A 60948-nucleotide genomic window follows, 5' to 3' on the forward strand; every position below is an offset into this window, starting at 1 on the left:
TTCGTCCTCTTACTCCTTCTCCTCCCTCCTCCTACTCTTCCTCCTCCTTTTCACCCTTGTCCTCTTTCTTGTCCTTCTCGTCCTCCTCCTGTTCTTCCTCCTCACAAAATAAGAGAATCACAGAATGGTAGGTGTTGGAAGGGACCTTCAGAGATCATCTAGTCCAATACCCCTGACAAAGCAGGTTCACCTAGAGGAGGTTGGACAAGAACACATCCAGGTGGGTTTTGAATATCTCCAGTGAAGATATCCCTTCCTCCTGTTCATCCTCTGCCTCCTCCTGCTCTCATTTCTCCTCCTCCTCCTTTCCTTTCTCCTTTTTTTTCTTCCTCCTCATCCTTTATTCCCCTCCTCCTTATCCCATTCTTTCTCCTTCCTCTTCCTGTTCTTTCCTCTTCCTCATGTTCTTCTTCCTATTCTTGTTATTCCTCCTTCTCCCCCCCTTCTTCTCCTCTTCCTCTTAACTCTCTTCTGTTCTTCTTCCCTTTGTTCCTCCTCCTGCTGTTCTTCCTCCTCCTGTTTTTCCTGCTCTGATCCATTCTCTTCCTCCATTTCTTCCTCCTCTACCTCCTGTCCTTCCTTCTTTTCCTTTTCATGTTCTTCCTTGTACTCCTCCTCCTCCTGCTCTAGTTCTTCTGATTCTTCTTTTTCTTTCTCATGTTCTTCATCCTGTTCTTCCTCAGTTCTTCCTCCTCCTCCCCTTCTTTTAATTTCTCCTCCTTTTTGTCTTCATCCAGTTATTCCTTCAACTCTTCTTCCTCTTGCTCATTCTCCTTCTCTTTCTCTTTCTCCTCCTCCTACACCTCTGCATGTTCATCCTCCTCCTGTTGTTCTTGTTCTTCATAGTCCTTCTCCTTATACCCTTCCTTCTCTTCCACCTCCTCCAACTCATCCTCCTCCTATTTCCTTCTGGTTTTCTTCCTCCTCTTCCTGTCATTCTGCTATTCTTTTTACCCTCCTTTATCCTCCTCCTCCTCTTCCTTCTGTTCTTCTTCCATCTTCTCTTCTTCTTCCTTCTCCTTTCTTCTCCACACCTTTGTTCTTCACCTTCTTCCTCCTCCTCCACTTCCTCCTGTTCCACCTCCACCTCTTCAACCTTCGTCTTCTCATGCTTTTTGTTCTCCTGTTCCTCATCCTATTTCTTCTCTTCCTGTTATTCCTTCTCTTTTTCTTCTCCTTTTTCTTTTCCACTTCCTTTTCCTCTTCCTTCTCCTCCTTTTCCTACTGTTTTTACTGTTCTCTTCCTGTTATTTCTGGTCTTCATCCCCCTTATCTTTCTCCTCCACATTCTCCTTCTGCTCCTGTTTCTATTCTATTCCTCTGTCCTTTCCTCATCCTATTTGTGTTCTTCCTTCCACCGTTCCTTTACCTTATACTTACTCTGTCCCTCTTGTTCCTCTTTGACTTAGTCATCCTTCTACTCCTCCTCCTCCCCTTTCTCCTATTGTTTCTTCCTATTCTATGTTTTCCTCCTGTTCCCCTCTTACTTGTCCTCCTCTTTCTCGTCCTCCTCCTCTTTCTTTCCTGTTCTTCCTGTTTGGCATCTTCATCCTCTTTTTCTTCCTGTCCTTACTCTCTATGTTTTTCCTCCTCCTTCTTTACTTTCTTTATTCTCATCCTCCTTCTCCTCCTGTTAACCTTGCTTCCTCCTCCTCCTTCTCTTCCTCTGCCTTTTCCTCCTGTTTGTCCTACTATTCTTTTTCCTCTTCCTCTTTTGCCACGTCCTCATCCTAGGAACTATTTTTCTGAAGCATCAGCTGTGAGCCAGCATCCTTGCACAGCTGGGAAGTCCCTGCCTTTCCCCTCCTGAGGCTACAGCTCCAGGCTCATTCTAGGCTTTTTCCTAATTCTCCAAGTACTTGTCCTGAATCTCAAACCCCTTTTTTCTGCTCTTGGCAAATTGCTGAGCAGGTGCATGTGTTGAAGCCTTGGAGCTGTGCAAGTTATCACGAGCAGGACTAAAGCACACCACTTTACACCAGTCTAGGCATTGATATTCTACATTCAGAGGAAAGAAAACTACTGCTACTTCTTTCACCAAGTAATAGAAATTTGCATATAACATTTTCCAAAAGCATAGTCCTGTAAAATTAAGGTGACACTTCATGTGTGTGAGCATTATTTGTATGGGTAAAAGTCTGCTGCCTTGCACCTTTGCTTCCTAACCCCATTTCAGGTGCCTCAGGGTTCCCGTTTGCCCTCATGTCCCCTCAGGGACCCTCTGTTGCCCTCCGGTGTGTCCCAGAGCCCCATGTTTAGACACCCTGGCGTGTCCCCAGGATGTCCCTTTCCTTTTGGTGCACTCCAGAGCTCTGCCTCTCCCCCTCGGCAATGTTAAATGTGTAAGATTTACTCAAGCTTAACACAAATCATATCTTTTGTCACTTCAACATTTCTCTGGGGGAAACCTCGGCTGGTCCGAGGGATCAGAATGTGAGTTTAACATTGACCTTGAGCAGATATCCATGTACCCTTGAAGAGACTGGGGAGTCCTGAGAAGAGCTGAGTAAAAAGATAAGGGCTGGAAAACATCCTGGCTTTGACCAGAGCATGAACAGCGTGTGATCAACAATTGTATTGGCTAGCTGGCGTGTGATGTGAGAGCGTATTGGGCAAAAGTAGAATGGTAGAATATATGCATAGATAAGCACCTGGGTAAAAGGATATAAAAAAAGCACTGCTTGTTAAATAAAAAAATTGGATTGCTGCAACTTGATGTTCAGTGTCGTGTCTGTCCCAACAACGACATTTCTCCTCATCATTTCTGCTCATGCAGAAAGGAAGAAAGAGAAAATGAAACTTCTTCCAGAGAGTTTACCCTTCTAGGATTTGGAAACTCCCAGAAATGGAGAGTCCCATCTTACAAGTTTTCTTCTTGGTACAGTTTGTGACCATGATCGAGAACCCCCTCAGCCAGCTGGTGCTGGCTGACTACCAATCTCCAGTCCTCCACGGACATCTTCTGTGCCACCCCTCCCACCTGACAGTTTGTTCTCCCTCCCAACTTTCAGAATGGGCAGAAGCCTATTTCTTCAGGGACTGCACAGAAGAGTTTTATAACTGCAGTTTTCTGGCCTGTGGGGAATGTTGTCTCCAGCCAGGGGTTGTAGATATGGTTGGTATTTAGCAATATTGAAAATTCTCCACTTGCAGCATGTGGAGGAATTCCTGAGGGAGAGAGGCCATGATCTGATTCCTATGAGCAACCCAGGATTTTAGCCAGGCGGAGAGGCCTACGCGTGCTGTCCTTGAAGTCTATTCTGAACAACGTGGGAACAAACTTGGCCTGGGAGCAAAACTGCAGAAGGGAAAACAATCAGCGTGTGCTATGTCCACGGGCATAGCACATCGCTGATCAGGTTGGGGGGCGTTACGTGTAAGCAAGAGGGTTAAACCAATCACCATGTTGTTTATGTGTGCTATTTCTGGAATCACATATATATTCACCATATTGTTTGTGTGTGCTATTTTTGTAAGCCTTTATATACTCTGCTACTAGCAAGCTTATATATACTCTGCTAAAACACCTAATAAACGAGAACGACCATACTCACATTGAGGCTACGTCGTTACTCCGGGACACAATCCCACTCTGACATCTGGTAGCAGAGGATGCACCTTCAGCGTGACTGAGTTCTCTGAGACTGCGGTAAGCAGCAAGAGGAGGGGAGTGGGAAACGTGCTGGAAGAGCGTGCTGCCTGGCGCCATTAACTAGGGCAGACACCGGTCAAGGTCGCTCCTTGCCTTCCAGAGAAAGACCACAGTGGCGGCTCTGCTGACGAATATACTCTCTAAGAGAGGGATAGAAGGGCAGCAGAAGCGGACTGGAAGAGCGTGCTGCCTGGTAGCATAGTCTAGGGCAGACACCGGTCAAGGTCGCTCCTTGCCTTCCAGACAAAGGGAAGACCGCGCCTGCTATCATGGAGCTTGAAGCAGCGGCGGCACTGCTGACGAGTATACTCTCTAAGAGAGGTGTGGAAGCATCACAGGAACAGTTAATCAAATTGATTAAACTAGCCCAAAGATGGGGACACTTTAAGGATATGGCTTTGCTGTTTTCCCCCTCGGACTGGCGATCCCTGGGTGATACAATGTGGGAAAAGACAATAAACGGGGAGGAAGAGAAAGAGATAAAAGCTGTCCGAGAATTGTGGCGCACGGTTTTAGAAACTTTGAACGTTGTGAAAGCAGAGAGAGAAGTTGCTTGTGCCGCAGCACAGATGCTAGCCCCAGAGCAGTCCAAAATCGGGGAAAAGAGCGCCGAAATAAGACTCGGCGCATGGGCATGTTTTTGGGGACTGCCAGCCGTGAGAGGGGTCTCGGGAACACCATTTAGAACCATTGCCGAAGTTCGGGAACTTGCAGACCTGTTCCCCCCCCCCCCCAAAAAAGCAGAAGCCCAGTTGAACCTGCCGCGGAGTACGCAAAAAGCAGTTGTCACACCCGAGCTGAGACCAGCGACTGAGCAAAATGCAGAAGGAGTTCCTCAGGAGATCCCAGAGGAGTGGCCTCCGCCATCGCCACAGCAGGGAGGGGAAGAATGCCGACCTGTGCCTTCGGCTCCTCCTTTGTGCCCTCCCTCCCCTACCGCCATCCACGGACTCATCTGCGCGGGGGGTGCAGGCAGTGTCCGGCGAGCACCTGCAGTACCACCAGCCTGACCGGCAAGCACCCGCAGCGCCACCAGCCTGACCAGCCACCAGCAGCAGGCACAAGACTGTCCACAGAAAGGCATGCATTAAGAAGATGGAACTAAATGAAACAAAATAAAATAATAACTTATACATAAGAATGTTATAGACATTATGTGTCTAGTGTTTTGTATTATGTGTAACAGATATAGTGTATATTATGGGTATTAAACATACATGGATATAGAATCATAGAATCATAGAATTGTCTAGGTTGGAAGAGACCCTTGGGATCATATGGTCTATAATCTATGTATGATATTATGTATATAATGTGATGCACATTATATAATGTGAAGTTTATTATACATACATGCACTGGATGGTGTAGTGTATGTTGTTCATGGATCGGTATGTGTTTAACAGTAATATTCATTGTGTATTAATTTTATCAGGATGTGGATTGTGGGTTACATGTGTACTACATCTCGCTATTAATTTGTAATACTGCTGTGTCTCCATATGCAGTGATTTGTCAGTGGCAAAAAGAGAAGGGAGAAGGTATCTCTCCCTCTGCCGTGGGAGTTAGTAGCATTCAAGCCTGTGCCGCTGCCAAAACACCAGCTTCAGGAGACATGTTTAAAATCCTAGAATGGGTGTTCTTAAGAGTGCAACCCAGATATAGCATTCAAACAAGACCAGAGGCAGTAGGAGAATTGATCAGGAAAGGAAGAACAAGAATAGTAGAGATTAGTGGACAGGAACCCGACGATATCAGTATACTGGTAAACGATACAGACCTAGAATGGTGGTTGCAGAATTCAACCCCCATTCAAGAAGCGTTATTAGGTTATGCAGGACGTATGCACTCACAGAAACCAAAAGGGAAAATGTGGCAAATGATACAATCAGGCAGGGGCTGGGAGCCCTCGGTGCCGAGACACCTCGTCCTATACCAATTTGGAATAGCGGCACTGCCAAGGCGCTGCCACCAAATGTGTTTCTGATATGTGGCGATCGGGCATGGCAGGGAATCCCGAAGAATGTATTTGGTGGTCCATGTTACCTTGGAAAATTGACACTATTGGCCCCAGGTCAAAATTGGTGGAAAAATGTTACTAAGCAGCAGAGCAGGAATAAACGGGCCGTGGGGGGCCTCACCCCTGATTGTGACGCCAAAGTTACATTGTTAAGTGGCACTGAGAGAGTGTTTTTGTCATTTTTTGTACCAGGTGCAGCAGCAGCCAATGCATTCAATCAGCTAGGGAAATTAGCTTGTTGGGCAGAAAAGTAAGCTGGTATCACGACAAAAATCTTAGAAAGCTTATTAGAGGACCAAAATGGCTTGCAACACGCGATTTTGCAAAATAGAGCAGCTGTTGATTTTTTGCTATTATCACAGGGACATGGATGTGAAGATTTTGAAGGGATGTGTTGCATGAATCTGTCTGACCACAGTGAATCAACTCACAAGCAGTTAGCATGGCTAAAAGATCACGCAAATAAGATTCAGCAATCGCATGGCTGGTTAGATGGGTGGTTGGCAAGTATTTTTGGGTCCCTTCCACAATGGTTGTTAGGATTATTAACTGAAGGTTTGCGCAATCTAATTGTTATTATGATAATAGGTATCTGTCTTTGTTTAGCATTAAATTGTATTAAACGAGGATTAGAAAAGGTAGTAAATCAAGCCTGGGTTGCTCAAAAGGAAGAAGGGGGAATTGTGGAGGAATTCCTGAGGGAGAGGGGTCATGATCTGATTCCTATGAGCAACCCAGGATTTTAGCCAGGCAGAGAGGCCTACGCGTGCTGTCCTTGAAGTCTATTCTGAACAATGTGGGAACAAACTTGGCCTGGGAGCGAAACTGCAGAAGGGAAAACAATCAGCGTGTGCTATGTCCACAGGCATAGCACATCGCTGATCAGGTTGGGGGGCGTTATGTGTAAGCAAGAGGGTTAAACCAATCACCATGTTGTTTATGTGTGCTATTTCTGGAATCACATATATATTCACCATATTGTTTGTGTGTGCTATTTTTGTAAGCCTTTATATACTCTGCTACTAGCAAGCTTATATATACTCTGCTAAAACACCTAATAAACGAGAACAACCATACATTGAGGCTACGTGGTTACTCTGGGACACAATCCCACTCCGACAGCAGCACAGCTGGAAATATCTCTACTGGCTTTAAGCCAAGAGCTAGATATGATAAAAATGTGAAGCCATGTCCAATCCTGTCCAGTGAGGGGAGAGGTCTGATGAGTGAGAAGTGCCAGGAAACTGAGTTGTCAACACTGGGCTCTGTTCAAAGAGACTGTCCCAATGCTGCTCTGAGGGGAGGGCAAACAAGCCCTATGCATGAGTGTTTGGGGTTTTCCCTGTGAGCTGGTGTTAGGGACTCTCTTTATCCCAGGTGTGCTGGGTTTCTCCTTTCCCAACTGCCCTTAGGTAGCTTTAGCCTCCTCTTGCTCCCCCATTCTCTTGTAGAGCCTCAGCTATGCCCTGGCAGTGCTGCAAGGAGTTAAGACTCTAATCCCACAGGGCACAGCTCTTGCCATCAGCTCTGCTGTGAACTGCCAGGTAAAGGGAGCCTATGCCCTGCTGCCACCAGGCCCGCAAACATGATTGCCATGGAGGGGAAAGACCTGCCAGCTGGCAGGGAAGGGCAGGGTGTCCCTCCACCGGGACCTTCCTGCAGGCCAGGAGCATGACAGGATTTGTGATCCAGGTGCTACCTTAAGGCTGCAGGAGGCCTGACCCTGGCTGTTTGGAATGGGCCTGAGGGGCAGCCCAGTTCCCACAGTAGTTTCCACTCTCCGTAAAAGTCAAAGGAGGACTCCGGAGCACTTAAGGGCAGGCTGGGCTGCTGCAAATCTCTGTGTGTGCCTGGGGCTACTGTGGGGTGGGCTGGGTTTTGGCTGTGTCCTGTGCCCACACCGCCCAGGGTGAGGAGAGCGGAGAGCACTATTTCTTTTCAGTCCCTCTTAACACTGATGTGACTTTGTCTAAAATGGACCTTGTTCCCACAGCTCTGATGTGACCAAGGAGCCTGGCCCAGCCCATAAGGCAGTGCTGTCTCGCTGCAACATACTGCAGGGTAGGGAGAGGAGGCTGGGCAATGCCCTGACGAACTGTTGCAGCTCTCTCCCTGTCCTTGGTGGTCGGCGGCCGCTGCCTGCTAATGCAGAATGTGATTTTTTTCCCGCAGAATGAATCAACCCCGAGGAGACAGTTGTGTTTCTGCACTCCCAGCTGAGCAGTGGGAGCAAAGCTGGTCACGTGGCAGCCCTGGGCCTGCTGGGAGTGCTGGCCCACTCTGACGGTCAGTGCCACAGACCAGGGACACAAGGCAGGGGCTGGGGGTGCTGGGCTGAGAGCAGGATTGGGCAAAAAGTGGTGCACCTGCACCCAAAAGGAGCTGCAAAGAGCAGGTCCTCCAGCTGAGCTGATGCCCCGCAACAGGGATCGAGCTCTCCCCTGGCATTTAGAAATGGCGGCACACCAGGGATGATGCTCCAAGCTCAGTAACATGGGCAGGCTGGTGGGTGGGTGGATGGGCTGGTGTGCACAGGACCTGCTTGTACCCATGGTGTTTCTCTCATTCTCTGTGTTACCATAGCTTTCAGTCCCTATAAAATAGCTGTGCCTCTAGAAACGGAGTTGCTCTGGCTACACCGCTGCCTCCTGTGAAGTCAGAGTTAGGCCCCGCTTTTCTGTCCCTCTTGTATGCAAAAAACTTGGAAGCTTCAAGGGATCTCTTCTGCCATTGGGGCTCTGCCTCAACACACACCTCTCCCTATCTCTTCCAGCACCTGCGATGAGAGAGAAGCTGCCCCAGGTGGTGGAGGCGGCGCGGTCAGTGTGCAACAACACTCTGCTGGCAGGTGTGGAGGGCAGTTCTGGAGTTCATCAGGGAGCTGCTCAGCTCCAGCTCCCAGAGCTGCTGGGCATGAGATGTGGTGGGGCACATCTTCATCAAGTTCAGCTGGACCTCAGGCAGACTGGTAAGGGAGAGCAGGAAAGCTGGGGTTTTGACTGATGCCTGGACTGTGCTGAGAGATCCTGCAGGTGTCCTTGGCCAATGAGAGCTCCACACTGCAAGGCCATCAGCACTGGCACTGCCATTGGAGCAGCGTCCAAGTGGCCATTCCTTGTAGGTGTCTGTGCTGATGTGGGTTTGCATCTGGGCATGCCACCCGGGACTGCAGGGCTGTGTGTGCCCCCCACAGGCTGAGCTGTGCCCACAGGCGCCTTCCACAAAACTGCCTTACACAGGGAGGGGCTTGCAGGGACAGGATATTCTCCATTCTTAAATGCTGATGCATGATCAGCAAGACACAGCCAGTGCAGACAGCTGGGCCTGGCTAGAGAAGTTTTCTGTGGTGTTCTTGTGCTCTGGCCCTCCAAAGCACACCCTGCCCATCAGATAGCAGTCTAGGGGCCTGCATCCCTTCTGGCAAGAGAACAGGCCATTTGGCATTCCCTTCAGTGAGAATTTCCAGCTGGGCACCCAGGAGATGAAAGCTGGGGATGGCTGAGCCTCCTGCTGACTTGCCAAGGATCCTCCCTCTGGCTGGAGGTTCCCTCTAGCTGGGAGATCTGTGTGTGTCACTTTGCTTTGAGGCTCAGGGAAGCTCTGCTTTGGGAACAGGGCAAAGGAAAGGGCTTCTGGGTGCTCCTTGACATCCATCCGGCTGGGAGTGCTGCCGCCATGGCTGGCACCAAGCACAGCCCTGCTCACCAAGCACATTCCTCACCTCTGCTTTTGTGGCACAACAGCAGCATTTGGGGCCCAGGAGACAATACAGACAAGCAGTGGCGCTCTCTGCTCCCAGGCTTCCCAGTCCTTCCCAGGGCCCAGGACCTGGTCCTCAAGCTGGGTCTGGCTGTCCTTGTCCTTCTTCAGGTCAGGGCTCCCAGGAGGCAGACACAAGAACACTGGTAGGTTGTGCCTGAGGCTCATCAGTCAGGAGCTGACAGTAACGGGGGGGTTGCCAACTCTGTCTTACAGAGGCCCATTTGCCTGGGAAACACAGAAGGATGGAGTTCTTCGAGCCCTGTGCATGGACATCCTGGGCTTGCTGGATGTCTCTCTCAGAGGGATGACGAAAGTTGCCCTCTGGCCTGTTGTTGTGGCCACTTCTTGCCTTCAGTACATTTTTCACAGAATCACAGAATCACAGAATCACAGAATCATCAGAGTTGGAAGGGACCTCTAGAGATCATCTAGTCCAACTCTCCTGCTAAAGCAGGATTGCCTAGAGCACATTACTCAGGACTGCATCCAGGCGGGTCTTGAAAATCTCCAGGGAAGGGGACTCCACAACCTCCCTGGGCAGCCTGTTCCAGTGCTCTGTCACCCTCACCGTAAAGAACTGTTTCCGTGTATTTGAACGGAACTTCCTGTGTTCTAACTTGTGCCCATTGCCCCTCGTCCTGTCACTTGGAACCAATGAAAAGAGCCTGGCTCCATCCTTCTTCAACCCACCCTTTAGATACTTGTACGCCATAATAAGGTCTCCCCTCAGCCTTCTCTTCTCCAGGCTAAAGAGTCCCAGCTCTCTCAGCCTTTCCTCATAAGGGAGGTGCTCCAAGCCCTTAATCATCTTAGTTGCCCTTCGCTGGACTCGCTCCAGCAGTTCCCTGTCCCTCTTGAACTGGGGAGCCCAAAACTGGACACAGTATTCCAGTTGTGGCCTCACCAGTGCCGAGTAGAGGGGGAGAATGACCTCCCTCGACCTACTGGCCACACTCTTCCCTATGCAGCCCAGGATTCCATTGGCCTTTTTGGCGACAAGGGCACATTGCTGGGCCATGGATAATTTACTGTCTACCACAACCCCCAGATCCTTCTCCTCCAAGCTATCTCCCAGCAGGTCGGCCCCTAACCTGTACTGGTGCCTAGCATTCTTCCTCCCCAGGTGCAGGACCTTGCACTTGGTTTTGTTGAACCTCATTAGGTTCTTCTCTGCCCAGCTCTCCAGCCTGTCCAGGTCACGCTGGATGGCAGCACGGCCCTCTGGGGTGTCAGCCACCCCACCCAGTTTGGTATCATCAGCAAACTTGCTGAGGATACACTCTGTCCCCTCATCCAGGTCATTAATGAATATATTAAACAAAATAGGACCAAGTATTGACCCCTGGGGGACACCACTGGTTACAGGCCTCCAACTAGACTCTGTGCCGCTGATCACAACCCTCTGAGTCCTGTCCCGCAGCCAACTCTCAATCCACCTCACTGTCACCTCATCTAGCCCATAGCGTTTTCCAAACGCTCTCCCATGCCCTGAAGCGCACAAGGCTCAGGGAAGCACACACCATCCTTGTCATCTTCAAGCTGAGTGGAAATGCCAATGTGGCAAATTGCCCATTTTTTCTCTGCAGCTCTTGTGGCTGAGGCTGCTGCAGTATGTGGTGCCAGCCCAGTACAGCAGCATGCTTATCCCCCTCTCCCGCTGTCTCCAAGCCCTAGTTGGGAGATGGGAGATAGCAGGGTGCAAGGAATAAAAGGAGGAGCTTGATAGAGTCTGTAGACTCTCAGAAGCAAGGTAGGAGCCCCAGTGAATGCTGCTGGGTTTGGCTGTGGGTTGGGCCAGTCTGTGTCTCCCTGCACCCCACCAGCCCTCAGCAGGAGCCCAGGAAAAGCAAAGGGCAGAGCCAGGCTCTGCTGCTGGGCATGAGGTGCTCTGCCCTGCATTGTACCTTCCCCAGTGCAGAGGCCTGGCTCTCCTGCTTGCAGTGCTCTCCTGGTAAGCCAGGGCTCATTCCTGGAAATGCTGGAGCTGCCTTCATCTCATGCCAGGCAGCCCCCCAAGGCCAGCACTGTGGCACCACAGCTGCTCTCAACCCTTAGCTCTGTGCAGGGCATTGGAGCTGGGGTCAACATACATACGTATTTGTGTATATCACAGAATAGTTCAGGTTAGAAGGGACATTAAAGACCATATAGTTCCACCCTCCCTGCCATGGGCAGGGACACCTCCCACTAGACCAGGTTGCTCAAAGCCCCATCCAGCCTGGCCTTGAACACTTCCAGGGATGGGGCCTCCACAAGTCCTCTGGGCAATTTGTTCCAGTGTCTCACTACCCTCATAATGAAAAATTTCCTCCTGATAGCCAATCTAAATCTCCCCTCTTCCAGTTTGAAACTGTTACCCCTCATCCTACCACTACACTAAAAAGTCCCTCTCCAGCTTTCTTGTCGCTCTCGTGAGACCCCACCTGGAGTACTGCAACCAGCTCTGTAGCTCCCAACATAAGGACATGGACCTGTTGGAGCAGGTCCACAGGAAAGCCACAAAGATGATGAGAGGACTGCAGCACCTGTGCAGATAGGCTGAGAGAGCTGGGATTGTTCAGCCTGGAGAAGGCTCTGGCTCCCTTTCTCATTAGCCTTGCAGAGACTGACGCAGAAAAAAGCAGGTCATTCTTACCAGGTGGACAGAGATGTGTTTCCCTCCCACTGTTTATACCCAATTAGGCCCAGTACCAAAAGTGAAAAGACAGATTCCTGTCTTACTGGAGGGTAGAAACCCCAACCATATGCTCATAAACAAGCCAGGAACCTCCCTGTCCTAAATTCTCAAATCAAACCAGGAAATAGCACACCTTTGAGCTACCCAGACTAAAACCAAAGGAAAATGGTTTTGTTTGTTGGTTTGTTGCTGGGGGGGGGGGGGGGGGAGTTTCTGCAAAAAGAGCTAGAACTTCATTTCCCCTCCTTCCCAAGCAAGACAAATGCAGGACACCAAAATGCCTGTCGGCAGATTTCTGGCCTGGGAGCTCCAGGGAACTGCGTACCATTTCAGCCTCTACTTCTGAGTGGACTTCAGGGATCTCCTTTGCAGTCAGATGTGGTAAAAGCAAGCCTTACTGGCACCTGATCGCTCCCTGTGAGGTTTCACAGTCTCTACTGCTGGGCTTGCCTTCCTGTTTTTTTATGCTGGCAGGTCAACTTGTCAACCAGAGAGCTCCATGGCAACACGCTGCAGAGCTTCCTGACCCAGGGGCCTCCCATCTTCTTTCACAGTGCTTGCTGCAAGTTGCAAGTTCTTGGTAAAAGCTTTTTACTAGTCTCCCAGTTCCTCTGTTTGGCTGGGGATTGGACCCTCCAGGGCTTTCCTCAATTCATGAATGTTCTGCTTTCAACAATGTGCTTTTAAAGAAGAGATTAAAATAAATACAATCTAAGTTAAAAAGTTCAGTCTCCCCTGCATCCATCATTATATTTCAGGTAATCTTGTGCTGCGATTACCTTTATAACACACGGGTGCTAGTGCTGGGACCAGCAGCGGGCTGAAAACTTCCACCCCTCTCAGTGATCGGCCCCCAGAGGCCTGGAGGAACACCAGGGCCGACATCCACTGGGCTGCCGCCGCGTCTCCGCCTCATAGCAAGGGAAGGAGAAACGCCCGGGAAACCCCCCCTCCACCGACCACAGGGGGAGCCGGACCCCGCCGCCGCCCAGACTCGCTCCTCCCATGCGGAGGACGCCCCTCGCCGGGACCGGGCCGGGCCGAGGTGGGCAGCAGCGGCCCCAGCAGCGCAGCGGGAGCGCTGAGGCAGCAGGAGCGCGCGGCGGCCCCGCCCTCCCCCGGAGCCACGCGCGCTCGCGGCGGGTTGCCGTCGCGCCTTGTGACGCCGCTCCACGGGAGGCATCCACCGCTGCCCCGGATGGCGGGTCGCGCGGATAGTGACGAGTGCACCGGAATCATGTGTGCGTCACGTGACGCCGTCCCGGGGCGATTAGGTCAGTGGCTGTGTGTCACGTGATCCTTGCCTACGCGCAGTAGGGCCGGGTGCAGATGGCGGACGCTGAGGCCGAGGCGGCTTCGCGGCCTGAGATGCAGCGGCTGGTGGCGGCGCTCCGAGCCCGCCTCTGGCAGCTGCAGACGGAGCTGCGGGAGCAGGAGGTGTCGGAGGCTTCGTCCCGGGCATACTGCCGGGGCTTCTGCCAGGTAGGGGCCGGGCCGCGCCGCGCCGTGCCGCGGGCTGCAGGCTGGTAGGCGGGCCCGGGCCCGGGCCCGGGTCCGGGCCTGGGGTCGGGGCCGGCCGGTTGGGCCTCCGCCACCGCGGTGCGTCCCCAGCGCTGCCTGCGGCAAGGAGCTCCCCTTCTGGGGGCTCCGCCAGTTCCTCTGGAGCTGCCGTTGGCGCGGCGCGGCGCGGGGCTCGCGGCGGTGTGCGCCGCTGCCGAGCAGGGCGGTGTGCGCCCTGTCCGAGGGCTGTCCCCGTGGGCGCTCCGCTGCCAGCCTGGGGCCGCGCCCGTGGCAGCGAGGGAGCCGCTCACCAAGGGCTCTGGCAGGGCCTGGCGGCTGGTGGCCCTTGGAGGTTCTCTGGGGCAGGCGGGCCACGCTGCGTTTTCTCAGTGTGGTCTTGGCTCGGTTCCTGGAGCTCTGCTTTTGTGATCCTTACCTGCCTCGGTTTCGAAACTGTGTTCCACCTTGATTGAGATCTGCCGTGGAATAAATACTGCTTGCTGGTTTGTGAAGGCTTGCACTTTACTCGAGTCACTGAATGAGCTGCAGTGGTCTGGTGATCCTGTCTGAATACTTGCTTAATGCAACTCAGGCTGAGGATCAGCAGTTTCTGAATCGAGCCACTAACTTCCAGAGGAAGATCTGAACTTGATTAAAGTTGTAGTGATGGAAATACCTTATTTTTAAGTAAACTCTTTAAATGATGAATTAATTTTTACTTCTCTCACAGCATCATTTACTGAGAGCTCTAAGGTTGAATAATTGTTGTTAGGTTGCTGGGTTGAAGAGCTGTCCCTGTGGAATCTGAAGAGGTGCCTTTCAAAATAAAAAATGAAAAAAATCTGGTTTACAAGCTAGTTTAACCACACTTCAGCTGATACAGCCGCTGCATTTGAATGGGGAATGGCAAAATTGCATGCCAAATGAGAGGAAAAAGTCCTACCGGTGTGTTATAGATGATATTACCCTTCCATTTTACACCCACAGGTTGTATACTTTACCATACCATTCTGGGAGGATGTTTAACTCATCCCTTATCGAAACAACAGAGGGAGTTTCTTTGTTAGTTTTCAAAACTCTTGCATCTCAAACTGCAGGATGCTGCTGCATACTGCTATGTACGTTTCAAGCATACTGTTAATATCTGTGACCTTGTGTTTACACAGAGCCCAGTATAATGCGTGTGACTTTCTCCACAGTTCAGGTTTTGCTAAAATTGTTTCCAGTGGCATTCATTGCATTATAACGTTGAAACAAGTATTCGGCTAACGCTCGCTGTTGACTCAGGTTGTCAAGATGATCAATATATGTAGAGTTCCAGTTCCCCAGATTAGTGTGGTACAGATACAGCTTTAGAGGTACTTGATCAATGGGGTTTGATGAAAGATAGTTCTATTACCTACAAGACAACAGAAAAAAAAAAAAAAAAAAACTCAAACCTTGTCCCACAAAAAATGTGGACCCCTTTAGGTCTTTGTGCTGTTACTGAGTGGTAGTCTCATTTTAGAACACTGTGATAGGTAGTACAGATGAAAATGAAAAAGATCTGTCTTAGGTTGCCATCAGTTTGGATATTTCTGGTGGTCATGACCGTACACCCAGAGATACAGTGGAAAACATGAAAATGCTGGTCTGTCATGCAGCAACTTCCATGGAGTATGAATTTGTGATGTCATTGTGCAGTCAAACCACTGTGGTTAGGATGTAATTTTGCATCGTGATTTCTCTCTCTGACTAGGGACGTTCGTGAATGTTACAGAGTTTGAGTGATAAAACTGAAAAATAACTTAAGGTCTGACCCCAAGTGAAATTTAAGGAACTAAATTTTGGATGAACAACTTGGAGAGTACCACTGGTATCTTGTCATAAGCTTATCAAGCTACAGCAGAACATGCCTAGAGAGAAGCTGAATTTAGCTGGGCTTAAATACCGTCTTGGGAAGTAGTTGCCTCATATGAGGGTAGCTGAAATGTTTTAGGGCGGTGATAGATTTGCCATCCTGTGTGTACGTCCATGGCATGGTCCTGAAAGGTGCTCTGTTTTGCTGTGGAAGTTACTGAGACTGTTGGGACGCAACAAACTGAACCAAAACAGTAGCTTTCCTATGCTGTCTGGGTGCTATATTTTTCCGCATGTAAACTTGTGCTGCCATGCGCAGCTTTCCAGTAGCTCTTCCTGGGAGTAATGCTGAATGGCAGAGTTTCCATAAAGATCCCTATTTTTGAGCAGGGGAGTAAGATTGGTGTCCAGGATAACACAACAAGGAAACTCATGAAGCCTAAATAGTGGGTTGACTCTGCAACTTTATATTGTACAAGTGTGAATGCTTTGCGTATTCATCTTGGGAACAATCTGCTCAGTATGTACCGAAACAGCCAACTAGAATGAACAGTGAGTGTGTGCGTTTGAGGTTGCGCTATCCTAAATATGAAGAACAGTTGTCAGTGAAGCAGAGGTTGTAGGACACAAAAGCATCCCATCTGCCCGTACCCAGCACCTATTGGCTTTCTGAAATTATTAAAGGTGACACAGTTGAGGACAGTCAATTGCAATCAAGTATGTTTTGGAAGAGATGGAAGGGTTTTTTCCTAATCAGAGACTTAAAACAGTAATAACGGGTCAGGCAACTTTGACATGTTTAAATTGGCTCTGAGAAAAAAATTGATGCTTCTGAAGAAATGCAGCTAAGTAGGTATTCCAGCATTGCAGGACATGAGAATCTCCGCAGTGTTGATGATCTAGGCTGGTCTGTAGATTATGCGGTAGGTGGGTGTGTACAGCCTTTGCTTTTCCCATCCCACTCATCAGTTCGATGTGTTATTATAGTCGAAGGAAGGAGGATGGGATATAGTGTAAGTGGATGTGTGTTAACCAGACTTAAAATGTTTGAATAGTGTCTTCAGGTAATTAGACTGTAATTGCTTATAAAAATGTTACTTACTGTTAAGCGTGTAGATTATACATTTCTGACAAGATTAATATTGTCTAATTTTATCTTGTATATAGACTGCCAGGAAAAGTCTGTAGTGGAATACTAAAACTTCTGCTTATATTGCTTGTGAAACAGCAAAGGGTGTTTAAGAGCCTCTGTAATAGTTACTGCATTTTCCTTATTTGTCGGTATGCTAATACTAATAGCATAATAATGTTCAGAACTATTCAATCTATTAATAAGTTTCTTCCCTTGAATCTGTCTTATCACAGTATCACAGTATGCTAGGGATTGGAAGGGACCTCAAAAGATCATCTAGTCCAATCCCCCTGTTGGAGCAGGAACACCTAGATGAGGTTGCACAGGAAGGCATCCAGGCGAGTTTTGAATGTCTCCAGAGAAGGAGACTCCACAACCTCCCTGGGCAGCCTGTTCCAGTGCTCTGTCACCCTCACTGAGAAGAAGTTTCTTCTCAAATTTAAGTGGAATCTCTTGTGTTCCAGCTTGAATCCATTACCCCTTGTCCTATCATTGGTTGCTACTGAGAAGAGCCTGGCTCCATCCTCATGACATTCCCCCTTTATATATTTATAAACGCTAATAAGATCACCCCTCAGTCTCCTCTTCTCCAAACTAGAGAGACCCAGCTCCCTCAGTCTTTCCTCATAAGGGAGATGCTCTACTCCCTTAATCATCTTAGTTGCCCTACACTGGACTCTCTCCAGCAGCACTCTGTCCCTCTTGAACTGAGGGGCCCAGAACTGGACACAATATTCCAGATGCGGTCTCACCAGGGCAGAGTAGAGGGGAAGGAGGACCTCTCTCGATCTGCTAACCACCCCCCTTCTAATACAGCCCAGGATGCCATTGGCCTTCTTGGCCACAAGGGCACAGTGCTGGCTCATGGTCATCCTGCTGTCCACCAGGACCCCCAGGTCCCTTTCCTCTACACTGCTCTCTTATACACTGAAACTGCCATTGCTCATCTATTTGGGGAGAAGTTTCTGATAAATGGCTGCTCGATGAATTGCTAATATTAGCTGTAAGACTGATCTCAACACTAGGATTGCACTCAAGCAAGGGTGCAGTGTTTTCTAGTAAGTTTATTTGATCTTAGGAAATATTCTACCATGTGTTATGGTTTACACAGACCAGATAGTTTGATCTAAGTGTCTATTAAAGTGATTGAGTAATAAATTTGGCTTTTTAAATGGATTGGTTTTAATGGATGTATTTAGAAGAGTACAGAGATTTGTATGTTTGATCTTTTATTTCTGCAGTCAGTATAATGATAGTGTTACTGCTGAGTTTACTAAACAGATGATTTTATGGTAGTCATCAATGGAGTATCTCTAGGGGTTATAGTTTGACAGCCTTTGAATGTAATTTAATGCTTCTAATGCCATATATAATTTGAGTTATATTATCAAATCCTTCATTAATCTGTTAGAGAAGCACTTAGAATGGTTAGTTACTAGTCATTCATTGCTTCTGCTAATGATCTGTATGCTGTGTTTAAGCATGATTTCTGTAAATGTCTAATATTCCCTTCCTCCACCCTCCTTACATCTTTATAGCTATTAATATTGTGTGGTTTTTTGGAGAGCTTGTAATTTTTGTTCACCTAGGAGTTATGTAATTGATACTGAGTTCTAGGAGAACAACCTACAAAACAGTCTTGATTTTTACTGAATCTTAGATGGTATATTTTATAGATCTTTGTTGTTGTTGTTGTTTCTTAAATTTCACAAATGGTTGTGTCAGTCTACTGGATGTCTGTGCGGTTTTTTGTTGTTGTTGTTTTTTTTTACCCTAGGACCAGTATTGTACAGCTAGATCACTGACATACTGGATAGTCCACAAAATAGTGTGCAGCTGGCTACTTATTTCTTGCTGTATTGGAAGTTAGTCTTCGTCTTAGAAGTTTCTGGCCATTACAATGACTGCACTTGATTTTAGTAAGCTCATTGTAGGGTCTGTTCATTAGTGTCCTTCTTCCGGTCGTAACCTGATATGATCATGTGTTTAAGGTGTTAAAATAAATTGATTGGGTCAGAGTCCCAATTTGAAGTGAGTAATTTGAAGCCTGATATCATCCTCTTGGGGCAATTTGGCTTGTATTGGATTATAGAGTGGGACACTCTGAACTTTTTTTTTTTTCCACACAGTCTTGGCCCTAAGGGTTCCACGAAGCACAGTCTTTATCACTGTTTTTTGTTTTCTTCACAGCTGGCCTTAATCAAGAGTGGTACCTTGTTTGGTCTAGGGAGGGTGCAGCATGAGACAGGGATTGTAACTGGTAAGAGCACAAGCATAACTGGTCTGGAGTTGTAGGAGGGCGTGCATACAGAGAAGGGATGTTACTTGTGAAGCAAGCTGTCAGTAGAGCTACGGTGTCCTTAGCTCGGCGCCCTGCTTGCGCTCAGTATTACTTTATAACCTGTAAGAAAATAACATGGTAGGGTACTGGAGTTTTAAAAAGGTTGGGAGATACTACTGTCATCCCTGTGATGGTTTTTGAAACTTATTTTGATTTCTCTTAAAACTAGCTAGACTTTACATTGCTTCATCAGCACTGTGTCTGGATGATGTAGGATTGCCTATGATCCAGTAGTAAAATCTAAGGTAATTTTGCGTTTGAAAAATTACTATATAAGCGTCAAATCTGGGGTTTGTATCCCCTTCTAATGGCTTCGTGTTTTCTGTATGGGTAATGCATGTATCTTTAAAATACTACAGCTGGAATAACGTTCTTAATCTTGAACTTCTTGCCTATTTTTTTGCTTTCTCACTGGTAATAAAGATTCCAGTGTTACATATGTGGTTCTGTCTCCGTGGCAGAACTTCTCCCTGAATTTTAAACTTAACAGTTCATATTTCTGCTGATTGAATCTAGTTTGCTTCCCAGTAGAAATTTTGATAATTTTATCAAAACATATTAAAGTATTTTTTAATAAAAGGGAGAACTTCTGTTGAGGAGAAAAGCTACCATTTTTAAATCTCCTTCAGAGTAAAAACTTCTCATTTCCAGAATTCGTACACTGTACATGCTCGATATTGCATAGTGATGTTTATTTTTTAGAAAACAGTGTATTATGAGAACTTCTAACGATAACTCATTTTCTTTCAGACACTACTTCAGTATGCTGGCAGTCGGGGTGCATCGGAACATATTTTACCTTTTTTGGAAGTATATCGAATCTCCATCCAATGCTTTGCTAATGCACGACCTTACTTGACTACAGAATGTGAAGATGTTCTTTTGGTACTTGGCAGGCTAGTGCTGTAAGTTTTAAGTTGGTACATTAATACTTAAAAAAAACCCAAACAAACAACAAAAAACTGTGCTTTATGAATGAAATGGCAAGTTGTTGAAATAGTGTAATACTTAATTTGACAACTGTATTTACGATTTGTTATCTAGTAAATGTCTTTATCTTTGTGGTATGATTAAAAAAGTACTATACTTGAGCATGTTGATAATGTGAACAAGTGGTAAGGCTTTGTTCTTTATTTGGATAAATGTGCAGGTATTAGGAAGGTTCTGTTAAACATTCGGAAAATTATTATTTTCTGTAGAAAAAGCTTTGTGTGGTCCTCATTAAACAGAAGTTTAATATTAGACATTCATGCATAGATTAATAAACCTGTATCACTTGCTCTGCAGTTGCTGCTTTTGTGTGTCCTCTCACCTGTCATGCAAGGTAGTTCTGAACACGTCCTCTTTCTGAAGAGGAGAAGCTGTTTTGTGGTTATGGCATTCTAAGCTGTGCGTGTGGGCTGTTGCTATAGGGTAGCAACCCGTAGAGTGATTCAACCTGAGCTCTTTGACAAGCGTCTGGAGACATGAGTTAAAGCAAAGCAATTTTTTGAACAAAAGAGAGAACTATTTTACAGTCCATCAGCTAAGTTGTAATAACTTGTAGTTTCTCAAAGTCTGTTTTAAGAGCAAAGCAGCTATTTGTAATTGAAGAGTGTAGCCTGATGTCTTTCACATACATTGGAGTATAATCAGTTACTAACCTTAGCCTGAGAAGGATAACGATGCTCTGGTCCTTCCTTGCTGGTAAGGCATCTAGAATCTTGAATATAGATTATCATAGAATAAAAGTAATTCTATGACAGTTTTTCAGTGGGCATTTTTTTCTTTGTTATGGGTAGTTTACTTGCTTTGTGGTCTAAAGTCAAATGTTCTTTCTGAGAAGATTTTCCAATGACCTCCTTAGTCAGTTACTTTTTTTTTGTAACGTACTAACTTGCAATATAAATCAACAGCTCAGAACCAGATATCTCCATATGATGCCTTGAATTTTTTTTTTTTCATGTTACGAGAAAAATGTTAACTTTTTTCTTTTTTCTTTTTTTTTTAACTTTCTGTCAAGAAGGGAAAATGCATGAAATCGGGAAGTCTTTCTTCTTGATATGGAAACTGAAGAGTTAAACTTCTAAATCACTTACCTGTCACATGATACATATATTTTTGGCAAAATATCTTAGTTGCTTTTGCAGACTGTCCCTTTATGGGTAGAGTATTCTCATCTTCATCCTATTATCATTAAATAGCTTGTGTATTCTGCTGTTTCCTACTTATGTCACTTAAAAAGTGTGTCTTTCACTGTCTTTATATGCAGGCCATCCATACCTGGAGTAATTTCTATATATTTTGCCAGTGTTATATACTTTGCGGCAGGAATCCCAATTCTGTGTCAGATAGGCTTATCAAAATTGCTTTTCTCTTGTTGAGAAAAGTCAGACTATTCTGTTTCTGCTAATATGGTTTCTTCCACCTTTCAGTGTGAGGAGTTTGTTTGCTGTGGCTTGTATATTCAGAAAACTTTGTCGTGGAGGACAGCAGAGAGGCTGACTTGCTGGAATATCCCCTGTTCTTGTTTTGATTACATTTTAGAGGAATCTAAAGAATGAGAAAGGCAATGAGTGAGGTCACAGATAGGGTGAGGTAAATTGCATACCTAGCTGAACTCTCCCACATTTTTCTTTTACATAAGTTTCCAGGGGAGAGAGACAAAAGTTAGAGCAGGGAATTAAAGATAAAAATTAAGTTCCATGAGGGAGGAAGACTATTACATGGTTAGGGACATTAAAGCATACTGTTCCCATGTAACTGATTTCTGGGGAGACAACTGGGTTACCCACAGCTATCGTACATGCTCTGTATTTTCAGACTTGAACCCTGATGAGAAATGAAATGACCAAGCTTCCTGTTTTAAAGCAGGAGTGCTCTACTTACTCCTGAAATCCTCCTTCCCTTCTAACATCCCTCCAGGAGAAGGGGAGGGGGAAACTTCCTCCTCCTGACGTCCTTCTCAGTGGGATGAGCTGGTAGCAGCAAAACTCAGTATACTGGCTTCCCCTGCCACCTGACCAGGTCAATTCTGTGTTCACAGTAAATCTGACATGACATAGAGACTGTGCCTCCCATAAGAAACATGATGGTGATGCAGTGTGAGACCTTGTTACTCCACTGTCTAACCTTAGGGGAAAAAAAAGGAAAGCTTGGAGCAGTTGCTCTTGTAGCTTACAGATTTGGCAAATGACTGGGGGGAGGAGTGTTCTTGGCCATGGCTGTGATGGGACATACCTGCTTTGGTCAAGGAGAACTTGGACTGCTTGTTTCCGCAGCCACAAAGCGCAACACGTTCCCCTTAGCCCCCAGTATTCCTATATCAAAGGTATTGCCTCTATAGAAGAATTAATAAAGGTTTAGCCCTATCAAAGGTGTCTTTCACTGAGATTTGGTTAGCTGGCTGCCCTCATGTATCTTAGGAATCCCGTGAAGCTGATTGCTCACTGAAGCTTCTGCAAGTGCTTTTTTTCTGAGGATACTGATTACCATCAGTATGAAAATTTTACTTCCGTGTGAAAATGGTTTATATGGCCCTAAGATTAATGGATTAAAGTTAACAAAGTAGAAAGAACGGTCCTAGTTCACACTGTGTTTGCCAGTGGCTAATATCTGACTGCTTTCTACTTCTTCCTGCTTGCTGTGATGGCACTGGTCTGAAAGGGAGTTTACCATTTCTACATCTTTGAGAAGATGCTTCTGTGCTGCTGTGCTTTTCAACCATAAAAAGAGAAAAGAGAACTGAATGCTGTCTGTTCTAAGTAGCAAAACAGGATTCAATTGATGAGACCAAACTTCTTGAACTGTGTCTCACCAACTGGTTGTACCTACTGAGTCTTAACACACATTGCTTCTAGGAAGAGCGTGCTTACTTTCCATAACAGGATGTGAGGAGGTGCATGTGACCATTCGTTGCTTTGTCTATCTAACAAAGCATTTCTCAACCTAATAAACTGTTGGAACTTGATTCACTAACTTGCATGTACCACTCTGCTATCATTAAAAGCTAACTCAACTCTTAACAAATGCAGGATAATTCCTGGCAACAGGTGAACTATTCCTGCTGATTATCTGATGTATAATTAGTCATCTTTTTAACTCTAAAAAGCTTAGGATAAAAGTTTTCTAATACAATCTAAATATGAACACAATTCTGAAATCTTTTAGAATTTACTTTTTAAAATTTCTGTCTTAAAAATAATAATGAATGAGGTATAAACTGATTAGAATGAGGTATAAAGTGATTACAGAATAATTGTATGCAAATGTGTTGATTTTTGCCTAGAGTTATTCTTTGTAAAATAAAGATATTTTAAATCTAGGAGACCTTCTCCTAAAAGATATTTTGAAGTTGAGTGTTTGAGATGAATGTTTTTTTTTAATAATGGGATCATTCAAACACCCATTACAATTTATTTGTAAAAAATGTGATTACAGTGTGGAATTGAGTGTTGTGTAGGTAGGTATTACGGGGTAGAGTCAGGTAGAAAGGCTTGGTTTCATGAAGTGATCCTGGTATTTTGATTTGTGGTCTTTGCCAGGATGCCTAAATTCCATTTGATTGCATTACAATAAAGAAGAATGTTGGTTTTCAAGGATAGAGGTGTGTTTTAAAGTATTGTATAAGGATCAAAAGGAAGAATTAAGCTAAATGGCCATTCCTTCCCCTTGCTAGTGTGAAAGGCTGGCTAGTCTTTATGCAGCTGTATGTTTGAGTCAATTCTTATAACAAAACTTTAGGCAATTGACTTAGAATTCTGATTATTTTTCTGCCAAGGAAATAGTAATTGGAATATCCAGGATATTACTTTTGCAGTTGTGCTGTAAGTTGTTTTATGCAGTGGCTATACACCCAGATCTCCAGATTTCTCATGGAGTGATTTCCAAACTAGAGTGCTTGGTGTTGGGATCCTGAGGAAGACTTAAGGACTCACAATAAAAGAATTTTTGGTTCTTGGTTCAGCTCAGTCCTGTGGCTTCCTCTGCCACCTGACCAGGTCAATTCTGTATTCACAGACATGTTGTAGTCTGTGTACTACAACAGACGATAAAGTATTTCCAGGAATTAAAAGAGTGGAAGTAGATAGGATTGATTCACTTTAAGTCTGAAAATGAGGTGTGCATCAAAAGACTCTTCAAAAGCACATTGCCCATGAAATTTGCAAATGTTTTATTTGATAGAAGGAGTCTCTGTCCGACATGGGTGAAAATTTGACACATACTTAGTGATTTTTTTTTGGGTTTGGTTTTTGTCTGTTTTGTTGGGGGTTTTTTGCTTATGTTAAAATTCAGCTGCTGTGAGACTTTGTAAAGTTGTTTTTGATAGTCTAGTAGGAACCACCTGGATCTAGACATCTGGACTGGTGAATTAACTTGTATTGCCAAGCTTGAGTACAAGGGAAAAGTAAGTCCTGATTATTTTATAGTATTGAGACCTATGGCAGTTGGAATATCTGGTGATCCTGTTGCCCACTTTTTCATGGGCATGGTAGTGATGGAGATTCTAGTGTGAATAATAACTGAATGACAGTGATGAAGACTATTGTATTTTCTGCCTGTCTAATAGAATGCTTAGAGCTTTTACAGGTCTAAACCACTTTTTAAAGGTTTAAAGGAACAGGATTGGGCAGTGAAGGCAAACTTCTGAAATGTAAAAAGGATGACCAGATGTTAATTCAGTATTTCTCTACTTGATCTTGTTTATGTTATGTGACTGCTGAATCTGGCTAAAAACTTAGCTGCACTTAGGTGCAGCAGTTTGCAGGTAATTGTTCAATGTATTTATTAAGGCTGGAGGAAGGGAGAAAGGAAAGTCCTTCTTTTGGGGTACTAAGCAGTTTTGAAACTCATGTTTGCTTTATGGTCATCTCTTCCTTTTCCCTTTCCCCAAGCTCAGCTCTTCTGTCTGTGGTAAGACTGAATGTGTTGTCCTGTCATTCTATTTAATATTTGGGAGTGGAGGTTTTGAAGAAAAAATAGCATGAGTTGGAACTTTGTTAACAATGCAGGTGTAGCTTATAGCAATTATTTAGTGCATTTATTGTATGTGGAGTCTTAGACCAGTTTTCTTTCCTTGTGTTGTCATGGTTTATGAAAACATTTTTTTCTGTGTGTAAATCTTGTGAATCTCTAGACAGAGTGTCATCGGTTAACACGTTTGGTTTGATTAGGTCAAATTATTCTGTGCAGCACTTGGGGTTTAGGTAATCCATATGTCCTGTACGAGGTTAGATAGCCCCTGTTTGAGAACAATATAGGCAGTAGTCCTGCCATTGCTTTGTCTCCTAGAAAGTGGTGATTCTTGTTCTGAGTCTTTTCCCTGAAATGAGTTGGATGTGCTAAATGCATACAGTTATTTCCTGTTTGTTTCTGAAAAAGGATAGCATTGACTGGATGGTCTAAAAGAGGGAATATCAAGTAGGTCTTGCTTTCTTCCCCCTTCTGTTTTTGGAATCTGAATAGGTCTCAAATTTGCTGGATATTTCAGAGATGTTAAAACATTCTGCAACCTTCCCGCTTTCCTGAATTTTTATTTGGAAAACTTGATACACTGTAGAAGTTCACATGCCACTGTGATGGGGCTGACTCAAATACTGACATTAATTGTTGTCACAGTTGAAAATGGATGTAACAAACTTTGCTGGGTGTAAAATCAAGACTGGGTGACTAGTATTTTTAAACAGGAGCTTGGCTTAACAAAGAAATAAGGGGATCTTTTTTACCTGTGTTGTGTAGATAACTGTACACAAGTACAGCAGCTCCCTGAATTAATGAACTGGGAACTTTACAATCTGATTTGTTTAACTCTGACTTTAATCTGAATATCTCTGATAGACATATCAATGTGGGTGGGGATTTTTTGATTTGGTAAGCTCTGGAGCTTATTGGAATTTGCACCGTAGGTATTTGAATGTTTCCACTGCCCTGTGCCATCAAAGACAGAGGGTGTTTTTAGGAATCTATTCTGCAGGTCTGTTTCTGTGCTGATGCACCTCTTGATATAGCTTATCAGTCTTGTTGCTTTTAGGATACTGTTAGGGTCTGTTCTCTAGGTGCATTTCTGTGCTGATGCATGTGTCGTCTTCTGTCAAGCTGTTTGTCTTTAGTTTTATTTTCTTATATGTGTCAGTACTGACACTTTAATTTAGGTAAAGCTGACTTTCATTCGCCCTCTAGGCAAAGAGACCTTCCTGGGGTCAAATGAGTTTTATTCAGACTGGATATTAGGATTCCTTTGTGAGAGGAAGGAGCAGAAATTCTGTAATGCGGTGTTCCTGAGCCACGTTGAACAAACTACCTTGGATTACAAGAGTAGCTGCAATCTTATCCTAGCAAGGTTGTGCATAGTAAAAAGGAGCACTCCTTCCATGTGATGACTCATGCCTTTAACTGATTTGTGCAGTCAAACATGTTTCAATGTTACTGTCATTTCTTATCTAAATGTGAAATAATATGTGCCACAGATATTATTTAACATAACAGCAGAATGTGTTCAGGTAGCTTGCTTACTTGCCTCTTACTTTTCCAGGAGTTGTTTTGAGCTACTGCTTTCAATTCCTGAAAGTGAATTGCCGCATGAGGTGTGGTTAGAATTCCATCAGTCCATACAGGTAAGTGTTCTGAATTCCTTTTTTCTGATTTGCTTTTTTTTTTTTTTTAATAAAAAAAAAAGAGGCTGCTGTTGTGCTCCTTTTTTTCCTTTTTTTCTGCCTCTCTCCTGAATTCCACCTGTCCTGCATTGATGTTATCTAGACAGCAAGAATTTGAGTGGCAAAAGGCTAACTGCAACAACAGTATTGGCAGCCTTAGGCCCAACAGCAGATTTATAGTGGCACAATCAATGGCAACTGCAGGAAAAAGACCCTAGCAAATCTTTGATCTGTCTAGTGGTTTGTGTGAGAGAATGACTGAGTTAGATGGAGTGATGTAACAGCTCTAAAGTATTACTTGGAAGATGACTAAAAAAGCTTTTGTGGAGATCTGAGTGGTAAGTTAGTGTCTATACCTGATTTCAGAGGGATGAAAATAATGGGTCAGGTCTTTAGTCCAGGGGGTTCCTAGAAGCGTTTCTTCTGAGATGGTGCTGAAACAAGTTTGTAATACTGCTATCCTACACTCAAATGAAGATGGATGCTGTAGACTATGTAGGATGAAAACATGTTTTCCAGGTTTTAGTCTGAAGGTGGTACCCAGCTGTCTGCAAGGACTTGTGTTCCTCATAGAGCTGAAAGACAGGAGAGGTAGTCTTGCTGTGTTTATACTAATAGACCCTTCTAGGACCAGGGACTGATCTGTTGCTGCTATTGCCTGTTCTGGCAACCAACTGTGACTAGTGAAGTTGGAGGCTAATATCAGTTACAAGTTACTGAAGTGAAAACTTTGGCAGGAAGTAGTTGGAAGGAAGTGAACTTAGACCTTGCAGCTGTCCTTGTGCAGACCTTATCACAAGACCTTATACCCCTATGACTGGGGATTTCCTCAGTTCCTGAGGCTTGGTGGCTGCTGCTGCTGTAGCTCTGAAAATGCAGGTATAAATGTTCCCAAGGAGCTTTTACTTTTGTTTCTTCTGCAGTCAGGAATTGCTCATATGGGAATTCTTCAGTAGACTCAAGATGAATAAACGTTGCACTTTAAACTGTGAGAGAAACAGTTCTAGTAGAGCTTTGTAGTCCTGTTAGTAGTGGAAGGGACCAAGGTGGTGTGTGACTGGTGTTTTCAGATGTGGAGAGACCTCCTTTTCCTGAAACACCATGGAGTACTTACTGTCAAGGCAACCTGAAAAACCGTTCAGTGAGGCATGTACTTGGCAGTAGAAAGAAGTGCAGTAGGTACAGTTTAAATCCTATGGTCTTAGTGGTGTGAAAGATTTTTCCTTTATTTTGAGTGCTGGTGCATAACTCCTGTAACTCCCTTAGTGACTACAGTAGACAATAGTGGACATTGCAGCACTCCAGAACCAAGTCTGAAGGTATATCAATTTATTTTGACAGTACCCAGCTATGCCATCTATTACGCATAGTCTGTAGCTATTAGCCATGGTGTTGCAGAGGCAAGGCCTGTGCTCCTAACCCATTCATTTGTGGGGATGCCACAAATAAGGCTGGTCAGCTGGTCAGGTTCATATTTTGTGTTAGGGCTGATGAACGAAGTTGAAACTTGCTGTTTCCAAGGTAGCTCTTAAATTCACTGATCCAGTTGTCATTGGATAAAGAGGAGTGAATCTAGAATCATAGAATGCCAGGTTGGAAGGGACCTCAAGGATCATCTGGTCCAACCTTTCTTGGCAAAAGCCCCCAATGATGAGCCAGCACTCTGTCCAGCCAAATCGTAAGTGTCCAATGTAGGGGAATCCACCACTACCCTGGGGAGATTATTCCAATGGCTGATTGTTCTCACTGTGAAAAATTTTCCTCTTGTGTCCAATTGGAATCTCCTATGTACTTGTACCCATTACTTCTTATCTTCTTTATGCGACTCCTTGTAGAAAGGGAGTCTCCACCTTCTTTGTAGCCACCCTTTAAATACTGGAACATGGTCATAAGGTGTCCCCAAAGCCTTATGAGCTTATCATACACTAAAAAGTTTGTAACTGAGATGGCCTAGGCCTGAAATAAGATGTTCTCTCATATTCAGAGTATGGGAGGGCATATACAGGCTATTTCCCATTATAGCAGAGGTATAAAGCAGCTCTAAGAATTACTAGCTTTTTAACTGGAGGGATCTGCAAGGAGAATTCTTGTTACCAAGGAGAATAATTTCCGTGATGTAACAAGCACGTGCGTTTCTAGGTTTCTGAAGCAAGTGATTGAGCTTTGATACTTCTGTCTATAGAGAGCAAGTTTTTAGTCAGATGACATGACTTTATTCAGGCTGAATATGTCAGAAGGAAACTATTAAATTCCAGGGGCAGAAGGGTGACACAAGCACAGGTCTCTAATGTCAACTTTTAGAACGAAGGGAGAATTCAAGATGTCTTGCTGCTACACTTGGCTTTTGTACTGACTTCCTGAAACTGTGTGGCTTTTGAGTTTAGCACTCATCTAATGTTCCCCATAGTTCAGATAGTAAAAGATACAGGCAAAGCTTATTAAACATGGTAATACTCTGAAACCTTTCTGAAGAGTTTTGTGGACTTTTACAAACAAGTGCTTCTAATGAAATTTTGAAGTAGCACTCTTGCAGAAATACGAGAATGAGAACATTTGTACCCTGCCCTGGAAATATAGTAGGAACTTACTTTTCATTGGAGAAGAGAAAGAGAGGAGGAGTATGCAGTCATGAGAGGGCAGTGTAGAAATTTAGACAGGAATTAGTCATAGGCTCTCACGTGAGGACTTGTAGGTTTAAAGTCTGTGACCGCGTTAATGTGCCAATCTCTGGGCAAATCCATTAGCAAATCACTGCAAAATTATATATTAGCACACGCCTCAGACTGACAGTTGTGAATGTGCTTAATCCTAACAAAAGAGGTGAATGTGGCTGATGAGGAATATGACTCCAAATGAAACTGGGGGTTGCAGCAAATGTGGGACACAGGTATTTCTTTCAGGTCTGCCTGCAGTAATTGGTGCTGTCTGACAGGTACTGAGAGTCAGTGAAAGTTCAAAAAATTTTTCATCCCATAAGTGAAAAAGGTAAGGGCTTGCATTTCAAGGCAGCAAGGTGTAGGGACTGCTCTAAAGCTGAAAATGGAATGTCACTGATGTCCAACTTATATACAAAACACTATCAAAAACTTTTTTTGGTGTCTGAACCTGTTTGTTCTTTCATCCTAAACAGTAGTTATGCCCTGCAGTTTTCCTTATATGTAAACGAGCAGAGGCAGCCTGTGTAAAATGAAAACAAGATGTGAGATTATATGGCAGGAGTCTCAGCACGGATTTTATACAGGCAAAAGGATGCAGACACGGGTGGGGAAATGCTGTAAAGTATGAGTGAAAGGGTTGGGGCAGGGTTGGGACAGAATTACAACAGGGCCCTTGATACAGGTAAACTCAATCTGGGAGAGGAACCCTTGGAGAGGTACTGTGGGGATGGATGTAATCTGGCTGGTTGAGGAAGATAAAATAGGCATTTAGTGGGAGTAGAGATGTATTGTCATGGGAATTGAATGTGGATTGCAGAACAGGGTTCCCTTCAAGCCTTACAAAGAGTGTGAATGCTTTCGTCAGAAAAGCTGTGTATTGAGGGCAAGCTTAAAGCTAAAACTTCTGTGACACTATAGTAGATGCTGATTTCTTTAAATTGCCAGGACTGAAAAATCCTGGTATCTTCAGTAAACTTCCAAGGACTGTATTTTCTCTTTAACTTTGTCAGTAGGCTATCACTATATTATCATTTCCTGACTTCATCTAGAATGAAATGCTTTGTGTCCCTCTCTTCAGGACCTGCTTACGATGTTGTCCTAACTTAGTGAGATCTATATACTTCAATTTTTGCATTAGATTTCTTCAAAGACCTCTGAAGTATTTGTAGTAGATTTTTGTAAATATTTCCATTAATATTAGCTTTATGTTCTTCAATAGGTCCAATAATGAAAGGATCAGCTAAGCATCTAGAATAGAAGCAGAGTGTATTGTCAGTAGTTATGTCATGGTTTAGGCCAAGCGACAGATTCTACCCCCATCTCTCTTCGAAGAGAGAGGCAGAGGAGGGAAAAAGACTTAAGAAGGAACTAAACTACTTTAATGAAATAACAATAAAATAAGAAAATAAAATATATTCAAAACTATATCAAGCTCCCAGGATGACAATCACATCACCGGCTGGCACTGGGGAAGTCCCAGATTGGACTCAGTGATGGACAGGACCTGGGTTCCAGATCTGGATTCAGAATTGGGATCAAAGGCAGATAAACAGAGTCCTCCGCAGGCATCAGCCACTGAAGAAAGAGAGCTGACCCTTTGATCCCTCAGCTTTTATACTGAGCATGAGACAGATGGGATGGAATACCCTGTTGGTCAGTTTAGGGTCACCTGTACTGTCCACTCCTCCGCGCAGGTGGGAAACCTGTATGCTTTTCAGCTTCTGACCCTCCAACGTGGCAAGTAACAAAGTGAGCTGGTCTTGGGTGTTATAGCAATAAGTATAAGCAAGAGCCTCTCTGCATACCATGCCTTGACATCAACTATAAACGTAGGTCTTATCACTCTGAGAGTGAACACTGTCTGCCCAATACACTGTTAATTTCAGTCCTTAGATGAGGCCTAGCTAAGAAGCAAAGTTACTAAACAAAATTGGTCCCGTTTTACCTCAAACCAGGATATTCCATCCCTTATTCCATACCATTTGCATCTTGCTCAGATCACTATTACTTTTATCTATCAAATCTACACACACACACACATATATGGATACTTGCAGGTGGACTCATCTACGATTTATCCTTATGTACAAAAGTTCGCTAAGTCCATTTAGTTCATGATCGCAGGATCTCATGTCAGGGCAGGAAGATGGTATGAAATTTGTTGTGGTTTGTGCCCATGCGTAGCAAGTTCATCTTGAAGAGTTTGCTGGACGCCACTTGATGAAGCTAGCTCATCACCACCGTGTTATCCTGAAAAACACTTACTGAACTCAGTATTATGTAGCAATCAACATTGTACAGCTCAGAATTGAGTATTCTCACCAAGGGTTAAATTCCCTTGAGGTACAGCTTGATCTTCTGTATTCTTCAGCATCACCCACCAAGTACATCCAGGTCCTTGAGCAAAACCAGTCCCATGAATGGGTTTTCCTTTGCCTGAAGCAGGAAAAACCCAAACAATTTTCCCTAACATTCTTTTCATGCACCACAGGGACTTTATCCTTTTCTACAGTGTAGAAGGTCTGATTGATCAGAACCAGCTTGATTGATGGATTCCCTGGTAGTAACTAACCAGGTAGCTTGAGCTAAATGCTTATCCCAGATTTTAAAGATTCCACTCCCTGTTGCTGTCAGGGTGATTTTTAACAGTCCATCACTCAATTTTCCCAGAAGCTGGTGCATGATAGGGAATATGATATATCCATTCAATGCTGTGTTCTTATGCCAAATTACTTAAAAGATTCTTTTTAAAATGAGTCCCGTTGTCCACCTCAATTCTTTCTGGAGTGCCATATTGCCTCAAGACTTGCTTTTCAAGGCCTGGGATGGTATTCCAGGCAACGGCATGGGGCACAGCATAGGTTTCCAACCATCCGGTCCTTTTTTCCACCATTGTAAGCACATAGCACTTGCCCTGGTGGGTTTGAGGGAGTGTGACGTAGTCAGTTTGCCAAGCCTCCCCATACTTATAGCTCAGCCATTGTCCCTGATACCACAAAGGCTTTAACCGTTTAGCTTGCTTGATTTTGGTGCATGTTTCACAGTTGTGGATAACCTGTGCAATAGTGTCCGTGGTTAAATCCACCCCTCGGTCATGGCCTCATTTATATGTTGCATCCCTTCCTTGATGACCTGAAGCGTCATGGGCCCACCAAGCTCAGAATAATTCACCTTTATGTCCCCAGTCCAAGTCTGTTTGGAAAATTTCAGCAGCCTGATCCACTTGCTGATTGTTTCAGTGCTCCTCAGTGGCCCAAGTCATGGGTACATGGATATCTACACGATGTACCTTTATGACTAGGTTCCCTAGCTGGACAGCAATATCTTGACAGAATTCAGCAGCCCAGATGGGTTACTTATGCTACATATGTTGGCAAATTTCATATTTGATATTTCAGTATTGATGGTCTGGAGACCCCAACATAAGAAGGACATGGACCTGTTGGAGTGGGGCCAGAGCAGGCCACGAAGATGCTCAGAGGGCCCCTGTGCTGTGAGGACAGGCTGAGCGAGTTGTTATTGTTCAGCCCGCAGAAGAGAAGGCTCCGGGGAGACTTTGTAGACACTTCCAGTCCCTAAAGAACCTACAGGAAAGCTGGGGAGGGACTCTTGATCAGGGGATGTAGCGGTAGGACAAGGGGTAATGGTTTTAAACTGAAAGAGGGGAGATTTAGATTAGATATCAAGAAGAAATGCTTTACTCTGAGGGTGGGGAGACACTGGCCCAGGTTGCCCAGAGAAGCTGTGGCTGCCACATCCCTGGAGGTGTTCAAGGCCAGGTTGGACGGGGCTTTGGGCAACCTGGTCTAGTGGAAGGTGTTCCTGCCTATGGCAGGGGGGTGGGACTAGATGATCTTTAAGTTCCCTTCCAACCCCAACCATTCTATGATTCTATGTACCTCACAGTGCTGACTCAGCAAATTTGTTGACTTGTATAATAGGCCCCTTCTTTCTCACCTTCGAAGGGTTTTCTTTCAGCTCTTAATACAAAGGTGCTGAAATGTGAATGATCCTCATAACTGAACTGGGCTCTGCTAGCTCTGTACTGCATCCTGAAGTGCTCAGACTAGGGAAGAGTTTCTGTTGGGAAAATGTTGTTTACATTGGATGACTGCATCGCAGAATGTCATAAGCTGAGGGACAGCAGTCTTTGCAGTAGTAGTACCTCACCATTGTCCTAGCTGTATGATAGTTGTTGTGGGGCTTTTGTCAGTTACATCTTGTTTCAGTGGTGGCAGCAGATAAGTGGTCTGTTCTGGCTTTCTCTGAAGTATTGGCCTCTAGCTCCTCTAGAGCATGCAACTCAGTAGCAGAGGACTTGGGATAAGCATCTCCAAGAGGCAATGAATTTCAGCTAGTGTAATGTGCCATTACAAAATCTGCTTGTACAGTATTTTGGCGCTTGTTGGTTGGCAAGTGCTTGCTGGGACCAGGATGGGTATAACCCTGTCCTGTCAGTAGAGAGGGTGAGTTCATAGAACCAGGAGTAGGTGTTTCCCTTTCTTTGCCTTTCAGAACTGTGCGGAAAAATCATGTTTGTAGTTCAACCTTCTTACTGATAGATATCTTGGAGTTGCTGGAACAGATATTTGGGTGACACCACTATATGTAATATGTGCTGGGAGCTCTCCATGGCTCCTAAAGCTATGTCTCTTGTAGTGCTGCAGTACAGTTTCTCAACAGCAAGGACTAGGAATGTCTGAGTTATATGCTTTTATTCAAATGATGCTAGGAAATGGCATAAATTCTCAAGACTTGCAGTAAAATTGTTAAATTTTTATTGATTATTAATGCTTTGTTGAAGCTCTTTGTGAAGAATCTGAACATATAAATGATACCCTCAAAAGAAATGCAGACTGATTACCAAAGGTCTTCTGATAATGAGAACTCTTCTGGTTTGGCTGTTGTTTTTCTTCAAGAAAACATGCTGTTTAAAAGATGTGGTGTCCTTTCTGCTCTTGCAAGTCATAACTGTGCGGAACTTGGCACTTCTTGCCTTTATTTGATACAAACTGATTGGAAGAGCTTTGCTGGTGAGTTCCACATCTTTCCAAGGCATAACACGTGCTGAATGCCTTCGCAGAGTGCTCTAGCTCAGTAACTCACATTGAGTTCAGTCTTCCAGGTGAAGTTCAAAGTCATAGGCTGTTAAATCCTGATGGTTTTTTGGACTTAGTGTTTGACCTGATCCACACTTGAGACTGATACAGGTTAAAGCTGTAATGTATATGGGAGGGGAATGCACAATGGATGCTCTGGCAACCTATTGTATTAAAAAGACTTAATGTATGATGCTGTACAGTTGAGAAAGGTCAAAAGTAGAGGTTGTGAAAATGGGCTTGTATTTATTTTGTGGGTAAGATACAGTGTCCCTTCTACCTGCACACCTGTAACTGTTTTTTGAATCACCCAAGTCTGAGGATAAAATGGTATACATATACTTCCTATATGATCGTAACTGCCACTTACAGAAACTCTGGACTGTGGTTGCATACTTCATAGGCCTAAATTTAGATCAGTTTGTTGTTACCCACTGGCATTTTTAAAGCTGTCCTGAGGCTATAACTTCAGCATCTTATGGCAGCAGCACTGACTTAAGTCATTCGCCTGCCTGATTCTACTGGCTGTGTGTAAGGTGGGGAACTGATGATGCTTTAATTTTTAAAAACAAAACAACAACAAAAAAACACTTCTCCCTGAGGCTCTTTCTGCTGAATTTGGTTTCCTGACCAGCTTGCACAGGAAGGAAAGACTTGATAGGAGGAACAGCTGTGTGAGCATAAGGATTGCTTAAGTGATGTTTTCAAATGCTTAAATACAGCCTGAAACCTTTGTGTGTTGTAGCTCATGCATTAGTCTCTCAATGCTGTTAATTAAGAGCAGTTTGACCTCTAGTTAAGAACATACAGAGTTACATGCATCTTCAGGGTGCAACTGTGACACTCCAAAATATTTTTCTTTTCCTTTGACCTTGTGAGTAAAGTTTCAGGCTCAAGGCCAGAAATCAGTCATTGTAAGCATCATACTTGGTTATCTTTGCATCTGAAAATTAGCACCAACTCTTCTACTGATTTCAACGACTGATTTTGAGGTGGTCTCACTGATAGCTCACTTGCTAGTTTTACTTTATAATAACTTTTAGAAGTAGCTTTCTCTTTAATGATTTATTTTAGCTAGCAAGTATGCTAGGAGCGAAGAGTTGCAACACAGTTAAGGAGTTATCTAAAAATAAAGTCTCCACTGAGGTAATATTTACAGAAATTCTTGGTTACTGCAATGGAAGGTGAGATGGTTAAAGTTATCAAAACTGCTAGATTGTTGCAATCAGCTATGAGGCTTTTAACTTTGGTACTCCTTGGAAGGTGGAAGTCTGCACTATAGTTCTGCATTTGGAAAGAACTACTAATGTGTGCTTTTTCACTCACTTCTGATTTTAGATTAGTTTTGCTCTTGTAGGCAGAGAAAAACCTAGTGTAGGGCAGAACCACTGACTCCCGTTAAGTGTGCATTCAGTATGTCTGGTGAACACATGGAATGTGCAGCCCTCTGAGAGTGTCTTTTGTGGAAGGGTCATGAGGTAGCTGGACCTGGAGGGTAGCTCAAGTGATCTAATCCACCTCTTCACTCAGAGTAAGGGCTATCTTGAATTAGGTTGCTTAGGGTCCTGCCCCACCAAATTTTAAGTGTCTCTAAGAATGGAGATTGCACAAACTTTGAGTAGCGTTTTGTCTTGGTTTCAGCTGAGCAAATTTTCTTCCTAGTAGCTGCTGTGTTTTAGATTTAGTATGAGAATAATGTTGATAACACGTTGTTTTAATTGTTGCTAAGTAACATTTATGTTAAGTCAAGGACTTTTTCAGCTTCCCATAGAAACTGAGAGGGAGCATAGACAGGACAAGCTGGACAAAGAAATATTCCATACCATAGACCATACCCTACTCAGGAGGGTCTAGGCAAGCAATAATTGGGTGGTGAGAACAATTGAATGCATTACTTTTTGTATATTCTTTTCCCTTTGGGATTTTTTTGTGGTTTTTTTTTTTTTTTCCCCCTCTTCCACTACTGTTCGCTTAAACTGTCTTTATCTCAACCTGTGAGGTTTTTTTGATTCCTCTTCTCATTACCCTGCAGGGAGGGGGTGGGGGCAGAGTGAGTGAACAGCTGTGTGGTCCTAGTTGCCAGCTGGGGTTAAACCAGGACATCTTTGCAAAGTGAGAGTATTTAAACATTGATACACTTCTCCCACACAGGATTTCCCTTTACCTGAGTTGTCTATTGACTCAGGTCACTAGACACAAAGGAGGACTCTAGCTCCAACTACCTGCTGGGGAGTGCAGCAGAGATAAAGACAGCACTAAAAGTTCCATCTTCACCCTCTCTTCCTATGATTGTATAGGCCCTGTGGTGGCCTTTGGACTTGCTCCACTATGGCAAATGAGTTGTACAGGACAGCCATAAACTGAGTATTGTACTCCAGTGGAGTCTCAAAAATACCAAACAGAGGGGAATTAATGCTTCACCAGCCTCCTAGTTATGCTCTGTTTGAAACTGTTCAGCATAGTTTGCCTTGGTTGCAGTAAGGGCTCGCTGCAGACCTAAATTTCAGACCCCAGAGGTCTGTTGTGCCAAACTAGAACCTAGCCAGCTGGTCACCAGCCTCTACTGATAGTTGGGGTTGTGCCAGCTGCAGCACTTTGCATTTGCCTGTCTTGAACTTCAGTGAGTTCCTGTCAGTGATGTTCTGTGGCCTGTTGAGTGTCTTTGTGAATGGCAGCCCTGCCTTCCAGTGCCAGCTGCTCTCCAGGTTCTGTATGAGCTGTGGACTGGCAGAGGACATGCTTTGTCCCATTATTCAGACAATTAATAAAGATGTTAAAAGTATCATCTCAGTGTTGACCCCAAGAAATGCTACTAGGAGACAGCTGCCAGTTGTTTCTTGCACGATTGGTCTCAAACCTTCCAAGCCTGGCAGTTGAGCTGATTTTTCTATCTACATTATTGTCCACTTGCCCATATTTTAAAAATCTGGTTTAAAAGATACTATGGGAGACTGTCAGAAGCCTTGCTAGGTCTGACTACTCTAATGTCATCTGTAGCTGATTACCTTGTCACAAAAGATAGTTGGGTTGACAAAGTGTGACTTGTACTGGGCAAGTCCTGGCTGTTCCCAGACACATTTTTTGTTCTTCAGGATGTGGTTTCCAGGAGAATTTGCCCTGTAGCCTTTCTGGAGATGGGTTATGCTGACTGGCCTGTAGTTGCCTTGGGGTCTCCTCCCCTGGGTCTTAACATCTTAACGTCTTATCTGTTGTGCTGCTTCATGCCCCTTCCCCACCCCCAACTCTGCCACTAGTCATAGGGACCAGGAAGGCCAGAGTACAGACCTTCACAGTAAAACTTGAGGCAAAGTTATTGAGTATGTTAGCTTCTTCAGTGTCCTCTGTTACTCGATGCCCTGTCCTGTTGAGCTGGTCTCACACTTTTCTTGTCCTTCCTTTTGCTTTCAGTCTTATATTTTCCTCAGCAAAGTGCAGAAAACCAGATGGATGCGTGTGTCCTTCAGCTTGGCCCCCAGAGCCTTGTATTTACTTTGGATGTGCAGTGTGCTTGGTGTCCAGGTGTGTGAGCAGCAAGTGGTGATAGTCTGAGGACAAGCCTTGGCAGCTTCTCTGCAATATCCCAGATCCAAGTCCCTGTCAAGCATCAAACCTTGTGAGACATGAAGTCTGATTAGCAGCTGGAGGTGGTGAATGGTTAGATAGGATTTTAACAATGACAACTCAGCTTGCTTTGCTTCCTTCCTCGATTCCCATTTGCCTATTACATTAAAGACTAGTTATAGCTGGAAATCCTGTTTATTTAAAGGTTAGTCAGGACATCATGTTACTTTAATGTCATTCTAGTGTAGGAAGAAGATTAGCTTAGCTGTGGAGTACAGTTCCAGTTTCTGGAATCAGGAATACATTTTGTGCTATGTTATCAGCTTATATGGAAACTTAAAGAATGTGTGTTACTTTTCCTTGACTTCCCCTGTGCTTCTTGTGACAAGATCTCTCACTGATACTTAACACCTGCATTGCAGAACACCACCCAGTGTTTTTGCTCATCCTCTAAAATTTCACAATTCATTGTGTGCTAGATGAGCAAGCAGGAAGGTGGTTTCTATAATGAGCTTTGTAGGAGTATATGCATCTTTCTGTTGTCCCCTTTTGATTGTTGAAATCTTCACTTGGTACTTCCTGGGAATGACTTCCGCCTAAACTTGCCTGTGTTCTCAGTTTAGTGAAAGAATGCCCCAAAGTCGTCTGGATGCGTAGACTCCTTGAAGAGCCCCATACGCTTAGTTTCATATTCTAGAGACTGACAGACTATTGAGGGTATGAATGGATTTAACTTGTCAGTGGACACAGACTTCAGTTGTGAAGTAATACTCGAGTTTATTCCATATAGTACACAAGTATGCTATGGTATACTTTAAACGGACACACCTAATTGGGGAGTAAGGAGGAAAGAACCCTGTGTTAGGTATGCTTCACTTTAATTTGGGATTTACTAACTAATATGTCTGATAGTATGATTTTTAAATTATTTGAGAGGGGTCCTTTAAGCAACTTCTGAGACTATCACTTATGACAGCTACGGACCAAAGTAATTGAAACCTTCACCGCAAGAATGTAATTTTCCCCTCATGAATCTTTTGTTGGGAATAACGCTTCACTCTGCAGTGGGTAGATGCTTTGCCCAAGAGTTAAATCCAAGTTCTCCTGTGCAGAGATTTACGGAGTCCAGTTTGCTACAGTATTAGAAAGGAAATTGATAGTTACATTGAAATGTCAAAGTTGGTCTGAATTTGGTCATCTGATATTGAACATTGTCCTGGTTTCAGTTGGGATAGAGTTAACTTTCTTACTAGCAGCTGGTAGAATGCTATGTTTTGGATTTGGGATGAAAGCGATGTTGATAGCACACTGATGTTTTTGGTTGTTGCTGAGCAGTCAAGGACTTTTCTGCTCTTCACACCGCCCCGCCAGCGAGCAGGATGGGAGCACGCAAGAAGTTGGGAGGAGACAAAGCCAGGACAACTGACCTCAGCTGACCAAAGGAATTGTACCGCACGGTTAAGGATGGCAAACTGAGATATATAAGCAAGCAAAATAAAATTTTATTTTAATTTATAATGGTGTGTTCAGGCTAAAGGACATTACTCAGAACATCTATTACACAGTATAAAAGCTGTAGGTGCTATTTATTACAATTATCATTTTCTAAATCAATAGTTCAAAGCTAGCTTGATAAGTAATTCTTTTATAGATATTGATGTTACTTACCCAAGTTGATGTCTGTGGGTTGCTCTCTTTTGGTTAGCCTTGGGGGGGTAACCTTGAGGGCTCTCCCCACTCAAGGGAGGAATCCCAAACATGGCTGTGGAACGTACTAGAATCCCTCTCAGTCAAAGATGGGACTAAGCTTTTATTGTATAAAGTGATTGACTGCCATCCATTTGTTGCTAAGCCAAACGGTCTTGCTCAGCGAAACACTGTTTTATTCCCGTTATTCCTTTGTTCCTCCTGGAAACATCTGGTTTCACATCCTACCCTGTGACATTTGTTTTGGGGCTGCTGCATCAGGCTAATCCTCAGTGTCCTTCAGTGTGAAGGACTGTATGACCTCCCCATGTCTGGTAACTTTCCCCCAGGAAACTCTTACAACTAGGGCAAAGTTCAAGACAATGCTAGGCAGAATGTCCTGCTACAGGAATATTCTATGCCATATGACGTCATGGTCAGTATATAAAGCTGGGGAAGAAAGAAGGGGGGATGTTTGGAGTGATGGTGTTTGTCTTCCCAAGTCACCGTTATGCATGATGAAGCCCCGCTTTCCTGGAGATGGCTGAATGCCTGCCTGCAGGGAAGCAGTGAATGAATTCCTTGTTTTGTTTTGCTTTGCTTGTGTGTGCGGCTTGTACTTTACTTATTAAATTGCCTTTATCTCAACCAATGAGTTTTCTCACTTCTACTCTTCTGATTCTCTTCTCCATCCCAGCCAGGGCAGGGAGCGAGTGGCTGCATGGTCCTAGCTGCTGACTGGGGTTAAACCATGACAACCATCAATATCTAATTTGTTAAAGGGCATCTATCTAATCATTAAATGCAAATTGCCTTTTACTATTAATGGGAAAGACTTGGGTATTTTCATAGCAGATTCACTTGGTTGTGGAAGGTAACTCAGGAACTTGAAAAACACGTCTTGTATGTTGCAATGTGGAATGCAGTTTATTGCTGTCGTTTGACAGCCCATGACATTTCTTTGGTTACTCTGGTATTGCCAGTGGTCATAGCTTTAACCATGATAATTTAGAACATGGAATTGATTCTGGCATTCAGAGAGGATACAACAGAGGTACCGAAAGCAAACCTGAGGTTAATAATAGTGTCTAAAGTACTGTCAACTTAAAGCACAGCTCATTAGAACTAGGGGATGTTGTCACATATGAAACTAATTCTTAAACTTAAGTTGTGTTGTGACTCATGTGAGAAGCATTTTTACTGAACATGTAGCCACAAATTGCCTACAGTTAGTTGACTTCAATTTGTCAGTGTGAAGAAATTCTGTGTGGTGATATTTTAATTTTTCAGTGCAAGTAAACTTAGATTGGTTTTCCTGCTACGGACATTAAGCACTAGAATCTGTTTCCAGTTGCTTTTTTCTTCTGTGTTAAACTCGAGGGATGTTACACATGAAAAGAAGCTTTTTTTTTTTTTTTTTTTTCCTTCCCTCCTTGGATTTCCAGAATTAAAAGTGGTAGGGCCTCGATCACTCTGAGGGTTGTGCTATGTGTACAGGTTTAGTGAATGAACTTCAGCTGTAGACCTATTTGGTGTACAGGGTCTCTGGGTCGGCCTTCACAGCATCAAAACTGTCATGATCGGAAATCCCTGGTTCTTAGAGTAAATGGGCTTGACAGGGATTAGTTTCTAAGGAAATGGTGTATCTGTATCCAGTAGAAGGATGCTTTCATCATAATAAAGGAAATTATTCATGTTCCAGTTTGGTAGGGATTGCGAGTGTTGTACAGCAGTCTCTGCTTTGGATATTGTACTCTGCTTTCTCCTTCTTAAGTTCCCTGAAACTTCTTGCATCTCTAACCACCAGGAAACCTGCATCTTCATAATTCCCTTACCTCGCTCTTAGTAGATGAAAGTCCTTTCTGAGTGTCTCCCATTGCACTGCTGCTTATGTAGCTTAAGGATGTTTCCCCCCTGCTTTCCCCCTGCTCTCTCTTTCCTCGAACTAGTGAGTGGTGGCTATAGTAATTCTCAGAAGTGACTTGACCGGCTCATCTCAGTAGTGTTAACACTAAATGTAAAATTTTACACTCTCGTAATTTTGTTACTCATTTTGAATCTTCATTCCAGTTTCTTAAATGGTACTAAATGCTTTGATACAAAGTAATCCTTTGTGTTTTATACAATAATTTCTGTAATTTTATTTGTATGTACACGTGTACACGGAGAATCAAAAATTGCAGAAGAGTTACAACTGCAGAACAGGCTTTTTGAGTTAAGCCATTTCAGTTAACTTTTGGTACTTAGAAATTGGGAAGGTTTGCTGTAGGATTAGAGAAGTGAAATGACATACTGTTAAAATCCCACTGCAAACATGCCAAAACAGTAATGAGTTAAAAGAATGGTTTGAAATTATTAGAATACAGTCAAATATTAGGACAGATAATGTAAAATTGTGTGGGTTTACTTTTTAGCAAAGACTTTTAATGACTTCTTTTCTTTTTTTATTTTTTAGGATTCACATGATGCTTTACTGGAGTTTGGGAATAACAACCTCCAAATATTGGTGGATATCACAAGGGAAGGAGTATGGAAAAATCCAGTTCTTCTTAAAATTCTATCCCAGCAACCAGTAGAAACCGAGGAAGGTAAGCATGTGATCTTTAACGATGGTATGTTGCTATTAAAAAAATTACTTGGTGAAGTTTTGGTGGGGATCCAGTGATTTGAAGTCAGAACCGAGTTGTATTTTTAAATTGCGTTGTGTAGTAGTATTTGTATATTAGTAAACAATACTTATGATGGAACTCTCGCTGGCACTATGAATAATGTGTCCTTGCTAATGAATCTCTGCTTGAGCTATACTATCCATCAGTTTGAATATTTTGAAACTCCATTTTTCAACAGAATTATTTACTTTTTCCATCATAAAAATACAGAAATTTTGCTCCCTGAGGAGCAAACCTGAGTGTGGAGTTTTCTTTTAATTAAGCTCTAGGCTGGGAAGCTCATTGTGTTTAGACTATGGACATAAGATCTTGAAGCAGAAAATGTTGAGAGGGGAGGAAAAGGAGGTTTTAGTGTCACTTTATATAACTTGAATGACTTCTCTTAAACTCTCTTCTTTTATTCTCTGATTTTTTTTTCATATCTATTAGTGGTACCATTAAGTACTTGCAGGTATCCCTTTTAACTGTTCCATTAACGCATGAGACTGCAGTTTACCTTAGTGGTAATCTAAAGTTAAAAATAATACGGAGGGCAAGAAGAGCTGAAAATATTTTCTTAAAAATTAAAGGACCATAAAAAAGGATTTTAAGTCAAGCTTTCTTCCATATCAGAATCCTTTCTGGCTTTGGGTAGCCTCTCTTTGAGTTGTGTTAAGTTAGTACTTTTTAATAAATGAGAAACACATTAAGGTTATTTGAGAGGATATGTCGCTTCCCTGTGCTAGAAAGCATTTGGGAAAAAAAAAAAAGCAGCCAAGGGTGGGATGCAGTCTTTGCTAGCCTTCACTTCAGGTATTCAGTAGTGTGGCAGAAACATTTGAACTCCAAATAGCACTTAATCCCATCTCCAACATGTCTTGAAAAGAATTGCATTCCATACTAACGTCCTGTCTTGGAGTTTTTCATTTATAGTATTGTTAGGCCATCCAATTGCACAGTTGCTGTTCTTAGTGTATTTCTACTCAAAAGGACTTGCATTTCAAAATTGGTTCATATTACTGAAAGCCTTCAGCTATTGAAGAACCCATTACTTGGATAGTGGTATACTAGTGAGGGCTGACGGTTAGTTAGCTTTGCAAACTCCCAGGTATTGAAGATTTCCAGGGGATTGCAGGAGAGAACATAAGGCTGGGAAAGACAAGGTAGGGCATAGGATTCAGTCTGCTGTTACCAGCTATTCAATAACATTTCAAAGAGATCAAAATAATGCATATTGTGAGTCATAAAACTCTAAAATGTTAGATGGAGAGAGAAGTAGATTGAGGGCCTACGTAAAGCTTACTCTTTTCTCAGAAGGCAAGATGAATGTGCCAGATTTATATACCCTACGCTCTGGTGCAAGGCAAAATGAAATCCTTCTCTCTATCCCAACAAATTATAGCATGGAAAATCTTCTGACTCCTAAATTGTGCTGCTAATGTAACTGGTTCATCTTCTTGATGTCATCAGACAAGTGTAATTCAATGACTATGGAAGTTATTGCTGAAATACCAAATGATCCATGAGGCTGTGTCATTACTACGTGTTATGACTAGTAAAATCTTACTGGTTGTGTTTTACTTCAGTTTCTTTGTTCAGCCCCTTCTTTTCTCTGCACCAGGGAGTGAGATGCTGCTATAATATTGTTTGGCTTGCAGAAAGTCTGTCAGGGTAGCTGGGATTACTCTTTTCGCGTTGTGTAGGACATGGTTGGGGCTGAGGTTAAGCAACTATCTCTAGATGTCTACGGGGTTAACTTATCTTTTACTTTCAGAATCATATCAAGTAAATGCTTGTAGCTGTAATAGGAGATCATAAGTCACTGGTTGGTTACTTCCTTCTTTTACTTGTGTCACTTCTTTGATCTGTGTGATATTCTCTTCTGACTGCCAGGCTCCATGTAATAGAAATAACAGGAAACAAAATGCACTTTCTACAGGTCACAGCAGGGATGACAGTTCTGCTGTTGGGCATGTTGAGTAAGGGCTTGTCCTGGTTTGAGCGACACAGGACTAATTTCTCTTTTAATACTTGGGAAAACTGTACTTTTAGAAGACTCCAGTGTCTGAATTTGTGAAAGTATTTACTTCACAGCCAGCTATGGTGTGTGTGTCTCAAGGTCTCAGTGTTACCAAGCTTGCCAGCTGCAGGGATGAGGAGGAGCGAGACCCGGACACTTAACCCAAGCTGGCCAACAGGATTATTTCATGCCATCAACGTCGCATTCACTATAAAATAGAAAGTTTGCTGGGAAGTTCTCTCTCTCCCTTGATGGCTGCGATCCTGGGAACTTCATGCCCTGGTGCCGGAGCCCTGAGCCCTTCCCTTCCTCCTGAAGCCACAGCGCTCGCAGTGTCCGACACTTGCTGTCCCCTGCTGGGGGTGCACAGCTTCCTCCAGATAGAAAGGGCTGAGTATAATCTTTGCGTATTCTGTATTGGTGTCGGGATCAATATCAGTTCTTTAGTGCTGTTAGTGTTAATTATCTAATCTTGTTCTATTAAATCTGTTTATACTTTAGCTCCCGGGTTTCCTTGTTTTTCCCAATTTCCCTTTCCCAGGTGGGGAGGGGTCATCGGGTGACAGAATGATTGTCTAAATGACAACAAATTGTTACAGGTCTCTCAAACCATAACACGGCTGCAGAAAGCTTGAGAATAATGATTTTTCAGTTATTTTAGTCAAACTGCTGTTTTATCCTTCGGTACAACAACAGTTTCACAGTGTCTTCTGAAGTATTGTCATAAATCAATGCTATTTCAGTCACCTAAAACTTAATTTCTTTGAATAGCTTGTATTTCATGCTCTTTGGGGTGCGTCTGAAAGGCATTCCTAGTTTTTGCTGTTGTGGGCCACTGTTAAGTCAGATGTGAGAGAAGCTCAATGTGCTCAGCTGGAGCTTTGTTTTGTGAAGTGGTCGTTCATGTTAATGATCATCAGATCATTACTTGAATTGAAGATCCTGAAAATGCGACGTATTCTTGTCTCTATTAGAGTTACTAATATTTATTTTTTTTCTTTTTAATGCACTAGCCCTGGAAAGGAACTGACATCAATTGTAAATATGGCTTATCAGATATGTTCCAGCAAGAGTTTCATAGCAGATTAAGTTCTGTCTGCAGCTTCTATGGCTGTTAATAAATTAAACTGACATGTGTCTAGGGTGGTTGTTGCTGTTTCGTACTGTCAGCTGGCTCAAGATGGTTGTTTTGGGTGTGAATATTTGCTTGAGGAAAGGGCCACAAAAACATCATTGCTGCTTAAGCCTTCTAGATGACTAGATGATATGAGTGTCCCAAAGTGAACATAATAGATGCTGTTCAGCAGTCTTGACCTCTGACGTTCTTTTATGCCTACGAAAGCTAGCTTTAATACTCTTATTTCAATATATTGATTTTTTTTCTTTTTTTCCTTAACAAATACCATCATTCAGGAAGAACAAAAGTGTTAGGGTGAGCTTGTTGCTGTGTGCAGCAGATGATTACCAACATCTTGGTATGTCTGCATTGACATGAGTTGATTTGTAGGAAAGCTGGAAGAACTCTCCCCCACACTGCTATTGGAAAATATACAGATCTCAATGTCGTTTGTGCATACTTAATATACTTTACTGCATTTCAGCACATTGTTGTCCTGTTCCAGAGGTACTTTCAGTGGAAATGCTCACCCAATATGCTGTTTCTCTTGAACATTTCTCATAGTGACCACAGTCTTTTCACGCCTTAGTGACGTTCATGCTTTATAAAGGCTGTATTTGCAATATTGTGGTATAACTGAAATTCATCTTATATTGCAAGTGGTTTGGGTGAGAGGGGAATATGTTATCCTTACCTTTTGGTCCTGGGATAAGAGAGCCATCTAGATATGTATAGAATTTGAAACTGCACTGACCCTTTACTACTGTAAAGGGTTTGGAGGAGGGAAGGGTTACAAGGTGTCTTTGCATTGATTTTTATAGCAAGTTGTTTAGTCCTGAGATGCTTAGTAGAATACTGGGACAGAACAGAGAGCAGCAGGAGGTCTAGGAGAGAAAGAACAAGAAAATCTGTTTGTGGACATGTTGGACACGTTTGGAAACACAACAGATGCAGGATTGAGTACAAAATTAGGTTCTCTAAGGGGAAAACAATTGTTCTAAGGAATAGGCAGCAGAATGAGGTTTTGTTCCCTCTTCAGGGGAAGGGAGGTTGTCACAAGCAGGCTGTTGGAAAAGAATAGACACTTCAGAGGAAAACAAAGTGCTAAGACGGAAATAAATCGCTAGTCAGGTATCTGACTTTTGCTCCTCCCTTTATCACTTACATCTGCATGACCGAGGAGCTTAGTTTGTCATTTGCCTGCTTTGTGGGGTTCAATACACCCTCACCTAGGTGTGGGTCCCAGGCACAGACCTTCTCTCCTTGGGGCAGGAGGAGGTATACAGTCTTAGTGGCTACTCCCAAAGATTGCAGCAAGTCGACACCCTCTTGTCCATACCAGCAGTGAGTCCACCTTCTGTATTTCATTAGCAAGTTTCTCTCATCTGTGCTTAAAGATAGAAATGTGACTGTTAAGCTGAAAACATATAATTTGTCTGGCTGACTGCAGGTACTCTTAAAGCACTTCCCATGTCTTGACTAGCTGGCTCTGACATGTCAGTAAAAACTTCATTTGAGCAATTGCCAAGCGTGTGTCTAGCTGTGTAGTAGGAAACGAGGAATTTAAATAATTCTTCGATCAGGTAAATAGAATATCTTATTTTTGCCTAGTATTTCTTTTATTCTTCTCATGGACCTGAAAAAAAATAATTAATTGTTCTTTGAACCAAGAGCTGTAGAAACAGGGACTACAGAACTGCTTTGAATGCTTGTGGGCACTAAACTCTATTACTGACATGTCCATGAATAGTATGATTCACCTGGATAGATTACTTTGTTCTGACGTTGAGTAAGCAAGCCTTCTTAGAGTTCTTCCTTAACAGTGATCTCTCAGCCGCCTTGTTGTGGTAGCAGTCTCTTACATCCCATAGGATGGATATTGCAGCACTGTTGTTTTTCCTTGATAAATTTTCAAGCACAGTGTCATATACAGATGTAATTTTTAAGAAAGAGAGGAAGCTTGTTTCCTAGCAACTGGAGATCTTACTGCAGACTGTCTTGGTCAGCCAGCTTTTTTTATCTTCTTCATTGTAATGTGAGGTGTCAGTGTCAGCTATGTCAAGAGTTTACTGCTCAGAGGTTTTTCCTGTGAAAGATGGAAACCAGTACCATAGACTTGAATCTTAAAACAGTCTCTAATGGGCCACTAAGCAAACTTCTGCTGAATACTAGTAAGTCTCATTACAAGCATGTAGTATGTACTTGGAGTCTTCTGTTCGGGTGCGCATTGTAAGCCTTCTCCGAACTAGTGTACTGTCTGTTTGAACATGTTCTTCTGTTTGGACAGTAAGTGCAGAAAGCATGAGAATTTTCTTGTTTTGTATTTCATACAATCCCCTTAAATTTATATACTGTTGGTTTCTCAGCTACCCATCTCACATAGTATAAGATACTAACGTAGTGAAAATATTTTTATGCAATGGCTCTTCCAATAAGTTGTTATTCTAAAGCAAGCTTTCTTTTTCTACTAATAGAGTCTCTTGCAGGTTTTACAGGTAGAGTACCAGTTCTAATGTGTTTCATCAGAACGTCTCAGGCACTTCCGTAATTTCTTCTACAGATCATTAGACAGTTTGTTCCTTAGTTGATATGTATTATTGCATGCAGTATAAAGATGTATTGACTCTTTTTTAATTTTCAAGGGTCTTTTGAAATACGTACAAATGCAGAGACTAGTATCAAGCCTTTCTGTAGATGTTTATGTTAAGCTGGAAATAGCAACATAGCTGTCTTGAAGCACACTATTTTGTCAGCTAAGACAAAGTACATCTACTATAGCAAAGCTTTTGATGCTGTCTCTCACAGTATACCTCTGGATAAAATGTCCAGTGTATAGCTAGACAAGTCCATAATGCGTTGGGTAAGCAATTAGCTGATGGGTCAGGGTCAAAGGGTTATAGTAAATAGGGTTACATCAGCCTGGTGGCCAGTCACCAGTGGGGTTCCCCAGGACTCAATTTCAGGACCAGTGCTGTTTAATGTTTTTACAAATTATCTGGGTGCAGGAGTCAAATGTACATTAAGTAAGTTTGCTGATGATACTACGTTAGGAGGAGCTGTGGACTACCTCGAGCATGGAGAGGCCTTACAGAGACACCTGGATATGCTAGAGAGCTGGGCAATCACCAAATGTATGAAATTTAACATGAGCAAGTGCTAGATTCTGCACCTGGGATGGTGTAATCCTGGTTATATGTACACATTAGGGGGGCAGAGGCTGAAGAGCAGCCTCATGGAAAGAGCTCTGGGGTTTTGAGTTGATGGCAAGTTGAATATGAGTCAACAGTGTGCCCTGGCAGCCCAAAGGACCAACCATGTCCTGGGGTGCATCAAGCACAGCATCATGAGCTGGTTGTGGGAGGAGATTGGGAGGCCTCACCTCGAGTCCTCTGTGCAGTTTTGGGCAGCCCAATAGAAGAAGGACTTCAAACTATTAGGGTATTTCCAGAGAAGCGTGACCAAGATGGTGAAAGGCCTTAAGGGCAAGGCTTACAAAGATCGCCTGAGGTTGCTTGGTTTGTTCAGCTTGGAGAAGGCTGAGGGACTGCCCCCATCGCAGTCTGCACCTTCCTCAAGGGGAGCAGCGGGGACATACTGATCTCCTTCTTTGCTGAGAGGGTGGTTGGTCCCTGGAACAGGCTCCCCAGGGAAGTTATCAGGGCACCAAGCCTGTCAGAGTTCAAGGAGCATCTAGACAATTCTTAGCCATACGGTTTAGTGCTACGTAGTCCTGCGAGGAGCAGGGAGTTGGATTCAATGATCCCTAAGGGTCCCTTCCAACTTGAGATAGTTTGTGATTCTGTGATAAATAGCTGGGGAGAGAACCAAACTAAATCTGTGAGGTTTTTAATTGAATTAAGTCTATTTTGCTACTTACAAAAATACATTTTTATAAGTATTTACAAGATACTGGGTTTTGTAACTGCAGTTACATTTTTACTATTGAATTAGTTCATCAAGCCTTGTTAATTGTATTTGGTTGATCTGGAGCATAATTAAACACAATCCTTCTAAAGTACCACAAAGATAAGGTTTTTACCCTCAACTTCATTTTGTGTGTTTTGGCATTATGTGGGGTTTTAACAACTTGGGTGGAAAAATCTCCAGTTGAAAGGTGCGTAATACTCTGAAATATTTTTGGTTCTTTGGAATACGAAGATATAATTAAAAGTAGAAGATTTTGCATCTCAGCTAAGCTACTTGTATCTTGTTCAAAATACTATATGGTCTGATAAGTGTTCTTTAGCCATTGCTGTGGCATACTCATTGCCTTAATGGATGCTATTTTTTGGTTGGGGGGGTGTGTGTCTGTTTTCTATAGCCCAATATTTTCTTCTTATACAGTTGATCTGAATTTGAGAGAAAATACTCCATTTATTGCTGTCGTTTTTTATCATACCTAGAGTTTCATAAGAAAGCTGACCTTAGTTATACAAGTTTGTAATAAAATAAAGTGTGAATGCAGTGAGACAATTACAGTTAAGTGTCAGCTGTAAATTGGTGTATTCTCAAAGGCTTTTTTCTTTTCCTAGCTAATAAATTGATTACGCGAGAAGGGCCTTCCTTTCTGCAGATGCGAATAAAACATTTGATGAAGTCAAACTGCATCCCACAAGCTACTTTCTTGTCAAAATTGTGTGCAGATTCTCCAGAAATTGCAAATGTTTCATCTTTTCGCCAAGCCTACATCACGTGTGTGTGTTCTATGCTGCCTAATGAAGACTCCATTAAGGAGGTTAGTAATCCATAGTCCCTTTTTAATGTATATTTGTCAAGCATTTTAGAATTTATTTCTGCAATACTGAGAACTGAAGCTGAAGGTTGAAACTGTTGCAGCAGAGTTCCAAAAGATAAATGATCTGCAGTAGGAAATAATATTTGTATTAACTGCTGGTGTAGATAAGTATATATTATATGCTTGCATTTGAGGTTAGATGTGTTTCAAAGGTTAAAATAAAGCTTGTAACTTTAGTTTCCCTTGTAAGCAAAATATAATTGGAAAGCTGTCTTTTCTGACTCGAATACTAGTACTAGAGCAGTTACTTCTCTTTGAGTCATTCTGACCTATGAAAGGGTTTAAAAAAAAAAAAGACACCAACCACAAAACAAACAGAAACCCCTTTAGAGTTGTTACTCCAGAACCCTAGACCTATTTCTGGTAGTTAGTCTTCCTCTTACAGTAACAGTCATAGTAATGATTTCTGTTAACGTGTTGCAGTCTTAACAGCGGTCATACAACTCTTGCTTCTGTTGCCTCTTGGTCTCACACATCTTTTACTTTATCAGTCTCACAGTTCTTGTTAGATTTTCAGGGGTTTGGTGTAGTTTTAAATGTGGGACCTGAACATTTTGAGTAAGCCTCTGTGAAACCAAGGCAAGCTTCACGTATTTGGAAAAAAAAAAAAATGCAACTCTTACGTCTGCACTTCCTGAGTGACTGGCAGACTTGTTTGGAGTGTTACACGTGTAAACTGTTTAAAGGAACTGGAAGTGATTGGAATGGCTGGGACAGGCTTGGAAGTTAAATTGCTGAGCTCCTAAAAGTTAAGGCTGGTGAAATACTTCTGTCTATAGGCAATAACATTACATACATACGTGTGTGTGTGTATATGTACATACCTATACATATACAGAGGGTGGAAGCATGGACAGGTAGCCTGGGAGCAATACAGAGAAACTGTCTGAGCAGCCAGGGACCGGGTTAGGCAAGCTAACGCACGGATAGAATTAAATCTGGCCAGGGACATCAAGGGCAACAAGAAAAACTTGTCAGTGATAAAGGGAAGGCTAGGGAAGATGTGGGCCCTCTCCAGAAGGAAACAGGAGACCCAGGATATGGGAAGGATGAGGTACTCAATGACTTGTTTGCATCAGTCTTCACCAGCAAAGGCTCTAACCACACCACCTGAGTTGCAGAAGGCAAAGGCAAGGACTGTGAGAATGAAGACCTGACCACTGTAGGTGAAGATCAGGTTTGAGACCATCTAAGGAACCTGAAGATGCACAAGTCCATGGGACTTGATGAAATCCATCCGCAGGTCCTGAGGGAACTTTCCTTTATATTTGAAAAGTCATGGCAGTCTAGTGAAGTTCCCACTGACTAAAGAAGGGGAAATATAACCCCCATTTTCAAAAAGGGGGGGGAAAGAAAACCAGGGGAACTACAGACCAGTCAGTCTCACCTCTGTGCCCAGCAAGACCATGGAGCAGATCCTCCTGGAAACTCTGCTAAGGCACCTGGAAAATAAGGAGGCGATTGGTGACAGCTGACATGGCTTCACCAAGGGCAAGTCATGCCTGACAAATTTGGTGACCTTCTATGACGGGCTTATAGCATTGGTGGATAAGGGGAGAGCAACAGACGTCATCTACCTGGACTTATTAAAAGTGTTTGACACTGTCCTGCACAACACTCTGGTCTCTAAATTGGAGAGACAAAGATTTGATGGATGGACCACTCAGTAGATAAGGAACTGGCTGGATGGTCATACTCAAAAACTTCAGTCTGGAGAAGAGAAGGCTCCAGGGACACCTTAATAGTGGCCTTCCGGTATCTGAAGGAGGCCTACAAGAAAGCTGGAGGGGGCTTTTTACAAGGGCATGTAGGGGTAGGATGAGGGCTAATGGCTTCAAATTGAAAGAGGGGAGATTTAGATGAGATAATAGGAAGAAATTTGTTACTGTGAGAGTGGTGAGCCGCCCAGGTTGCCCAGAGAAGCTGTGGCTGTCTCATCCCTGGAGGTGTTCAAGGCCAGGTTGGACGGGGCTTGGAGCAACCTGGGCTGGTAGGAGGTGTCCCTACCCAGGGCAGAGGGGTTGGAACTGGATGGTCTTTAAGGTCCCTTCCAACCTAAACCATTCTGTGATAGGTATATGTATGTGTTTATATATGTATATATTGTTATAACTCTGTGAGTATATATACTATATCTGAAGTTGTCCCTTGCATTTCTGGCACCTTCTGGTACCTTGAATTGATCCTAAGGCACACATGTAATAAATAATATGACTATGTAATTATTTGTTCACAAGAATCTCATGCTACTCTGAGAAATGTAGAAAGTAACAGAACTAAGAATTGCTGTCTGGCTTACCAATTCCAATGTTTGGCTTGAATTTGTCAATTTTATTCAACCTATTAAAACTCCTTTACTATTGCAAAAAGCATGAAACCCCAAATGTTCCGTAATAAGATGGCTTTGTCTGCAAGGGAAGTGCCAGCCATAAGTAGCAATAAAACAGCATTTTCAAATGAAATAACAGTTAAAATTAAAGCCAGATTGATTGTTTTAATCATAACTGGTCAACTCTGCAGAATGTCAGTGTAATTGTTTGCTAGGTTGCATTTGAGCTCCACCTGCCATCTCTTATCACCAAAGTAGAGGTTTTCTTAGCCTGGACTTTCTTTGGGAAAGACCATTCAAAAATCTGAGAGTAAAGCACTTGAGGAAGTCTGAATTTAAGCCCGTTATCCCATTAATAAAAAATTCAGCTGGGAAGCTTAATTGGAGGCCCTCTCCTGACACTGCCTACAGAATAAGGAATTGTTCTTGATTGTATGCTTAAAACAGCAAAAGGGAAAGACAGTGAAACTTATTAAAACACTGGGGAAGGATAGTTGCTTATCATAACTTTGCTTGCAAAAATATTCTTAGTTACTGTGTTGTTTCCATTGTCAAGTTAAACCAAGTGTTCTCTTCCCTCCATAATTTCCAATTTTACTGGAAAATTACAAGAGCTTGACCTAAGTCTTCCATGCCCTGCAAACTGTCTGTGCTTAATGAAATACTTCTAATATAAAACATGTTCTTTTATTAAATTTTGAGGCAGCAGCTTCCAAATTCTTGCAGCTGTAGCAGCGTTATTTAATGTAAATAAAGTAATATGCTGCAAAAGAGTAGCCTGCATTTACAGACTCAAGAGTATGTTGTCCCAACTCAGCTGAGCTGAAACTAATTCCTTTTTGGCCAGTTCATGGTACATCTCTAGCTCCTGAAAGGAGAGTAAGTCTACTTAGATAAGCAAGTTGTGTGCCCATTTTTTTAAGGAGTATTAACATGATGTCCTACTAAAACAATGGTAGAAGGCTTTGGTTAGTGGTAGGAAATTTTTATGATGACATAAGAAATGAAATATCTTTGTAATGTTAAAATGTTTTCTTCAAACTAAATCAACATGGAAAACAAAGACTAGATAAATCTTACATGGTTGTATGTTCTATGGAATAACTTTGAGGAGTAAACTGGCATCTTTCTTGCTAACAGAACATGGGGAGGATGACAACATTTTTCAACAATTCTAATTTAAAATATCTTAGTAATGTTCATTTTGTAGTCTCTGAACTTCCATTCAGCTGTTGTTCTTGTTGGATTTCTAACAGAATAAGAGAAGCACTGGTCAGCGTTCCAGGCTTAGTAAAGACACTTCCATTTAGCAGGCGTCTGGTTTGTCACTTAACTCACTAACTGGATATTGCTGGATAATTTAAAGCTGTGCATTTGGGCTTGTTGTTTTAAATAATATTTAAATCAAACAAATGAAAAAAAAAAAAAAAAAAAAAACAAGATCTGAAAAGAGATGGATTATTGACAAAGTCTGAAATAAACAGGACTTGAAAACAAACTGCCTTGTTGCTTGTCCTGAATATGAGTGAATTTCGCCCAAAAGAATTTTTGTGAGAAGGAGAGCAAATCCAAAGTGCTGTGTGACTGCAGGCTGCTCCATGCACCACAGACGTGCCTGGTGCTGGAGCTGATGTTTGTGCTGGTCCAGCACACAGCAGAAGTTCCAGGTCTTATTACAGTGTGAGTCTGAGGGAGGAGTAATTGATGGCTATTAAAAATATGGGGGTCTTGATTCTGTAAACTAGGAAAACCCTAGTAAGTAGGTTTTAAATTTGTGTTTTTTAAAACGGTGGTAGTGTTGTTTAGTGATTGTTCCTTTAATGGAACTGGGAAACCTGGCCAAGTAGATCACAGGCAACCACATCATCCTCAGATTTGTGGTGGAAACATATCCCATATTTACATGAACTGATGATTTTGGGGTATTTTTAAAAACAAAGACCTGGAAGAGCAGGCTTGTATTGAACCACTGCAGGTAGTGTCTTACTTAAGAACGTTCGCTGCAGTATTGAGGAGATAGCACTGTATAATTGTGGAAATTATCAAAGACAAAAGTTTGGGTCTCTTAGCTTTGTTTTCCTAATTTGCTTTATAAAATGTGCTGAAAGAAATGGTAATCTACAAAGAATAGGAAAAACTGAAAGCCTGTGTGCCTGTAAGTACCGAAGGTAGATGAGAACACAAGGTACTGTTAGCAAAGGATGTTGGAGGGAGATGGTATGCACCAGTATCTTTTTTTTGTTTTGTTTTGTTATCTGTAAGCTAGAACAGCCATGTTCTCTCTTATGCAGCTATAAATACCTTCACAATTCTTTCATGTAGCCATTGGTATGGGCTTGCTTTTCCATCTTCCCCCACCTGATGGAGGTGGCACTTGATTTGCAGATATTATTGCTTGTTATGTCTGACATTCAAGGAGCAATGATGTCTGTCCCCTTAGTTAGCAAAGCATTGTCATTTAAATCAGTTCTTGAGGTTGCTCTTGCCAGAGGTGAGTCAGTGACAAAATAACTTGCTACGTTTTATTCTTTTTAAAATGGAAAACTGACACATCTACAAGCACTTGCAGCTTGTGAATTGCTCTAAAAATGTCTGCTGCAAAAGGTCAGTCATGGGTCTCGAGTTGAACACTCAAAGTCGATGACCATAGAAAATGTTGTTATTGCTCAGTGAACTCCGGTGTCAAAGCCCGTATGAAAAACTGGGGTAATACACCTGCTTCTGCTCTTCCTGCTGAATGAGATGTCTATGAAAATTAGTTTGATATATTTTATCTTCACTTTGTTCTTTTTGTATCATTATTTTTCATGATTAGCAAGAGTTTTGATTTGTTTGTAGTAGCAACAGCTGATTAAAGTAGATGTTGCTTGAGTACAGCCTGTTCTGTGAAGTGGAATAGATCAGGTGGAAAAAATGTATTAAAAGTAGTGTTGTCTTAATAGTAAAAGCACTTTATAATTACTGTTGGTGATCTAAAATGCTTGGCTTATAACCAAGGTACTGCTCTGTTTTGATATACGGATAGGTTTAAGTGTACCTTTAAGTAGGCTTTCCAGAACTTCCATGGGATTTGTTTCTCCTCTAAAGAATTCTGGTTTTAACATCATGCTTTGTAGTGTGATTGTTCAGAATCAGCACTTACAGACAAAGAGGACACGAGACTGGCTTTTTCACATCCCGTGACCTTTTTGGACCTGGGTTTTAATTTTTAATTTTAAACAAGGATGCCTGCAAGTGCAGAGAAGGAATGGGAAGTTTTAGACAGACTGTTGCCTGTATCTAAGTATCTTGCTAAGCTGCCCAAAATGGAAGATGGTCCCAAAGAAAACTAATACTGAGAAGGGATCAGAACTAACATACATGAACTTCTCGTGCTGTTCTGGAGCTGAAAGGTGTGGTATGGTCTCTTGGTATTAAAAGGAGACTTAGTGTTTTGTTCATGTGTTTGTGAGACCATTTCCTTTGATACAGTAAACATGCGTTTCTTTTGTAAACATGCTGAGAATAAAGTGCCTTTTCTTTTAATTTTCTTCTTTAAGATTGCAAAGGTGGATTGCAAAGAAGTACTGGACATCATATGTAATCTGGAATCTGAGGGACAAGAAAACACAGCATTTATTCTTTGTACAACATACCTTACTCATCAGCTTCAAACAGCAAATGTGTATTGCTCTTGGTAAGTAATAAGTATGACTGCATCTCCTAACTGTTCTGCACTGGTTTCAAGGCAAGAGAATCGAGGTAATATAGTACAAAAATATGCAGAAAAAGTGGCTATATCTTTAACTTGAGAAGTACATCAGGCTGAAGTACTGTCTAGATAACTTGGGAAAAAATAAATAAGGATTCATCTTGCTACAGTAATAGAGCAGTTAGACAAAAGCAATTTTTAAATAATGTAAAAATGAAACAGCACTTATTGTTAGCATTAACAGTAATGCTTCCAACAATATAGTAGCTCTGGAAGTAATGCTGGATCAGTGCTGTCTGGGTTGATACTAAACCCCTAAGCTTTCTGCTTCCACAAAGTTGACTGTGATTCGGTTCTTCCCTCTTGAATACTCAGACCCGTGAGAGTTTGATGCCTTTTTTCACAAAGATGTAAGCAGTAGAAATGTGCAGAGGCAGCACCCTTTAACCTTCCCGACCCACCCCAACCCCCAGAGAGCCTTTATATATTTTTGTAATTTCTGTAACTCTGAGAATTGTAGTACTAGATCTTGGCCAAATTGTGACTATAAAACTTCTCTGCCTTCTTAACTGACTGGACATACAAAACTTTTTGCACCTCTTATTTCAAACTGGTAGTGCCAAAGCAGGGAAGCTGTTTTCTGCCCCTTACAAAATTACTTTTGAGGAATGGCTAAACGTTTCTGTTTAAATGCAGATCTGGATAAGGCTTTACATTACCAGACATCTGAGTATATCTTGAGAATTTGGATTTAATCAACTGCGGCGTTGTTGATTTACTCACTCCACGTTGTAAAGCCATTAAGAAAAGTTTTCATAGCACTTAAGCGTCAGCAGGATGATTGATAGTTTAGCCTGGTCCAATTATCTGTACAAAAAGGCCAGAAGTATTTACATATTGCTTCTGTTTTAGGTCAGAAATATCTTTTTGAGCAAAAGCATGCTTTGTAGAGAGAAATGAACTTGGGGAAGACTCAAGAGGGTAGAGTGCACCACAGCTGGAAGTTCTAGAAGCTGCCTGTTTTTAGCTACTGAAATGTGTCAGAAGAGTTAATATTAGAGCCGTGTCCGAAGAGATAGGAGGCTGAAGTCCATTCCATGATCTCTTTTTAAGGGGGTGGGGGGTGCAGAACCAAACAACAACAAAAAAACCCCCAACAACAATTAACATTCTTTCGAGGTGGACTAAATGATTTGCTGTTAAGCCAGCTCTATCTAAAAGCTGTATTCCTAGGGTGCAGGTGAAGAGTTGGACTTCACATGTAGCTGAGACTTTTAAACTATTGGGACTTGAGAACAGAGTTCCGTGATGTAGCATTTATTGTTACAGCTCTCTTGTGGCAACAACTGTGGGTAGTTTTTTTTGCTTGCAGTACAATGTCTGAACTGAAACTAGTTAGAATTTGAATAAAACTTGCAGTTCCTGTAACTGTGTCTAACCTGACTAACAAGTCCAGAGAGATCAATTAAAGCTGTACATTTCTCATCTCCATGACAGTCTGACCCGTAATGGGGCCTGCTTAAGCCTAAATTTACACAAAACATGGTGCAGCTGTAACCTGAGTAGGTATTTCCACATCAGCTTTAAAATTGGCTAGCCTAGGTGACAAACAGTGAAGGCTTGAAGATACAAATGTTAGCACAGTCTGGCAGTACAAGTATGTTCCTACATATAATAAACTTCTGATTTGGAGGATTTCTTTTGTGAGATCAGCCAGCTTTACTGATAAAGCATGAGATTACTCATTACAGATGTAGTGGATATTATGGCTCACAAAAATGAGGAGGCCTCTGCTCTTTTGAATCAGTACCCTGGAAAAGAGAGAAGGTGATCTTTCTTTCTCTGCATTAGTAAATTGAGCTCAATCAAAAGTGTGACAAATGTCAGAGCCTCAGAGACGTCTGGAAGGACAGGAAATGTTAAGATGGACTCACTACAATATGCATATTTAGCCTAATCCCACAGCTGAAACTAATGTGGAAGAATGACGTGCTAGAGGTTGCTTACTAGCCATTATATAGGCTTAAGTACGACATAAATATACACTTAAAATACTTCATTAAATTGAATACATAAACTGAGACATACTGCTTTCTGTGACCAGCTGCTGGTTTTAAGGGGCAACAATTGCTTAATTTACTTCAGAGGAAGTCCTGTATTGTTCAAAAAGACCAGATTGTATTTGAAAGGTTATTTTGCTCTGTGATGCTTGATCTACTGATGATTTGGACTCTACTTACAATGTTCCTAGCGATGTCATTAACACCTTTTGGATTTTGATTGTTTAGAATAAAATGTAACTTTTTGTTGTGTGTGTTTAATCGTAAGCCTGAATAATGGTGTTTCAAGTCAATAAATTATTTCAGCTTTAATCAGTTTTCATAGTGTACTTCTGGTGCATTATGTTTGATAGATCAGAACTGAGTGGTGAATAAAACATTGACTAAAAATCTTTGAGAGGAGAGCAGGGAGTAAGAAGAGCAGAAACCCTCTGGTATAGTGTTGTTTGCAGGTCAGCTTCTCTTTGTGCTGTTAAGGATTTGGTTCAACAGACAAGCCCTAGCATATGTATTTGGAAATGTCCCACTCATCTGTAGGATCCTTAAATAAAATGGTTTCCTGCAGAATTTTCTGGATCGCATCCTTGATTTTTAGAGTAGCAGTACATTGATGAAACATTTTCTGCTAGCCCCTGGCTGGCCTTTAACAGATACTGTAAGCAAGCAGTGTTGTCCAGTGCAGTCCTGCTTGCTGCCAGCCACCCATAATTCCCATTATTCTACTCCATGTCTTGCTTTATGCAGTGTCAGAGTGAACCAGCATAAGTGGTCCAGATTGAAAGTATTCTCGTTTAGACAAAAGAAAAGACCTGTTGACAGCTCTGAATGGCAGGTGAAAGTGCTGATGCTTTTGAGACTCTGTTTGTGTGGATGAGTGTCTTGCATAGTGAGTGAAGATGGAGCCATAATAATACTTGAGCCAGTCCTAACAATTTGCTGCTGCCAAAAAACCAGAAGATGAATTCTTGCCATATCATGGTGCTAGCTGCCCAAGTCTGCCTTGTCTGTTGTTCTGGCTCTGGGCCCATCTGAGCTGTAGTGAGCACATTCATCTAACCCAGCCTTAACTGTGTACAGCTTTCTACAGATGAATGCTTGATTAGTTTACCATGTGGTCAGACAAGTACCAGCGAAGGAGTGCAACACTGGTGCTGCTGGAAGTTGTAAGCTGTTAAATCTGTTCAGCAGTAATATCACTCTGGGGAAAAATCTGACTCCCTTTCCCCCCCATCCTCACTGCTCTAGCATCTGCCTGATGGCACAGTGCTAACTTTCCAACCCAGCACAAACCTCCTATTATTATTATTGCATATTTGGAGAGGTTAAGCTATTTCATTAGCTTCATGTAGCTCATCCTGTAGCATCAAGTGTGTATGTCCACGAGATTAGTAAACCATATATGTGGTATGTGAATTAGTGCTGTTGGTGTCAAGCTTCATTTCACAGCTGAAGATGAAAGCAAACTTAGGTTTGTATATGTTATTCCTCACCAAAATTGGAATACTTTGCCATGATTATTGCTGGTAATCATAAAATAATGTGTAATGCTACTTTTAAGACTGGAGGTATCTGCTGTGTTTGGAACTTGGTATCTAAGAAGTAGTGCTGCAGTGGGCAGTAGTTCTGAGCTAGCCGATTGCCTTAGTCTCCAAAGAGTCAGGCAATCTAATCTTCAGCATTAACACAAGCAGCATTAAGTATGCTAAGCACAATTTCTAAAAACTTCTCTGTGGTCTGATATGCTAGTAATATTTCTTTTACTTCTAGTTATTACCTGATATCTCTCTGTCTGGAGTTCTGTTCTCTGCACTGCCTCACGTCCATTTTGAAATGGAAAATGCCCCAATTACTGAGAGTTTTCCTTTCTTGCCTTTCCATATGTGTGAAGATTATCTGAGGAACACTTTTACATCACCATCCTTGAGGACCCCTTCCAACAACATACTTTAGCTTTGCAGGCAGAAGGGGCAGGATGAGAAAGAGAACAGGGCAAACACTGGAAACTTTTTTACTCTGCCAAAACCTTTTAGGAATAAGGGACTATCCAGAGTGAAGCCCTGCTCTCACTATTATTACAACTGCCAGCTATGTAAATATACTGAATAGATATACAAAATGACTGATGTATTGATAAACTATTTTTCAAGTTGGTTTTATTTCTGTTGTGATGATGCTGAGTTCATTTTTCTTCTAATACTTGTTTTTATATATAAATATATTGTGCCTTCCTTGTGTAAGCTTCCCTTCATACAATTCTTAATGTTAGTCATCCTGATGTTCATCTCTAGTTCTGTTTTAGGATTTAAAATTAAAACACTTTGAATTATACTGCTTGTATATTAGTTTCTTGTAGGCCTATCTAGCTTCTGAGCTGTGTCTAGTTTGCCTAGGTGTGTTTTCTTGATTTTTTTTTTTTTTTTTTTTTTTTTTTTTTGGTTCTAGAGGCTGTGACTGACCTTGCATCTAGAAACCTGTATATATAATTTGATGATTTGATCATTTGAGTGGTAAAGTTAGTAAAGATTAAGTTTGCTCTGCTAAAGGAACAGAAGAAAAACTTTAAGTGCTGTAAAAGATACAGATACTATTGCTCTGCTGCTTTTTCATTCCTGTGGCACTCATTGTGATGGCAAAGCAACACAAAGTGACAGATTGCATCATTCAGTGCTGTGTTGCCTTGGTTATAATAAATTGCTTAACAGAACAGCTCTGTGCTCAAATGGTATGAGCA

General features: G+C 42.6%; 1 protein-coding gene across 1 annotated transcript; it reads left to right on the plus strand.

Moving 5' to 3' along the window:
• The first annotated feature begins 13407 nt into the window (after positions 1-13407).
• Positions 13408-60689, plus strand: LOC309680530 (zinc finger protein Rlf-like). Its single transcript, XM_082494172.1, has 7 exons — positions 13408-13593; positions 19674-19828; positions 26434-26515; positions 42013-42145; positions 49875-50077; positions 56006-56142; positions 60660-60689. Coding segments are annotated over exons 1-7 (864 nt in total). The 5' UTR covers positions 13408-13440; the 3' UTR covers positions 60661-60689.
• The last annotated feature ends 259 nt before the right edge of the window (positions 60690-60948 follow it).

The sequence above is a fragment of the Vanellus vanellus genome (genome assembly GCF_965231255.1).
Source record: "Vanellus vanellus genome assembly, chromosome: 22".
Classification (NCBI taxonomy): Eukaryota; Metazoa; Chordata; class Aves; order Charadriiformes; family Charadriidae; genus Vanellus; species Vanellus vanellus.

What these genes read in the sequence shown, in the direction of transcription:
- LOC309680530 (XM_082494172.1), top strand. Translation starts at nt 13,441, where the DNA reads ATGGCGGACGCTGAGGCCGAGGCGGCTTCGCGGCCTGAGATGCAGCGG. An exon ending in ACTGCCGGGGCTTCTGCCAG is followed by an intron (nt 13,594 to 19,673) that starts GTAGGGGCCGGG and finishes ATTTTCTTTCAG; the next exon opens with ACACTACTTCAGTATGCTGG. An exon ending in ACCAGTAGAAACCGAGGAAG is followed by an intron (nt 42,146 to 49,874) that starts GTAAGCATGTGA and finishes TTCTTTTCCTAG; the next exon opens with CTAATAAATTGATTACGCGA.